This window comes from Dama dama, chromosome 19 (assembly GCF_033118175.1).
Source record: "Dama dama isolate Ldn47 chromosome 19, ASM3311817v1, whole genome shotgun sequence".
Taxonomy (NCBI): domain Eukaryota; kingdom Metazoa; phylum Chordata; class Mammalia; order Artiodactyla; family Cervidae; genus Dama; species Dama dama.
In genome coordinates this window covers 38,638,432-38,709,921 of record NC_083699.1, presented here as the reverse complement: position 1 = coordinate 38,709,921, position 71,490 = coordinate 38,638,432, and the positions used below count along the sequence as shown (strand labels likewise).

The 71,490-nt window shown below is 40.9% G+C and overlaps 3 protein-coding genes across 6 annotated transcripts; 2 read left to right on the top strand and 1 right to left on the bottom strand.

Annotated features, from left to right (window-relative positions):
• Positions 1-14,787: 14,787 nt before the first annotated feature.
• DNAJB11 (DnaJ heat shock protein family (Hsp40) member B11) lies at positions 14,788-30,539 on the bottom strand. The gene is made up of 10 exons (XM_061166773.1): positions 30,382-30,539; positions 26,746-26,902; positions 22,704-22,801; positions 20,821-20,953; positions 18,946-19,088; positions 18,098-18,180; positions 17,182-17,239; positions 16,098-16,209; positions 15,709-15,868; positions 14,788-15,246 (listed from the first exon to the last, which is right to left on the bottom strand). Exons 1-10 carry the CDS (start codon positions 30,447-30,449, stop codon positions 15,182-15,184), a joined length of 1,077 nt encoding a protein of 358 aa, XP_061022756.1. The 5' UTR covers positions 30,450-30,539; the 3' UTR covers positions 14,788-15,181.
• A 3,630-nt stretch (positions 30,540-34,169) lies between these two features.
• TBCCD1 (TBCC domain containing 1) lies at positions 34,170-58,047 on the top strand. 4 transcript variants are annotated; one of them, XR_009696967.1, is made up of 9 exons: positions 34,170-34,481; positions 36,984-37,362; positions 42,294-42,449; positions 44,879-45,245; positions 47,011-47,197; positions 47,335-47,832; positions 47,947-48,064; positions 53,162-53,312; positions 57,319-58,047. XR_009696967.1 is itself a non-coding variant. In XM_061166772.1 (8 exons), the coding sequence occupies exons 2-7, from the start codon at positions 37,027-37,029 to the stop codon at positions 53,289-53,291; spliced, it is 1,674 nt and encodes a 557-aa protein (XP_061022755.1). In that variant the 5' UTR covers positions 34,170-34,481; positions 36,984-37,026; the 3' UTR covers positions 53,292-53,312; positions 57,319-58,047. The 4 variants fall into 4 exon arrangements, 1 of the variants encoding a protein (XP_061022755.1); XR_009696968.1 differs by lacking the exon at positions 34,170-34,481 and adding an exon at positions 34,492-35,077; XR_009696969.1 differs by lacking the exon at positions 34,170-34,481 and adding an exon at positions 35,113-35,233.
• A 1,298-nt stretch (positions 58,048-59,345) lies between these two features.
• Positions 59,346-65,159, top strand: CRYGS (crystallin gamma S). The gene is made up of 3 exons (XM_061166774.1): positions 59,346-59,760; positions 64,185-64,427; positions 64,823-65,159. The coding sequence occupies exons 1-3, from the start codon at positions 59,740-59,742 to the stop codon at positions 65,093-65,095; spliced, it is 537 nt and encodes a 178-aa protein (XP_061022757.1). The 5' UTR covers positions 59,346-59,739; the 3' UTR covers positions 65,096-65,159.
• Positions 65,160-71,490: the final 6,331 nt, after the last annotated feature.

Genomic DNA, 71,490 nt, shown 5'->3' with positions numbered 1-71,490 from the left:
GAATACACTGACAAAGTCAAGAGGTGGAGGAGGATGGGCTGTGTTTAGGCAGTGATAAGAAACCCTTGTGAATTCAGAGTCCCCACCCTTGAGTTGCTCACACGGGCTCTCCCGGGGCAGCACTGTGCTCAGCTGGACTTTCTCAGGGCAGCCTTTTCCCCAAGACTTCTCTTAGACCTTTCCTCCAGGTCGATTCTGCTAGATGCCTGTCAAACTTATGCATTAAATTTAGCCATAGAAACCACAAAGCAAGGCAGCAGGCAGGAGAGGTAGATACAACAAAGAATCAAGTAGAAAATTTTCATTGAAAAGTGTGGTTATTGAAATAAAAATGAAAAATACTTCAATAGGTCAAGTAATAGATCAAATGCATTCATAGAAACCACAAAGCAAGGCAGCAGGCAGGAGAGGTAGATACAACAAAGAATCAAGTAGAAAATTTTCATTGAAAAGTGTGGTTATTGAAATAAAAATGAAAAATACTTCAATAGGTCAAGTAATAGATCAAATGCAGACCAAGAAAAAATTCAATCAGGAATCCCCATCATCTAACTTGCTCTTGGTGTTTGGAACTCAGGTTCTGTGTGGGGGTTTGCATAACAGGCACATGGTGTAAATGTGGAACTCTGACAAGAATCCACATCCTATCCTCTGTCTACTACCCCACACTACCATGGCCCTCATTTCACTCCGTAGTGGTGTGTTTCCCCAAACGGACTCCTGGAGTGATCTGGAAAATAGTGCCAGCACTGGTACTTATAAATTTAGCTATAGTCATACCCTGGCCCTTCAGAGGAGAGACAACATGAAAGATATTTTCTTCTAAACATCTCACAATCTCTATCCCCAAACTTACTACCTTAAAATTTATCGAGTTTTGTTTCAAACTTCCCTGGCGGTCCAGTGATTAAGGCTCTGCACTTCCAGTGCAGGGGCATGGGTTCAATCCCTGGTCTGGGAACTAAGATCCCACGTGACCTAAGATCTCACATGCCCCATGGCATGGCCAAGAAATTAAAATAAATAAATAAATAATTTAAAAGAAATAAAGTTTAGTTCTATGAACAAAGTGGATCATGAATGGCACTCCAACATATGTTTTGTGATATTTCCATTTGATTTGCATAAATATTGAACTTTGTCACTCAATCAACATGCCTTGATTTTCCTTTTCCAATATAAGCATGCCATGGCTTCTGAGAGTTGGAGCTCCCATTTCTAAATTAAGTGAGACAGAGTTATAGAGATAGCTAGTTGGTTTTTTGTGGTCCCAGAGCCTCAGCCCCATTCTAGGCCATGTTACTGTGTGTCTGGGGATTGGTGGAACAGACCACCAAGACACCATCTGCAGGAGGGGTGGGGCGCCTTCTGGGCCAGCACCCACCTCCTCGGATAGAGTCAGGGCCGACAGGCCTGCCTGGTACAGAGGCCTCCTCCACAGTCAAAGCGAACAACACAACAGTGTCTGTCACTCAGATTTGTCTCCTGGCCTGGCACTGATTTGAACTCATTATCTGAATTCTATTATGAGAAAGAACTGAAGAGGGCTGTCCCCAGAGGACCTCAGGAATATTCCAGCATTTATGTTTTGTTGCCTGTTGACAGCCTATAACACAGAAGAGCAAAGAGACCTTCTCCCACAGACTGTACAGAGCTCAGTATGGCCCTGGGTGCTCCAGGGCCTCCGCTGGGGTGGGAGAAGCCAGTGTTCAGCAGCAGGAGTGGTGCCCAGGACAAGGGCCAGTGGAGCCTGGAGGCAGGCAGCAGTGTCCAGGGGCAGGCAGTGTGCCCTGCAGAAGACAGTGGTGCTCTCAAAGTCCCCATGGCATTTAATTGCTGTTAGAAAACAATGTCCACTCATTGTAAATAGCTATTATGCAATGTATCTCTAGCGATAAGCATTTAACCAAAAGAAATTTGGGAGCGTTGTGTTTAAGAAGGAATAGTAAATGGTTACCCAGGGAAGTTTAAACCAAGGGAGACCAGATTATGGAGGGAGAGGCAATGGCAGCATTATCTCTTTGTGAAAATTCCAAAACTAACAGTTCAAGGTTGATTTACTTTCTGATGTAATAGAAGTCAAACTCCATTTGTTATTCCTGTGTCCTTAGTCCATGAGCTTAAAGATAAGTCCATGGAAAAGTATTGACCAGAGAACCTCCCACTAAAGGCGGGAGGGCCTTTAGTGGAGTGGATGGGGGTGAAGTTTACGCCCTAGTTTCCATCAGCACTGCCTTGCCTTTGATGTGAATGGTTGATGTTTCATCCAGTCTAACATGAAATGTTATAGGAGTGCCACTTTTATGATATGTCAGCTGCTCTCCCTCCAACCCCAGGCAGGTTACCCTGAGCCCCACTGCTGAATAGGAATCTAACCCCCAGTGCCTACAAGCTTCAGTTCCACCTCTGCTCTGCCACTCTGATGATGTTACAAATATGCTGAGGCCAATTTTCCTACCAAGGTCAGGAGAGCAGCCATGACCCTCAGGGAGGAGATCGCTGAATAAGCCTGCCTCCCCACTCACACTGGCTGGCTCCACCATGCATAAGCTGGCCTTTGGGCATTGTTGGTTCTTCAGGGTATCCAAAGTTCTTGTACATTGAGGCTGCTTGATAAATGTGTAATGAATCAATAGAGTGTATTGTTTTCTGCTTGTTTCCCTTTGAAAAAGTCTGCAATTGTTTCTAATTGTTTTTATACCAAATTAAGCCTGCAAGGAGCTTCCCCAGTGGCGCCAGTGGTAAAGAACTCGCCTGTCAATGCAGGAGACATAAGAGATGTGGGTTCCATCCCTGGGGTCGGGAAGATCCCCTGGAGGAGGGCATGGCAACCCACTCCAGTATTCCTGCCGGGATAATCCCATGGACAGAGGAGCCTGGCAGGCTATGGTCCACAGGGTCGCTAAGAGTTGGACACAACTGAAGCGACTTAAGCACACACACAGGCAAGCTGGAAAAGTCTTCCACAGTCAAGTTCTCTCTTCTTCCTTGGTATAATTCTGCCCACTCCCTGTCTGCCCCACAGACACTGGACTTTTCCCTGGCTGAAGGGAGGACATGGAGCCCCTGCCCGAGTCATAGGGGGAGGGACTGGCATTCATGACCAATCAGTGGAAGAACAAACTGGAAACAAACTAGAACAAACTGGAAACCTGGCAACTGTCAGTCACAGTTTCCATGTGAGGGTATGTGCTCAGTTGCTCAGTCGTGTCTGACTCTTTGCAACCCCATAGACTGTAGCCTGCCAGGCTCCTCTGTCCATGGGCTTCTCTAGGCAAGAATACTGGAGTGGGTTGCTTCTCCACAAAGTTTCCATACCTGACTGCTTGGTCAGTAGGATGTATATTATATCATCAGCCTATCCCCTCCATAGTCAAAGCTATGGTTTTGCCAGTAGTCATGTATGGAAGTGAGAGTTGGACCATAAAGAAGGCTGAGCATCATAGAATTGATGCTTTCGAACTGTGGTGCAGAAGACTCTTGAGAGTTCCTTGGACAGTATGGAGATCAAACCCGTCAATCCTAAAGGAAATCAACCCTGAATATTCATTGGAAGGGAAGGACTGATGCTGCAACTGAAGCTCCAATACTTGGGCCACCTGTTGCAAAGAGCTGATTCATGGGAAGAGACCCTGATTCTGGGAAAGATAGAAGGCAGGAGGAGAAGGGGTCAATGGAGGATGAGATGGTTGGATGGTATCACCAACTCAATGGACATGAGTTTGAGCACACTCCGGGAGATAGTGAAAGACAGGGAATTCTGGCATGCTGCAGTCCATGGGGTCACAAAGAGTTGGACCGGACTGAGGGACTGACAACAATCCCCTCCATGCTGAACAGTACCCTCTCCTGGAAATAAAGAAACTGTCTCAAAAATGTTTCTTGTGGGCCTGGGCTTTCCCTCTGGAGGGTTTTTGCAATCTGTGCCTGCAGGCTCAGGCTGTGACAGGGACTCTGAGGTCAGCCAGCTGGCCACTGCCTACTGTCTGTAGTCAGGGAAGGCTGGAATTCTGAAATGGAATAATACCACTGTTCACAGAAACTAATGTGCTTTATTAATATTATATAAAATGAAAACCCTTAATATGGGTTTTAAGAAAATGCTTGGCACAAAACAAATAATCATACGACAAAAAAAATAGAGACAACAAAACAAACAAATAAAAAGTGAGAGAATTTTGCCAACATATAGTCAGAAAAATAATTTTAAAGATATTTTCAGGGAATTTAAGCCCAGAACCACAAAAGTAGCTAGTACTCTTAGGAAGCATGAGTGAATAAAGTTATTCATTAAAATAAATGGAAATGTGTGAAAGACAATTGTCTACATTTTAACCATATTGTCAGTACAAGTAATAGTTTCTACAGCTGCAATATAAAGGATGAGGTGCATGTATAAAGAAAATCATTGCCTCTCTGTTCCCCTGCATAAATGTCCAAAGTGGCGTGTTGTTTTTGATGCATGCCACTCCATGACCCAGTCCAGGAAGGACTCACCAGGGTCTGGCCTGTTGCTGCACACACTCACCCACCAACAGTCATGTCTTGGGCCTGCTCTTCTAGATTTCCATGCACATTTCTCACAGATTCCTCCTTCATGGAACATTCTCAGGGCTCATCCTGGCTCTGCCCATCCAGTCCCTTCAGCCATCGCCCTTGCCCATGGCAGTTACAAACAACACGCATCTTCCATGCAAGCTGCCCCTTCAATGCTGGACCTTAGAGTGACCAATCGTCCTGGCTTGACTAGGGGGTCCATGGGGTCGCAAAGAGTTGGACATGACCGAGGGACTAAACAACAAACCCCTCTAGAGTGGACAGCACCTTCTCATGGAAATAAAGAAACCTTCTCAAAAATGTTTCTTATGGGCCTGGGCTTTCCCTCTGGAGGTTTTTTGCAGTCTGTGCCTGCAGACTCAGGCACACAACACTTGGACCCCAACTTTCATTCTGGAATTAGAAACTTCTAATGCTAAAAGCAGAAACTAACAAGGATAAGTTGGTCACCCTAGCGCTGGTACAGGCCACACCAAGTACCGTGAGTCTTGACTTTCAGAATTCCAGCAGAACAGGCCCAAGAAATTTAAGGTGTCCTACTATATTAACACCCTGACAGATGGTACACCACAGGTCAACTCTGAAGACATGTGTGTTTATTTCTTATAAGACTCTGTGGTTGGTTTGCCTTTCCCCCTTTTAACCTTTAGTACTGTTGACCTGAAACAAATGGACTACCAGATATTTCTTCAGCAAAGATGGATTGCTGGATCAGCAAAGAATTGGAGTTGGAGCCTGAAATCAAGGTGAGGTACAGACAAGTACAAGCATGGTAGGCGAAGGAGAACACTTTTGTAGAGAGGAAAAGGAATTTGGGATGGCTGTGGTAAATAAATAGTCCATGACTTTTCATCTGCTGAGTCCATGCTAGGAATGAAGAGGAGTCTTTCTTCTTCCAGTTGGTCTGTGCTGTCACCTCAGGGCATGAGAACTTCAAACAGTCTGATTTTAAGATCAGACCAAAGTTCCAAACAGTAACTCACATAGAGAATAAAGCTTTAACCAGAAAGATGAAACCTTTAAATAGATCCTAAATAAAGGAGAGCTTTAAACACAAGGGTATGTGAGTTCAGATCCAGGAGAAAGATGTATCTTTTGACTCCAGGTTCATTAGAAAAGCAGTAAGCCACTCTGGGCTCAATTGTGGATAGCATACCTATTTGCTTAGCTGTCCTGGAGCCACTGAAAGTCTTTTCTGGTCCCTGTTTAGGCCACCAAAATATTGACATGAAACAAATAGACTCCTAGATATTTCTCCAGCAAAGATGGGTTTATTCTGACCAACAGAGAATTACATTTCAGTGTCTGCAACCGTGAGCTATAGGCTAGTCCCCAAACAGCAAGGGAAGGAGAACTCTTTCATAAAGAGTGAAAGGAAGTTGGAAAGGCTGTAGTAAACAAGACGTCCATGGTTTCCCATTGACTGAGTCCTTGCTAGGAAAGAGAAGCCTTGCTTACTCCGGGGTTCTGCTGTCCTCCCAGAGCGTGAGAGTGCCCCCTTCTGGTCTCCCACCTCTATTTGCAGTTTCTCTATTAATGTTTTATAGTACACCCCCTCCTAGCAGTTCCTGTCTTTCTGGCCCTGGAGCCCACTGAGAATGTAGGGTCAGTTTCCATCGGCTCTTTGCAGAAATCCTTCAGCAGGGACATTTCTGTTTTTTCCAGAGTGGGGAGTACTACAGGGTCAGATATACACACACATGAGCAGGTCAATGAATGTTTTATACTGGTTGACACTGGGGAAAGATAACCTGCTAAGGTTTCAAAAATGTGATGCTTTACCAGAAGTGCAAACTTCTTCAAAAACAGTTTAATTGCATTTATTTCATAATAGTAAATAATAACTGTCTTCACTCAGGCTGCTATAACAAATTACCATAAATTGGGTGGCTTAAACAACAGACGTTTATTTCTCACAGTTCCAGAGGTTAAGTCCAAGATCAAGGTGTTGGCAGATCCAGTGTCCTGTGAGGGCATGCTTCCTGGTTTGCGGATGGCTGTCTTCTTCTTGTATCCTCACATGGTGGAAAGAGAGATCATCTCTCACATCTCTATAAGGCCCTCATGACCTTGTTACCTTCTGAAAACTCTACTTCTGAATACCATCACTAGGCATTAGGGCTGAAACCTATGAATTTGGTGGTTGGGGAAGAATTAAGGGCCACAAACATCCAGTCCACAGTGATGACTAATATTTAAAGAGTATTTGCTGCACACCAGGTACTTTGCTAAGTACTTTAAGTACATCATGCTGTGTATCTTCAGAATATGATGTAGGTGAGGAGACTGAGGCTCAGAGAGGTTCAGATACTTCTCCGAGGTCACATTGCTATAATGGGAAGAACTAGGATTTGAATTCAGACAGTCTCACTGCAGAGTCAGCACTTGGATTCAGAACCGCAGACCTGGAGCTAAGCATGATCACACTCAAGCAAATTGAGAACATTGCAATTTCATAGACTGTGTTCTGGTCAATTGTTGAGCGAGCGTATCAATCAGGGTGCATCTCATTCCTGAACCTATGCCTTCCTGAACCTACATCTGTATCACTGATGGGGCTCTCAGTTTCTATAGCAAGAGTTAAGTAAAAGATAAAAATATCTGTACATTGAATGAATCCAAGAACTGCCCAGAGTTTAGCCAGTCTGAGAGTCTATGCTCATTCTGGATTTATATGCTGTCACCAAAATTACAGGGACCACACGCCCATGGCTTACACATAGCCGAGGATTCGTCTCAGTTCAGCCAGTTTCTCTAGAAAGTGAGTCACATTGATTAGGTCTAGGCTTGAAACTTCAAAGAAATGTAAAACAAAGACCATCAAAGAAATGTAAAGACAACTCTTAGTGTGGTACTTCATAACAGTTTGAGTTTGCATCTCCTTTTTGATCACATTCTCGGCATGCACACACATCTTGGAGTAACTGTATTTTGAGATTGGAAGAACTAGAGTTTTAGGTTCAAATGTCACATTTTTGCATGTGTTTTCCAAGTTTTCTGCATTGAACATGAATTATTTGGGGCCAGGGGTCAGTGTGGGAAGCCCCTGCACTAGATTGTGAGGCCCCCAGTACTGAGAAACATGTTTGAGCACCTTACACATGCCTATCCTCGGCACCTTGCCCAGCACCCGGCAGCTGGTGGGGATGAATTCAGTGATCACACTATGGCAAGTCCTGAGGGCTACCAGAAGATGCAATTGACTTTAAGGACTTTCCTTGTGCTATTTGCTTTAAAACACAACTGTGCTATGTATGCTTAGTCGCTCAGTCGTGTGCGACTCTGCAGTCCCCTGGATTGTAGAGCCAGGCTCCTCTCTGTTCATGGGGATTCTCCAGGCAAGAACACTGGAGTGGGTTGCCATGCCCTCCTCCAGGAAAACACAACTAGTAGTCCTCTTTTCCCAGAACCAGGTTCTGAGAGGTTTCAGCTATGGTAATGAAAGGAACCAGACCTGTCCTCTTGACAATGGTCTCAGGTTTAAGTGTCCATGGCTCTAATCAGCATCCTTCATGTTTTCGTGGAAGGTCACTGATGGGTAACCCACATTTTTCAGGCTCCCCCAGTAGAGAAGGGGATAACCCCATGGACTAGAATGGTGCTACCTTTGGCTCAGGTCCCATTTCCAAGACTCCTGCTCCCAGAATCCTTCCCTTCCTGGGTGGCAGGGACGGGGAGGTGCTCGTGGATGTGCAGATAGTCCCTTCATTCTTCTTGAGTTTCGCTGTCCTCTTTCATGCTGCAAGAGCACCGTGAGGCTTCTCCATTGCTGCTCTAACATCCCTTGATCATGGCTACTGCTCTTATGTTTACCGCATGTGATCTCCCTGGAGAAGGCAATGGCACCCCACTCCAGTACTCTTGCCTGGAGAATCCCATGGACAGAGGAGCCTGGTAGGCTGCAGTCCCCGGGGTTGCTAAGAGTCTGGCACGGCTGAGTGACTTCACTTTCACTTTTCACTTTTACGCATTGGAGAAGGCAATGGCAACCCATTCCAGTGTTCTTGCCTGGAGAATCCCAGGGACGGGGGAGCCTGGTGGGCTGCTGTCTATGGGGTCGCACAGAGTCGGTCATGAATGAAGTGACTTAGCAGCAGCAGCAGCAGCATGTGATCTCCCAGGGCAAACTGTATTTTCTGGAAAAAAAAAAAAAAAAAAGGAGGTGGGGGGGCGCATAGCAATATATGCAGGTCTACGTACTCTTTCAGAACCTGAAGAGTCTTTCATCAGAAGGTTGAATCTAATTTCTCTCCCCTGGAATACGGGTGAGCCTTTGTGGATGCCATGAATAGAAAGAATGTGGAGAAAAGATGCTGTGACTTAGGAGGCTAGGTCATACAAAGAAATAAAGCTTTTCCTTTCTTCTGTCTTTTGAAGCATGTGTTTTGGAAGCCCTGAACTAACATAGAAGAAGGTCAGCTATGCTTCCTCACTGTTCCGGCCGCTCGCTGCTTGAATCCTCCCAGGGTCATCTATGAGACATGTGAATAGAGCTTTCAGAGAACTCCAGTCCCCAGGTTTTGAGCTGTCCCTGTAGACACCACATGCACAAAGGCGCTGTCTTCATCAAGTCCATCCCATTCTACAGGCTTGCAATAAAAATAAATGTTGCTGTTTTAAGCCACTCAGTTTGGGGTAATTTGATACACAGCAATAGTAACTGGGGTATCACCATTAACAGCACCATCAGGCTGCTCACCTGGCTTCCTTCTTGTTGCAGTTGACGAGCAGAATTAGGGGAAGTTTCTTGCTCCCACCAGTGTCAAAATTCCTTTACCAAACCTCAAAACAAGGAGACATTTAACTCTTACAATTTGGAGGCTTACAGCTTCATATAGTGGTCCTGATGGTATAAAACTGTGAATCAACTGATTCTTTAGTTGGTTACAGTTTTGCGTGCTCAATAGTTTCAGTTGTGTCCGACTCTTTGCAACCCTGTGGACTGTAGCCCACCAGGATCCTCTGTCCATGGGTATTCTCCAGGCAAGAATACTGGAGTGGGTTGCCATGCCCTCCTCCAGGGGATCTCCCCGACTCAGGAATCAAATCCACATCTCCTGCATTGCACACGGGTTCTTTATCGCTGAGCCACTGGGGAAGCCGTTGTTATAGTTACTTGCTCTCAAAATTTAGTGCAAGTCCCCTTGTAACTGTGTTGTGCTGTGCTTCCCCCATCCAGAGCATTGTGCAGGAGTCAGAGCTTGTCTGGCCAGCTTTAATGTGTCCTGCTTCTCTCCTAGGACTTTTGGACCTACAAGCACATAAGGGCTATGAAACTGTTACACACATACTAAGCACTTGGCATTTTAAACTCTTTCTGAACGCTCACCGCTGATAGAAGTACTGAATAGATCAAGACTGAGGGGACATAGCTCTGTTTTGTACCAGCAGAGACCACCTCCCTTCCAGGCTGACACTGATTCATTAATCAACAGCATGTTCAGCCATAGTTAGTGAGTTTTGAATCCAACTATATGTCTCTAATTCTGCCCCCAAAGATATAAAGATATGGATCATAAAATGCCTTGCTGAAAACCTTGTCTATCAATTTTCTGTTGTCCTAGGTTAGTGACCAGTTAGAAGAGGCAGAGGCTTTAATTACCTGACTTGTTTTTAATCATCTAGTCTGGCTCCTCACGATGTTTTCCTCAACTGGTATTAGTTCTCAGGAGCCATCTTTTATTTATTTTTGTTTTTTTGGCAGAACTGATATCTAAATCAAAATCCAGCCCCTGTGAAATCTACATTAGGAATAAGTGAGGCTAAGAGAGGAGGGCAAGAGAGAGTCAAGGTGCATTATTTATTTGAATTTGCATTGAAAGTTATCATTTTTGTCATTTTAACGAATAACTTTTTTTTTTAAGTGATAATAGCCAGAAAATGGCTTTTTTAAAAAGTCTGGGAAACAAAAAAAAAATAAAAAAGTCTGGAGTTTCAGGGCTGATTTTAACACTAGCATAGCACTATTTTAGTGCCACCTGGAGGCAAACCTCATGCATTGCAGAGGGGAAACAAATCTTAATTAAGCAACATAGAAAATACTAACTTGCTCCTTTTTGCCTATCTGCCCCAAGCCAGGGATTCCAGTTGGAATTGTCCAATGACTCTGTGAAATAGGTGCTATTATTATTACCATTTTGCAAATGGAAAAACTGAGGCATAGCTTGTAAGTGGTGGCATTGGAGTTTGATTTTAAGCAGCTTGATTCTAGATCATATACATTTTAATCACTATGGTATATAAAACCTCCAACTTTGCATCTGTACTCCATCAGGAAGAACGTTTGAAATGTAAAGGCAGAATGAACATCAGTAGGAGGAAATGGAAGCCCAAGAGGGAAGAGCTGATGACAAGAAACACTTTTACCACTTCAAAGGAAATCATGTCTTCTGGACTAGACAAAATTTAAGTACTTAAAGGAATATAGAGGAGGTTGTTAAACATGGCTGTGATGTTGAGGGACTGTGGAGGAGTGAGAGGCTGAAAGACTGAAGATGCACGATTTTTCCAAAAGCTAAGAACATGACAGTCAACTTAGTCATCATTTGTAAGCACGTAAATTATAAAGTCGGAGAAGGCAATGGCAACCCACTCCAGTACTCTTGCCTGGAAAATCCCATAGACAGAGGAGCCTGGTAGGCTGCAGTCCATGGGGTCTTGAAGAGTCAGACACGCCTGAGCGACTTAACTTTCACTTTTCACTTTCATGCATTGGAGAAGGAAATGGCAACCCACTCCAGTATTCTTGCCTGGAGAATCCCAGGGATGGGGGAGCTTGGTGGGCTGCCATCTATGAGGTCACACAGTTGGACACGACTGAAGCGACTTAGCAGCAGCAGCAGCAAATTAGAAAGTACTGATCCCTAGGGCACATATATGGGCTTGCTAAGAATTCAAGTCAGATCCACCTCATTTCCTAAGAAGCTGCTGTATAAATGGATTTCAACAAGGCCTCTCAGCATATCCTTGCGGACATGATAAGAAATATGGCTACATGCAAAATAGCTATTTTCATGGAGGCTGATATGACTATATGCTGATGTTTTGATGACAACCTGGAGCAAGGCTTTCAATGGCAAAATTCAAGAGCTGGCCTTCAATTCTTTTCTTCACTATTTGGATAAAAAATCTTGATGTCTCAGCCAATACAGAGGACAGATAACATCAACTGGAGAAGCACAGAATATCGGATGACTGAGTTGGAATCCCAAAACATCTTAACCATCAGGACCACTGGACTGAATTGAATGAGATGTAATTGAATAACAGTGAACATGAGGCCCTTCGTCCCAAATATTAAGTCAATTTGCCCCATATTGAGAAGTAACCTGGCAGCCATCAGTAAAGTAAGCTATACACATAATTTAAAATTTTCTAGAATCCACATTTTGAAAAGTAAAAATCCAAAACTAAGGTAAGGCAAATTTTATAATGTATTTTATTTATCATTTTAATAATATATTTTACCAAATATACCCAGAATACTATCATTTCAACATGTAACCAATATATAAAATTATTGCATTACTTTACGTTCTTTTTTTTGTACCAAGTCGTCAAAATCTACTGTGTACTTTACATGTATAGCACCTCTTAGTTTGCACCAGCCACATTTCAGGTGCTCAGAAGTGGACATATGGTCCCATATTGGACTGAGCAGTTTTAGAGCATCCTCATTGACACTTAGCTCTGTGATGACACTGCACTCCGATCGTGGCGTTCTCGGGCTGGTTGCATCAGTAGAGATACCATACTTAAAGCTGTACCACTCATAAGTATTAATTTCATTTAGTGGAAAGAGAAAGGGTCTGGGCTCTTTGACATAAATCGTGGTGGGAGCTGTACTGGTGCCTACTCTCTGTGACCCACAGTCAACCCTTCAGCATGAGTTCTGGTACCATGCCAGTGACTGAAAGTCTAGAATTTTAAAAAAGTAAACACTCATCAAACTTTTTTCCTCTCTGCTTATCTCCTGGAATCTTTGTGTTCAGGATAGATGTTTTTACTGGAGCTAATTGCAGCTTAACTTTTTTCAAAGACTAGAGTAAAATCTTCCTTTCATTTTTAAGACCAACCAATGCAACTTTTACAATTGGTTTTAACTTTCCATACCCTGTTCCCTTTTCCAACAACAGTGATTTCTGAGCACTAACACCCATCTAGGATTCAGGAATCTGGCAATATAACCAATAGTGAATGTAGCTGAAGAGCAGAAACTAAACTTACATAAATGTATAGCCAAAATGTTAGAAACATGCAAAAACTCTCCTTAAAATATATCATCCTTCATCATTTCCAACTGGCTTGCCCAGTGTCACAGGCCAACCACCCTTTCTGCTTCATTGTATATCTCACTGCAGGGACATTTTTCCCTGCAGGTCAGCCCGGCACTATTATTTATCCTCCCACCATCACTATCTAGAATATTTCCTCCACACCACCTGTTTTCTTTGAATAGAAATCATGAGTTCGTGGTAGTTGATACATTCTCTGGAGCAGACTGCTTGGCTTCAAATGTTGGACCCACTGCTTGTAAGCTGTGAGATGTAACTTAATTTCCTCATCTGTAGATTGAGGATAACAGTCTCTCTTCCATATAAACAACCTCATCCATATAAAACACTTGAACAGAAACTGGCCCATAATAAGGACTCAATAAATATTTTCTACTCAATGAGTAAGAGGACAAGTTTTCAGTTCTTCACATGAAAACTTTGTAACTCATAGTGACTTTTTTTTTTGGTACACAGAAACTTTTGGCTTGAGGGGAGCTTACATATTGACCACTATCACCTCCCAAGCCCATTCCATAGGAAGCTTGCTGCCTTGGGGATCACTGCTCCACTTCGGGGCAGCATTAACTTCTGGGAAGGCAGCTGTACCCTAGTGCAAAAAGCATGAACTTTAAAGCCTGGTTTTACAATCTTCCTGTCATCACCACCACATCATCCTCTTACTATGCTTTATTACAAGAACACTTATGGGGCTCTGATACGTCTTTCCATATTACCATGTGTTTCAGAGAAAGCACTTAAATAGTGACAAAGCCCCAAGAACATTCTTATTTGAAGCAAAAGAATTATATCTGGGGTCTTCCTAGCTACTAACAGTTCTAGCTTAGTATGTGACTGATTCTTGCAAAAATCTTGTAGAAAATCAATAGGTGCAAATCATGATCGAGAGCTCTCCTGGGCTAAGATATAGGAGATAAGTGTTGATAATTATTCCTCAGAAATTTTTAACTACAGAATCTTAGTACATAATGAATATTAAGTGTACAAAAAGTCCATGAAACATACATATGTATCTATGTGGTGCATTTAATTTCTAAGATTTTTAGCATTTTAAATATTCCTCAATTTTCTTTCCCCTTACAAGTAAATGTACAGTTGGATCACTCAAACCCAAATATTGTCTGATCAAGGTTAAATGATGTGCTTGTTAACTATTCTAAATGGATGAAATTTATTCCCCTCTTCCCTTAATTTTTATAAAACAGGGCAAAATAAATGAAAAGGCAACAGCAGCATTGGCTGTTATATAGACATAGATGGGAATGTTGCTGGAACCATACTCATGACTAGAAGGCAGCTCCATAAACCCTCTGCAACAGTTGTTCAACAACATTGAAACATTCACTAGCTAAAGTAAGGAAGAGTAGAATGTGATCTGACCATGTAATGAAGGGAAAGAGGTTCCAAATTCACATATATTGAAGTCACATACCACCTGAATTAGGTGCCACTGACAGAAGAAAATGTAAATTTGTTATTCTAGTACTTTAAATTCATCTCCTAGGGGCAACAACAATTCTAGTTCCCAACACAAGCCAAAGACCTGTTAAACATGATGTCAACTGATATTGGACACATGAAAAGTGCTTTCTAAAACAGTAAAGTTTCCATGTCAGATTTTACTATTCTCTACTTAAAATGAGAAGAAATATACTTTCTCAAGGATAATTAGGTCCTTGTTTCATCCACTCCCATCTCTAATTTCTTCAGGGTCCTCTCTAGAAAGTGCCATGTGTGTTTAACTGGGTATGGGGACTTGATCTTCACCACTCTCTCACAGGCTTGTGCGTTCATCTTGCTTCATGGGAGGAGAATCCAACAAGCACACAGGTCCCAGGGAGGGAAATGAGGCTGGTTGAGGAAAAATGACAAGGAAAAAGGCTGAGATGGGAGAGGCAACAGGGGAGCTGAACCAACAAGAAACAGGAGTCAAGAAAAAAATCAACAACAGAATGTATTTAAAAACAGACTTCTCCACTTGGTATTTCAAATGAAACAGCTAACAATTTACTCCAACCCTTTGTATAGTGTCTTTTTGCTTCTGGAGTCCTCTTGCAGCTTTAATTCTTGAAACTCGGGCGGCAGCACCAGACATATATCCCAAAGGGAGAGGTATTATTAAACCTTTTGCTGGTCATTCTTTTCTCAACACAAATGGACAAATTCTTAAGCCCGCTTACTCATTTCATGACGATCATTAGAAGAAAAAAAATTAAACCAAACTTGCATATTGAAAATGAAAACAAAAATACACACACAAAAAAAACCCCTGCAGATAATAAATATCGCTGATTCACTTATTTTAAAACAAAGTCCAATTTTATTCAATCTTAATATCCTTGCAGTCCATTGTAAACCTTCTGCACTGATCCTTGTTTCAGTAGCTGTTTGATACCTGGGGAAAGAATGAACAAATGACTCCATTAACAAAAATGCAGCTTAAAGAGCATGTTTCACAGGGAGGCTCCACAAAAGGCCCTATGACAAGCATGGATCTGAATTAAACAAGTAACTACCCACGTCCAACTTCATCACGTGGGGATACCCATACACGCACGTCCAGGTGATCCCTTCTCTTTGTGTCTCAGGCAGACATACAACACACACATCCCACAAAATCCCATGAGAAGAGGCAACTGGAATGGACAGAAAGCTCTTCAGCGGTTTTCCATCCCTTCTTCTTTGTCCTCTTTCCACTTCTGACCTCTTTCCTTTTTCCTTTACCTTTTCCTTTTTCCTTACAACCCACCACCTGGGCCCTCTTCGCAAGCAACCATTGCAGCCATCACCCTCTAAGCCTCTGATCCTTCTAAACCAGACCTCATCTTTTCCTGAAGAGTAAACATTATACCCTCACCTTCTCTTGCTTCCTCTGACAACTGTTCTTTTGGAAAATCCACATCGAAGGTGATTATCAAAGAGCCCTTGATGTTGTTGTTGTCAAAGTTGGGGAGCCCTTCCCCTTTCTTCCATAGCTTGGCTCCTGGTCTGGTGATCTTATCCCGGGAAATATGTACCTGGAAAGCAAAAGGGGATGGACTAGAGAAGGACTGGTACTCTCGAAGCACAACACAGCTTCCAGTGAGCACTGGTACCCAGAGCTCATGTCAGACAGCTCAGCAGAGCATCAGGATGAAGGGGCAAGCAAAACATGTCTCCGTGGCTCCAAAGGACTGAAGTAACCTCAACACCAGCCACAAGGCGGCTTTAAAAGGACAGGACTTTAAAAAGAACTAGTTTGCTTACCTTGTGACCATCCAAGTGAGTAATGTCCATATCGAAGCCCACCAGAGACTCTACGAGTGAGATTGTCACATTTGTGTATAAGTCATCTCCTCGCCTTTCAAATATCGAGTGCCTGGAAGAGAACAAGGTAAAGATCAGTAACTTCCAGTCTTTTTCTGGAAGAGTTCAAAAAGTTTTTAGAAAAATCATGGAAAAGGATGGATGCCACTTTTTCAAACAATAAGCAACTCTTAAGATATCCCTTTGTGTGTAGTATTAATAGAGACTGTAAAGTTAGTAGGATTTATTAAACCCTCATCTTCAGGAGCTTATGATCAGCAACAGCAAAAGCATATAATTAAAATACAAGTAATCAGATTATGGAAAAAAGAGAAGGACAACTTCTGGCCGTGGACCTGGGGGAGAAGGGTGTCAGAGATCAGTGGCTGGGTGGGGATTCCAGAGCTGGGTTTATAAGGCCCGGTCGGCTCTGAAGCTGTAGATAAGGAGGGTGTATGGGAGGCTGGGGACAGGACAAGAGTGAATCCTGGCAAAGATACGGACTTGAGAAGGGACTAGGTTCATTCAGGGAACAGAACATATCCCAGTTTCCCAGGAAGTGATCAGAAAGACAAGGCAGGTAAAGAACACTGGGGAAAGACCACTGAGATTAAGGAGTGCCATGAGAGAGAAAAAAGTCTTTGGCACTGGGGACTCATTTCTCCATATCTGGGTGGGAATCCTGTTTCAGTGAATCCTTAGACGCAGAGGCATCACTGGTCTCCAAAGTGGTAAACAAGAAAGCCTGAGTTCCAAGCAAAATTCTTATGTAAGGAGCCCTGCAAGTTGAAGAGAGGCAACCAGGGACGCTGCCCAGCAGCTGCAGATGACGTCACAGTAGGTCCTTTCTATGGAAAAGTCTCCCATTATTGCACGGGGCGCATTTCCTCAGTTACTAGCTCTGGCTTCCTTCTCTGCTTCTCTTTCACAGCTCCTTGTCTTATCAATGCTCTCCTCCCAACATCTTTCAGTCCTGAGTAAATAAATATTTAGGCTCAATAAGAGGCTCCAACCCAAAGAAGGCTTCCAAACTGAGATGACTTACTTGACAACTTTGATTCGGAACCGCAGGTCTCCTGGCTCTCCATCCACGTGAGGCTCACCTAGTCAGAAGAGATTACCACACACTGTAAGCGGAACACTGCAAATCTGTTTGGTAGCTGAAAGAAGTTGTTAAAGCCTCTAACTTGGGCTTTGACTGTTAAGCCTATCTGTGAGCACAGTCTATCTGGTTATATCAAATTTCAAACTATTACTGAGGCTCACCTGTGCCTCAGGCACAGCAGTAAATAAGTTGACCTATTTCCTAAACAAAGAATGATTCACTGATTTCTGAACCTTATGTTTTAAAGCTATTTTTTCTTCTAGAGTTTTAAATTTAACCCCAAAATGAGGTCTGAGAGCATCTCATTAATGCCAATTAGAGTTACGTCTCTTCTTTTATTGTGGAGTTCAAATTAATCCATTAAGTTCTGAACATCTTAAACTTTGATATAATTTAGGCTGTGTGTGCATGCTAAGTCGCTCAGTCGTGTCTGATTCTCTGCGACCCCATGGACCATAGCCCTCCAGGCTCCTCTGTTCATGGGATTCTCCAGGCAAGAATACTGAAGTGGGTTGCTATGCCTTCCTCCAGGGGATCTTCCTGACCTAGGGATCAAACCCGTGTCTCTTATGCCTCCTGCATTGGCAAGCAGGTTCTTCATCACTAGCGCCACCTGGGAAGCCCAACTTAGGCTACTGGACAGTAACTTTTGGCCATCGTATTCAAAGGATACACAGTAATGCTAGAGCTTAAAGATGGTCACAAAAGGCTTCCTGTGTCCTAAAAAACAATGGAAGTATGTTGGAAAGGATGCATTTACTATGTGGCCATGAAGTATGGGGTGAGGTGGGAGGTATTCATAAGCATTCAGAGAGCAGAAAGCTATGATAATAAAACACCAATGTCAATGTTTCACCTTCTCCAATAAAGGGGTACTCCATGCCGTCCCTCACCCCAGGTTCGATTTCTACCTCCAGTGTTCGCTCTTCATTCACTAGTCTGAGACAAAGAGAATTTAAAAGGAAAAACAAATGAAAATATAAACCAAATCCTAGACACAGACAATTCAAGTTTTATCTACTCAATCTTCTTTTTCTTGGAAGACTAGCCTGTATCTCTAGATGATAAAGTCACTTGATATCCATTTACACCTTCCACCTGCCAAATGCCAGGGCAAAGCTTCTATATATCACGTAATCACGCAACCACTGATTCCAAAAGGGCCTACAGTTGGCTGGCTGCTTTAACATGAGGATCAATAACAGAGAAGACCACTCACACTTACATAAATGTCCACCTGAAAGGACAGTATCATGTTTATCAGAAAATCTAACAGGTGAGTTTATCCTATTTGATTTTTTCCCCTGATCCCACAAATAAATGAGCTAGATTTAATATATACAACTGAAGGTTCAATTAAATAGTTGTGTTCATAATGTAATCAGCAAACAGTATGTCTCTAATCTGAAATTTAGCTGGACATATAAGACTGCTCTAAATATTCCAAGTAGAAAAAAATGGAATATCAACAGCTTTAAGAACATTCAGAAATAAAGCTGATTAGCTTATACACATAAAAGAAGATATTCAGAAGAGATACTTTAAGAAGAAACAAAAATGTAAATTTCCTTGCTCTGTCCTCTGGCAGGACATGAGGAAGAGAGGGAAGGAAAAAAAATCTAGGTATGGACCACTGGCATTTTATTAGGCCAGTGAGATGATTAAAGTGTCCCTTGGCAGAGCGAAGAAGGTGCTTCCACTCACTTGACATTCGGGCACTCGTCGCAGACCACCTCCTGGGTCATCTGGAAGCGCCCGGGGCCCAGCTGGGTGGTCCGCATCTCCTGCCTGCAGTTGCACTTCCGTTTGCCAGGGGCCTGCCTCGCCACAGGTTTGTTTCTAACCACCTAGGAAATGCAGACACAGCATAAGCTTCTCTTTTGCATCCCCCAGGTTTCAGTTTCCTCACCAGATCTGGGCTGGAACCTCCCCTTCTCTCCCAAGCCATCCATCAGGGAGACCCACAGCTGAGAGAAGTCCTGGAGGAGTTACAAGTCAGCCCCCACACAGGACTGTAGTAAATGGATCTTTAACAGACTCAAATTCTAAAGCTGGAGGAGAGAGAGAAGGGTAAGAAAGAAGAGCTAGAAGACAGTGTGTATAGGATCACTTTTTCTAAGCCACAAAGAAATACTACTGAGTTAACACAGTCCACAGAATTACTATTTCTTGAGAAATCTGAGCTGCGTAAAGCAGGAGCCCTGAAGAACAACCACAGCCTTCAAAAGCTGGCATGTGGCTCCCACTCCAAGATGAGCCATGATTAACCTCATGAAAACACTTCCTTGTTTCAGGCAACTCAATCTGGCAGTGTTTTCCGATGCTGCCTCAATCTAGATACTCAGCCTGTAAGAAGAGACACAATGAGCATCTCCTTGTAGCTGACTGCAATCAAACATTCTGATCCCTCCCAATCAAAGGAAAACTAAAATATATGAAGAAATGCATGTCTATGCAGCTGAATGAGGCAAATGCTTGGAGGAAAATCCCTCAAAGCCTACGAACATATGAAGCCCAGTTCAACAGGATAAACAATAGAAGTAATTATAGCTAACAGTTATGGCACTTACTATGTGCCAAGCAAGGCCCTAATCACATATATTTATGAACTCTTTACGACATAGATGCCGCTATCATCTCCATTTTACAGAGAATGGAATGAAAGCACAGGAAGGCTCAGTAATATGACCAAGGTCACACAACCAATGTACCGCAGAGCCAGGACCCTAAATCAGGCAGTCTAGCTCCAAAGTCTGTACTTCTAACCACTATGCTCTCTTACAGTAAATATTTTTCTTAAAAAGAATAGACCATGGGGGCATTTAAATAGCAAGGTCACGTACATACATTCTTTACAACAATTAGATTAACAAGGAATTTGTTTAGGAGCATGCTAACTATAATAAAGTGATGTGTACATTATGTATAGCCAAGGACTACAGACAACAGGCCTGCAAGGGAACATGGGAAATTAGTCTCTGTACCTGAATACAGGTACAAGGCTTCCTAAAAGCACTGTTTGGAATTGGAAGAAAACTGGAAACAACCTACAGGCCTGTTGATCCAATGCGGTGGCAGTGAAATTCTATTCAGCAGAATTATAGCTGTAAGCAACAACATGGGTGAATCCTGACAATATTAGGAGTAAGTAAAAAAAAAAAGGCCAGTCTCAGAAGATAATGCACAGTCTGATGTTGTTTTCAAAAAGTCAGAAACCATGTGAGTGAACGAAATACTATTCAGGTATACATACACATATAATAGAACAAATAAACAGTGGCAGTAGAGACGAAACTCAGGATATAAGGTAGTCTCCTTGGAAGGGAGGTGGGGGGTTGGAATAGGGAAGTAGCATGTAGGTAGATATAAGTCCTGGTTTATTGTTTTATTAAGTTCTTGGGCTAAGAGATGAGTTCATGAAACAATTACAGCATATCATGAACCAAGGATTATGATTAATTCAATTCTATGCACTGCCCCCCTTCCTAAAAGACAGGGAAGGTACCCAGAAACCTCTTAGTTTTAGTCATAAGAACACATTCTAGAGTTAATATGAATAGATGCATAATTTGGACTTACTTCTACAAAATTTCCTGCATACACTTCTTCCAAAGTGACTTCGAGATCTACAATAATATCACTTCCTCTTGGAATATTTCTATCTTGCTGACGAGGGGTTCCTCCGAACATGAAACCAAAATCTCCAAAGAAGCTATTGGTAAGTGTAAAATCATCAGGAAAAGAAATCAAAATTCACCTCTTACAATTTTAGTTTTCTTCACACTGATAAAATATTGTGACCTACCAATAAGCAAAACTGAAAGATATTTTTAACACAGTGAAGTAATAACATCATATACAACTTATTATATAGTATTTATAGTATAAATATATAGTACATATATATTGCCCCAACACAAAAAAACTACTTTTTAATATCTTCTAGACATACAGTACAGTGTATAAAGTATGCCAATGAATTCTTAAACAATGAAAAAATAATCTCTTAATACTGACAAATATTAGAATATAATGGAGATATTGAGAAAGGGTATAGTATACATAAGCCAATGTATTGCTGAACCCAACGGTAATTTTGGACTCTTGTAGTGTTCACCTTTATATGCTTTTTAGATACTAACTTTGGTGAAAGAAGCTACTGCTTTGTACAAAAATCTTGGATACATAATTAAACTAAAAAAGCATCAGTCTCAGTAAAACTGTGGATCTGAAAGAAAAGGAAGTTCTGGTCTCATATGATCAAAATTAATTTGTGTTAAATAACAGAAGCATCACTTTAAGATTAATATAAAAAGTGACCTTTAACTCCATAGGGGTTCTAATTATAATCTTAAATTTTGGTTAAGAAGCCTCAGATGTTAGCACAGTGATGACAACCATACAACCCCTCAACCCCTCCCTCCAGAAAAAAAAAGACAAAAAACCCCCAGTCTTGGTGAAGAGATTCCCTGAATCTTGAATAAAAGCAGACGGGGAGGCTTTTGGTGCAAAAGGGGCATGGGCAGAGCCTTTTCTCTTTCTGGCGTCTCTGGGTATCACTTCTAACTGCCAAGAGGTTCGGACGGGAAACTTCCCTGGTAGGCTAAAGCAGCCAAATCAATCCTGGGGAAGAGCAGGATTTCCTAACCGTATTATTCACATATCTTCACAGGTCCTGAAAATCTACCATCACCCCCAAACACTAAACATGGCAGCTGTGATTCTTACTTTTTTTGAGTTGACAAAACTCTTTTAAGAATCTGAAGAAAGCATTGCATCCTCCCCCGACAAAAATGCATATTCAAATATGTTTTTATTTATAATTTGATTCAAAATCCCCGATCAAGACCCCCTATTTATGCATCATCAGAGCACATGACAATTCAAATGTTCAATAAAGTGGGCCTCAAAGAGTGGGAAGGTATTTATTATCCAGCCACTCAGCATTCTCAGAAAGCCAGGAGCAACAAGAGATGGAGAGTCTCTGCCCTGACTCCTTTCACCAATGCTGATGATCACAATCATCCCTTTCTTGTCGACAGGATGAAGAGGCAGCTCTGGGTATAGGAGCAGGAATTTCTCTCTCTTACAAGAATCACCTTGCTCACTAAGTGGTTTGCAGATTTGAAGACAGCAAGGAGACAAAATGAACTGGTTTCCAATATATATCACCCCCAACATAGTCCCCAACAAGTGGACATCCTTGTAAGTACGACCCATCTTTTCTGGAGCTTTGTGAAAATAGAGAAGTATATTCCTATACAAAGGATGATGAGTGACCTTCTGGTCAAGGATCAGTTGGTCCTTGATAGGCTCCAGTGACAGGCTGCTAATCACTATGCTATGAAGAGTTGTACTCTTCATCAAAAGACTCTGAACAAGGGAGCAAGGATAATTCTTTAATAATCACTAAGTGATCCACTCTCAGACACTCATACCTTGCAGATGGATAAATTACTTACTGTGAAAAAATGTCTCCATGGGAGCTCTGATGCCCATCTTTCAAGCCCTCTTCACCATATGTATCATACTGTTTCCGTTTCTCACTATCTGACAGAACCTGGGGGCAAAAGCCAGTGGAGGAAACGACTATGAGTTGGTAATGGTTTGGTAAGGTGCATTCACATTTATGTTTTTAAAATTTTAAACTCTTGATACTATGTGTAAAATTTTAGTGGAATGTGGTTTTCATTATGTATGTTATTAAGGCATGTTTAAGAGTTATTTCTTTGTCAGAATAAATTCTTTGATCAGCGTTCATTTTGTAACTTTTCACAATCTCAACTCATGTTTTTAATTTAAATTGATCAGAACTCACCTAGCTGCATAAACATCATGCAGATTAGCACTAACAAGATTAGCAACATAGCTATGAATGTGAGGGCAGTAACAGGAAAGAGTGAGATGAATTCCTCAGGTTTACTTCCCATGTAGTATGACTCCCATACTTAGACTGCTAATCACTATGCTGTATTATCTCTCTAAACTATAAGCTTGGGACACGACTGACGCGATTGTCATCAGTCACAGAAGCAGTAAATAAGGACAGCTTTCAACTTTGCTCAGCCTCACATATCTATACCATAAGCTCTACCCGACAGTACCCCACACAAATTAAGAGACTGGCAAGTTGAGGCAATCAAATGACAGGTCTCCAGAAAGGTCTACACTATTTTCATATTCCCCTTTCATTCTTTTGATGTATGTAGAAATTCATTTGTGGAAGAGTGCTGTCTGGCACATACAATTCATAACCTCCTGAATCTGAATTGCAAAGAGTGAAAAGGGACACTGCTCTACGAAGGATGCTCAAGCTCAATTTGACAACTTGAGAAAAGACTTTCTAAAGTTTTAATGGTTTTAGAAAACTATATGCTCAGTCATAAGTATATGCTTTCTCACTGGGACCATTTCATATCTAGAATAAAGAATGTAAAACAAAATAAGCTTCAGTGTTATTCAAAATTTGCCTTCCAAAAAAAGCTTCCCATTTACTGACAGCATTCTGAAATATATGCACTTCGAAGGGGCTTCCCAGGTGGCTCAGTGGTAAAGAATCCGCCTGCTAAGCAGGAGATGCAGGCTTGATCCTTGGGTTGGAAAGACTCCCTGGAGAAGGAAATGGCAACTCTCTCCAGAATTCCTGTCTGGAGAATTCCATGGACAGAGGAGCCTGGTGGGCTACAGTCCCATGGCATCGCAAAGAGACCGACAGAACTTAGCAACTAAACAACAACGTAAGTTTGAAAATTAAACAACTTCATGCTCTTTGGTATTCTTACATTTCTATTTAGACAGCAGACTGAAGGAAAAAGTTATTCTAAACTCATACTTGTGTTGGCTCAGGGAAAAAAAAAGGTTGGAAGTATATGGGGCTTGTTGACTCAGCAAAAGGAAGGGAAGATCTGATTGGCATATGTAAATAGGACACATTTTTGGCACAGGGCCTGAATGATGCGTAAGGAGCTACAGTAAAAAACTCTATTAACATTTAAGATACATTCAGAAGGATAAGAAGAAAGTCAGTGTATAAGAAAGTCAGTGTATAAGAAAGTGAGCATTCTTAAAATCAAAGAGAAATGAGTTAGACTAGAAGTGACTCGAGTACTCAACTAAAGCCACTATGATAGAGCAGGTAAAAAATAAAGGGTTGGATAAATATCCTTTTTTTTAAAAAAAGAAAAAAAGCTACTTTGGGGACATAGAAATGGGCAGAGTTAACTTAAAAAACAACAACAAAAAAACACCTCATTATTATGGGATCGGGATTTTCAATATTTTCACTTTCAAGTCTACTTCTCTGTTCTTACCTTGGCAAAGAAATGAATTCCACACTGGATCCATAAGAAATTCCATTTCAAAACCCCCCAAACAAAGACTATTTTTAAGTCAGCTTCTTTTTGGACATAGGAGGCTTCTGTAATAACTCCCCCAAAACTACTCTTAAAGTTATCTATTATCATTCACTTACTCCTCACTTCTCTTCTATCTACAGAGTGCAGTTTTATTCCAGTCTTGGAAACTTTTATTTTTAAGAGAAAGAAAGGAATTTCTTAGTTGACTGGCCAATCAACCAGTCTCAACTAATTAAAATGCCTGCAGTAAGCTCAGTAGAGAAGACAGACGTAGTCACAATAGACTCTTCAACTTTAGTGGGATTTTGATTTATGGACACTAATTTATCCAAGGACCAAAGACAGGCAATCAAGTGAATGATGCAAAGAAGAAAGAAAATTTGAACTGAGGACTAGAAAGGTTCTGAGTTAAATTGCAATCTCATTGAATGATGCATGTATAGCCTGCCTAGGTCATGGTGAAACAACATGGAGAATCTATAAAGAGCATGGAAAATTCTTAGCAACAGTTCTCCCAGAAAATATTTTTGATTATTGGGTTTCTAGCAAGCAATGGGAGTATTCATGGGAAATAAAGTGCAAAACATGGAATCCATATTAACAAGAAACAAAATGTTACATACAGTAATTTAAGAGAGTCCACCAACCCTCTCAAGTTTATTTGTGAGCCTAAGGTTAGGAATTTTGGTCCTATAGGTGTTGAGAGAAGAAAGGGAAACCCCATCAGTTTTAAGTTTCATGTGCATATAAATCACTTTTACTTCATTCACTTCTTTAACCCAGGAGGCCTTGGAATCCCCTCTGTGTGGTTTTTTCCCACTAAAATATTTTTCAGACTTGTTTCCAATCTTCTCACTATACAGGGATTTAATCTGAATTCAGAAGCTGTAGCTCCCTGACTACTGCAGTCAAATTATTTTTTCTGTGTCCTTTTAGAAAATGGGAATAAATGGTGACTAGAATTGATAACACTCTATTGTACAGCTGCAAGTTGTGAGGAAAGCAGAACTTAAACGTCCTCACTATAAAAAGAAATACATGGTGTGATGGATCGAGCAAAATCCTTTCACAATGTATACATATATCAAATCACCACAATGTACACTTTAAATATCTTATAATTTCATTTGTCAATTATATCTCAAAAAAGCTGGAAAAAAAAATATAACCACAGATCTCTTATCCTATTTCTAGGGAAAAGGTGATGCAACACATGCAAAGCAGCTAACTCTTAAATACACATGAAAGATCATCAGTTGCTTATTTGTAAAAATTTTTTCACCATGGTGTTGTGTAAAATGGTTTTTCAAATAGTAAAAAAGGTTATTAAGGATACAGTAAATACTCCTCTGTGTTGTTGAAAAAGAAAGAAAGACAATGGGATTAAGAATATGCCCAGCTCTACTAAATTTCACGTTGTCCTAATGAAGATTAAATGAAATGATACACATCAAATGTTTTAACCTCTAGATTAGAGGTTGCAAATTCAAACTATAGTTAGGTTTTCTTTGATCTGCACATAAAAGAAAATTTTAAATTGAGTTAGTTCCCAACATGTTATAACCATAAAATTTACCAAAAAAATCAGGAATTCCACTCCTCTAGAAAAATTAAATGATCTGGCAACACAGTGCTTCATCTACATACGGCAAACACTGGCTGGGCGCTGCTGCCTTGAAATGAGTCAGGAAGTCTTCAGTCTGTCACAGTCCTCTTCAATCCCTGCTGATTGCTAAAATAGAGGTAGAATATCCACTCTCCTGTTTTATCTTATACGTGCCATGCATATTATCTGCCTGGTCCATATAGGCAGGTGGATTTGCAATCCTCATTTAGATTTTGTTTCTGCTTCTGGCCCCAACTTCCAAACAGACCGACCGAAGATCAATCTACTAATTAATCTACTAATTCTATCTTCTTTCATTAATCTTTTTTAACACTACTCTCCTTAAGAAAACAAACAGTGATATGAAAAGGGCAGGAAGTAGTACCTTCTAAAATAAATGTACAATATAGCATTGAGCACTACTTTTATCTGTTGTCTATTTCTTTTAAAAAGTGACCTGAAAAACGGGAGTGTTACTCTGTGTTACACGGTCTTTTCTGTATCTCCTGGTTTTATTTATACTTTATCTTCTTCCTGACTCACCTCATAAGCAGCACCCAGATCCTGGAATTTCTCCTGTGCTCGTGGATCATCTGGATTCCGGTCAGGATGAAGCTGCAGGGCTAGTTTCCTGTAGGCCTTTTTAATATCCTTTATAGAGGCACTGCGAGGCACCCCCAAGATCTTATAGAAGTCTCGCCTGGGGATGCAGGAGAGGGAGAAGATACTGCATTAAAGGGTTATACATTACATCTTTAAAAGTTAAATTTTTTCTTTACATTTAGGTTTCTGTCTGAGCAAAGAGGTAGGAAAATGAAGGTACACATGTGACATACAAAAAGAATGACTAAAAAAGAAAACCACACTAGAATTTGTAACGAGTTTCATACATTGAAGCAATCATAATGAGAGGCTATGTACTTTTTGAACAATGCTAGGATTATTCAAAGTATCTGTGGCATTCTTCTGTTAGGGGAACTACTTTTAGACAAGAAAATCATTTTCTTATTTTATGGTCACACATTATTTCCAAGCAAGAACTCTATAATCAAATTGACTCTCTTTGTTGTTCTCTATTACTGACTTCAAATGACTTGACTGCTTCCAAAGATAAAATAATCTCAAAGGATGATTTTCTCTATCCAAAAAGATTGTATCACATAAACGTTCTAACAGTAGCACACTTGGAATGTTAAAAATGAGGTGACTAAAATTAACTTCCGAGGTTAACACAGAAGTTAAGTCAAAGCCCAAACAAGAGAAGCCTGAAGAGAGAATAACATTCATTTGAATGTATGAGCTGTGGAGTTTTGCACCAAAAAAGAGAAAATATCAATTTTGCAGTCATTCAGCCAGTTCAGTCGCTCAGTTGTGTCCGACTCTTTGTGACTCCATGGATTGCAGCACGCCAGGTTTCCCTGTCCATCACAAACTCTTGGAGCTTGCTCAAACTCAGGTCCATCGAGTTGGTGATGCCATCCAACTATCTCATCCTCTGTCGTCCACTTCTCCTCCTGCCTTCAATCTTTCCCAGCATCAGGGTCTTTTCCAGTCAGTCAGTTCTTCACATCAGGTGGCCAAAGTATTGGAGTTTCAGCTTCAGCATTAGTCCTTCCAATGAATATTCAGGACTGATTTCCTTGAGGATGGACTGGTTGGATCTCTTTGCTGTCCAAGGGACTCTCAAGCATCTTCTCCAACACCACAGTTCAAAAGCATCAATTCTTTTGGCACTCAGCTTTCTTTATAGTCCAACTCTCACATCCATACATGACTACTGGAAAAACCATAGCCTTGACTAGATGGACCTTTGTTGGCAAAGTAATGTTTCTGCTTTTTAATATGCTGTCTAGGCTGGTCATAGCTTTTCTTCCAAGGAGCAAGCATCTTTTAATTTCAAGGCTGCAGTCACCATCTGCAGTGATTTTGGAGCCCCAAAAAATAAAGTCTCTCACTGTTTCCATTACTAGGAGTTATTCTAGTTTGTCTAGGTCAAGTCTTAATCAGAGCCAGCTGCTGGAACCCATATGCTGGTGCCTATAAGTCTCAGCAGCTGCAAATATGCACATGGCATGAGTTAAGAGACAAAGTGGAGAGCCACTGTCGTCCTTGCCAGGAACTATGCTAGAACTAAATTAACTGTAGAGCAAATCTTTGCAGTAAAGGCCAATGAGAAGACAGAATCAGACTAATAAACCTTGAGGACAGGGACCACATCCAGTCCCTAGAAGACACCAATAAATATTCACTGAATGAAATGACTAAATAAGTATGGTCTCAAAAGTCTATCCCTTTAGCCAGCAGAAATTTTTCTGAAAATACACTCTCTCAACCAAGGGATGGGAAAGTTATTCACAATGGAGATCATGTAGGAGTGATGATAATTTTAAAATGTAGTGGGGGGAAAATGCATTGGGGTACCAAGATCCACGTAATATACCAAAGGACCTTAAAAAAATGATTTAATAAGCTCTAAGTCACACTTTAGGGAAATCAGATAATCATTTTATGTGTAAGTTTTTAAAATTATCACTGACTAGGGGATGAGGATTATTCCATGAGGATTATTTAGGTGCTTTATCCCCCTCCCCCCAAATATGCAAAAACCTGGCATCTCTTGAGACAAAACTAGAAAAAAGTTCACTAATGTTAACAACAAAAGAGCTAACTATATAAAAAATGAGGCTTACTTAGGATATACTTAATATAAAAATGGTTAAGTAATAGCTGAGAAAAACACAGGGAGATGGCTGGCACAATTCAGTATCAACATTACAGTTTCCAGGAAATTCCTTTATGAAAGACTTAAGTTTATAGTTGGGCTTCCCTGGTGGCTCAGATGGTAAAGAATCTGCTTGCAATGCAAGGGACCTATATTTGATTGCTGGGTCGGGAAGATCTCCTGGAGAAGGAAATGGCAACCCACTTCAATATTCTTGCCTGGAGAATTCCAAGGACGGAGAAGCCTGGTGGGTTTAAAACCATGGAGTTCCAAAGAGTTGGACAGAACTGAGTGATTAGCACTTTCACTTTTTCACTAACTTTATAGTTAAGAGCATTAATAGTATTTATACTGACATCTTGTTCAAACAACTTAAGGTACACATTGCTTTAAGTGCAAAAAGTGCTAACAAAAACATGTTAAAAATACAATAAAGTGTTACCTAGGAGAAGAAGATTTTTATTTTAGAAGTATAAGATGTTTCACAAGGAAAAAAAAACCCAACAAAGTTTAAGCATATATGCACACGGGGGGTAAAAAAACTTTTAAGAGAATAACAAGCACTTAAAGTGTCAATTTCTGCTAGGTAGTCCTATCTCCTTTCAAAGTAACCTACAAATTTGTCAGAAGCTAAGGATTTACTATTTTCCACATTCTAAAATATGAGCCTGACATATCAAATTCAGTGGGCACCGGGCCTACAGGGTAGTGAATCTTAAAGGCTGGAGAATCTCTAGAGTCCAGGAGGTCCTGCTTCCTTCCAACAGGTGGCACATTATCATCCTCATGTCAAAGATGGGAATTTAGGTTTTCTTTCAAAGTCACATAATTCATAAGTTGGGTGGGGCTAGAATTCCAGTCTACTATCTATTGGTAAAATGTTTCTCCCTTCTGCTTGTAATACTACTCAGCTCCCTAAGAATGCCCCCTGGAGAGACAGTGAGGCATGATGACAGCTTAGGCTCAGTATCTTACGAAGCTGAAAGGTATACGGGCTCTTCAAAGGGTCTGCCTTGATCCCTCAATCCAATTTCTTTCAGTGCCGGCATGGCTACCCTACCTATTCTCCCCACTTCCTCACTTTACCTGGCATCACAACCCACCCACTTTAATGCCAGCCCAACGGCTCGTTGTAGACTTAACACTGTATCATCCCCTTCTCCAACTCAGCAGCCCCCCATCCCACGTTGCGTTTGGCACTGCAGCCAACCCTCGTTTCTCTGGGCAAATCTAGTTCTAGGGCTTCTGGGTCTAAGCCCCTATCACCCCGGTCACCCACTGTCCTCCTCTCCATCCCACTAACCTGGCCCACACTACCCACTCCTCCTCTCCGCCGCCTCACCACAGCAACGCCCCTTTCCACTCCCCCCGTCGGACAATGTCCCCTTCTCTCCCCAGCCTCCTTCCCAGCCAAGACTGACTTAATGGCCCCGTGCCCGCAGGTTCCAATTCCTCACCCGGCGATCACGGTCCCGATGAGGTACAGCAGCAACAGGCAGAAGGTGCCCAGGTTCTGCGGGGCCATAGTCCCCCTGTGCCGGCCCCGGACCCCCGCACTCCTCACAGCCCCCGCCGCCGCCGCCGCCGCGTCGGCTCGCCAGCCCACCCGGCCCTGAGAGGCCCCCTTACGCTCGGGTCTCCGACTTAGTTAGGAGCGACAGCTAGCTTGCCCCCTCCTCTGCCAGTCCACTTCCCGGGAGTCCCGAGTCCCGGCGAGAGAAGCCCCTAGCGGGCCAGAGCCAATCGCTGCTCGGGACATCACACGCGGCCGGCGCCTCACAGCCAATCAGTGCAGTACACTTCACCTCCGAGGAGGCGCGGGCGGCCAGTTAGGCTTCTGAACTGCAGCCGCAGCTCCCGGCCAATTAGAAGGGGAAACGTCAGAGAATCGCGCCGCCGCAGGAATCCGTCCGGCCCAAGCACCTGCCAGTCGGATAAAATTACGTAAAGATTGGTGATGTAGGACGCGTTCCTAGAGCCGGCGTCCACGGTACGAGAAGTTTCCCTCCGCCCGCCTCCTTGGACTCTCTACCAATCACAAGGCTCTTCTCCCAGCACTGGCCAATTGCGGGAAGGAGGTTTTATCTTGGTTACGAGTCTAGGAATTTCATTCATATAGAGCTAGGCGCTGGACGCCCGGGAGGAGGTACGCGAGCGAGATGGGCGGGGACAATGACTGCAAGTCAACGGTACAACGGACGCGACGCTTAGGTCAAGTTTTGCCTTCTAACAAAACTCACGAGAAAACTGTCTTGCTTTCGCAAAGAAGGGGCCTGATGTCCGTGGAAGCAGACTGACTTAGTTTCGAATTCAGCTTCCACCACTTCTAGCGGGGAGAACATGCGCCTTGTCCCCAGCCTGAGCTTAAGCTTCTTTTCCACAAAACTGAGGCATAGCATTTACTGATAGTATTGTGAAATTTTAATCTGTAAGCCGTCTAGCGCAGGGTCTGGCACATAGTAAGCACGCAAAGAATAATAAATATTATTACACTTAAGAGAACCAAATAATAATAACAGAACCGACCCTCTGACCCCTTCCACCCGCCCCTTTGCTCATTTCAGTACATCACCACCTAGTTGTTGACTGCAAAGCTTCAGGTATCTTCCCGGATTTCTCTCCTGTGTCCCCTATACGAATCTTTACCTTTAAACCATTTCTTGAATCTGTCCACTATTATATTATCTCCACCACCTCTCGGCCAAGTCACATCATCTCCCACCAGGCAAGAGCTTCCTAACTGGTCTCCCTGCCTCCACTCCTCATATCTTAGGGTCTCTTTCTCACCCCGACCCTTTTCCCTGCCATGATTTTTTACACACATGTCAGATCATATTATTTCTCTGCTTAAAAGCCTCGAATGACTTTCCCTTGCACTTACAATAAGATCCCCAGCCTTTATACTAGCTATAAGATAGCATAATAATGTTTCCTTGTGTAGCCACCAAGTCGTGTCCAACTCTTTGTCACCCCATGGACTGTAGCCTGCCAGGCTCCTCTGTCCATGGGATTCCCCAGGCAAGAATACTGGAGTGGGTTGCTATTTCCTTCTCCAGGGGATCTTCCTGACCCAGGGATCAAAGCCAGGTCTCCTGCATTGGCAGGCGGATTCTTTACCACTGAGTCACTAGGGAACCCCCATAAGAAATGTTTAAAGAGATTTAAAATATATCAATTATATGTATGTATATCACCTGGGTATCATACACATTAAAATATTAATAGGCAGCAAAAGACAAATATATAACTTTAAATAAACCATCTACCTAATTATTCTCTAAGTGGGTAACTAGTGCCTAACAAGTTTAAAGAGGAATACTGGTATAGCTGAGTCAATATTAAAACATTGATAATATAAAGAAATACATTTGTTCAGTTGCTCAGTCGTGTCTGTATCTGACTCTTTGCAACCCCATGGACAGCAGCAGGCCAGGCTTTCCTGTCCTTCACTATCTCTAGTAGTTTGCTCAAACTCATGTCCATTGAATTGATGATGCCATCCAACTATCTCATCCTCAGGAAGAGAAGGGGTGACAGAGGATGAGATGAAAGGAATTGAAGCAGTCACCCGAATTTTCAGAAGAATGTTAATCCTAGAAAATATCTTAGTCCTAAAATCTAGTAACATCTCAAAGGCGAGAGTCTCTTCCTTTACAATCCTAAAAGTTTGTACTGTTACATCTGAAAAAATAAGGAATGTGTATAAAGTCAGATTAAGATAATAATCAAAAATAAAACTTCTCAGTCTAGAATATAAAGAGCTGGGGAAGTGGGAGAATGATACTGTTCAAACATGCCAATGATCATCTGCAGAATAAATGTAATGAAATAAAAATTTATGGGAACTTAAATAGAAAAAGCAAACCTCACAGATAAATATTTGAACCATGATTGGCAATGCAGCTACGGTGATCAAGTGATCACGACAGGCAGCAGGCAGAAGTCAGAATTAGGAAGCAGGACATGGGGAGGCATGAATGAACGCGCCCAGACTCTCAGCATCATTCCAGTGTGCCAGTAGCCAAGTTTCAAGTACTCTATAGGCACATGGGGCCAGAAAGAAACTTATTATTTCTCAATAAAGCTGAGGAAACAGACAAAAAACTTACATGATCTGTACCTTCACCTAGTATACTCCTTTTTCAGCAAAATGGTTTCCTTTATCTTTTTTTTTAATACATCAAGCTCATTCCTGGTTAGAGCCTTTATTCTAGTTGTTTTCTGCCTGAAACACTCTTCCCTCAGATCCTAACATGGGTACTCCTTTTTAAACTCAGATAACAGCTTCAAGTCACCATTTTATAGAAGACTTCCTTGACCAAGCAAACAAAATTAGCAACTGTTGAACCTCTGTTCTTACACTGCCCTGTTTTATTTTATTATTTTCATCCCTGCCCCTAACACTCACACATAGTAGAATGCCAGTTTCATGAGAGCATGAATCTGGACTGTTCTCTTAACAGCTGTTTAAGACTGCAGCTTAGAACAGAGTCTGCTACGGTGTAAAAGTCGCTTTGACTGTGATCTTCCTGTGCTGGCTTCTTATTCTTCAGGTCTCAGCTCAGGTTTGGTATTCACTCCTTTCCCCAAATTTCGTAGCACTTACATATGAAAGTATTTTATTTTTTCCTAATGCATAATTTATTCTACCTATTAAAATATACACTCCAAGAAAGCAAGGGCTTTATGTTTTGTTCACTACTGTAATTCAAGTGCCTAACACTGCCAGACACAGTGCAGAGCTAAGAGGGAGACCAGGTTACTGCTTTCAGGAAGATGCCTACTAAGGGAGAGAGGCGACCTGCAAGAGGAGCTAAATTGCATTTTATGGTCTTATTTACCTTTGTATCTCCCACACCTAGAGGCCATAAACGAACTAAGAAAGCAGGAAATGGCCAAAAATCATAAAATGAAAGTTTAGAGAAAGGAGTGATGTTCTTATACTACGTGAAATCCAAAAAAACACTTCTTAAAGGCAGTAACATGGAGGAAAAGCTAACAGTTAAGGAGCTCACCCTGGTCGCTCCCGCTTCAGATAGCCTGGGTTTGTATCTTTGCTCGGTCGCTGTGTTACTTTCACCTCTCTAAGCCCTAGTTTCTTCATCTGTAAAACAAGTGTACTTAGAGTACTCTTAGGAAGACTGAGATAAGTTAAGGTGCTTTAATCAGTGCCCAGTTCATAGTATTCTATAAAAGTTAACTGTCACTTTCATTATTATTACTGATGAAAGCGTGCTGACCTTACCAGCAGCTAGTTGCTGACCACAGCTCTGTGGAGCAATAGAAAACTTCCTACTACCCTGAGTAGAAAGGCGCGACTCCAGAAAGCAGCCAGATCTGGTTCCAGGTTCCAGCATCAAGGACTCTTGGCGCCAGCCAAGTGTTTCCCAGACCGCGGAAGAAGTACTGGGCCGCTCTAGCAATGTCGTGCCCCCGGTCTCGGTGGTGCGAGGCCTCGCGCTTGCGCAGAGGTGGGCGACGAGCGCGGGGCCGGTCTGGCGCGCAAGGCACGGCCGCACCCAGAGACGTACGGTAGAACGGCCCCTTGGCTTCGCAGGTAACTGCTCGCTGGCCCGCGCCAGGGAGGGAGGAGAGGGACCATCTCGCTTCGGGCTCCGGCTGGAAAGGCAGCCTTTGCGCTCGCCAGGTCTTGGGTCCTCTACAGACCCTGTCAGCTGGGGCTTCTCTGTTCCCGAAGTCTGATCCGGGCGCGCTCAGGCTGCACATCCCGCGTCCCAACCTGGACCGCGTCCTACCGCGGACCGCGGATGAGGTGGCGGCGAAGCCTCGGGAGGACGGCCTTGGGCCTCACGCCGGTCTCCCCTCCTAAAAAACCAGGATCCCAGGGCATCCCAGGGGGAGCTTTTGAAGCGGAAAGGAGCTTCAGTTTATGTTTATGAATTTAGCCGTCTCGAATTTCGTGGTTAGACTAGCGGGTTCGTCTCCAGTGAGCTTTTGATTGCTCGCTTTAGAGACAGGTGGACTACACTGGAGCGGGCCAAGATCTTCCTCACAGAACTTGCATCGTCTGATTTTACTCAGAGACTTCAAAGATAGCTGTCATCCACCCTCTCACACCCTTTCTGGGGTTCGTGCTTCCATGATTCTTCACCTGGCTCTTACGTGGCCCTCCATTTAAGACAACTCATTCTGGTAATTCTCTTCTGGATTCACTCCCACTTTCCAGATTCCCCTAAAACTGGGTTCCTAAAGTATTGATATATATATTTGTAAGTAGCTCAGTTCTGAAGTCAGACTGACTTGAATTCTAGTCCAGGGTTCTCTGCCAACTCAAGTATGTGACTTTAGGTAAGTAACTCCCTTAACTTTTCTAAGACCCAGTTTTCTCATCTGAAAATGGGGATAATCATATGTATCTCTAGGTGGTTGTAAGGATGAAAGAAGGTGAAGAGCATGAAATACTTAGAATGCTAACAAGCACATAATAAGCACTTAATTTATGTCCGTTATTTTTTGAACAGAGCATTCCCCAAAGAAGCACAGTTTTCTTAGAATCAAGTGCCAAACAAAAATAGCAGTAAAACTTTTTTTCATCCAGTCATAAAATGAAGGTTTTTAAAGTGAAGTTAATGCTGAGGCGTGCTCAATGAAAACCATTCCTTGGTCAACTGATGGAAAATTTGATATAATCATTTTGGAAAGCAGTGGACATACATGGCAGGAACTTGAGAAATGTCAATTACTTCATTTCACAAGTGCACACATTTGAAAATTTTCTCTGGGAATTAATCACAAGCCAGAATATATGCAGAAAGATGGTAATTATAGCATTATTTATAAAAGTGAAAACATTAAACTTTTTACTGTGGAAAAATTTAACATATATAAAAGTGGAATAGGTAAGTGAACCCCCATGTGCTCATCATTCAGCTTCAACAATGATCACTATTTTGGCTGTCTTGTTTTTGTGAAAAATTTTAAATTTACAAGGTGTCTGAAAATAGAACAGTTGAATAAACTGGATTATATTTATTTTTTCAGCTTTTAAAATAATACAGAACTGTATTATCATACAATGCAATATGTACAGTATTATCACAACTATGATCATTCAAAAACCTGTGTAGAAAGAAAGGAAAGAAGTACAGTAAAATATTACCAGTTTCCCTTTGGTGGTGGGACTGTGGATACTTTCCTCCCCTTCCATTTTTAGATATTTAATAAATATTCCATAAAAGTGGTGTATTTTTGTTACAGCAAACAATGAACAAACAAAATCTAAAAATATTGCTTCTGAACTAAGGACAGTAGAATATGCCAGAGCAGGTTAACTGTTACAGAGAATAAAGATGCTTTAATTTCCCTTGATCAGTTTTTTTTGACTTATGTTTACATGAGCATTCTTGTCTGCCACCTCATGCTAGTGGTTGATATTGCACTCATATGGTCAACACATATCCAAATCTTTAATCAATCTCATCCTCTATGTGTAAGTGATTGGACTTTGAAGTTTTATTCCCCTTATTTTGATTAGTGTTTGCCCTCAGGGTAGAGAAAGATTTCTGGTGATAGGATGGCTCTTTTTTTCCATTTCTTCTTTTCTTTATCCTGAGCAGGCATCTATTTCATACCTCACGCATTTATACTCTTCCTAGAACAACCACTTTGAACAATTCAAGTCAGATGGCTTTATCACATTTTTTTCTTGCTCAAATAGATTATGATGAGATCTGGCCAAAAATCTTTTCTACTTTTGTTTGATAAACTGGATTCACTTTTTAAACTGGACAGAGGAGCCTGGTGGGCTGCAGTCCATGGGGTCGCTAAGAGTCAGACACGACTGAGCAACTTCACTTTCACTTTTCACTCTCATGCATTGGAGAGGGAAATGGCAACCCATTCCAGTGTTCTTGCCCGGAGAATCTCAGGGCTGGGGGAGCCTGGTGGAGCCCATCTATGGGGTCACACAGAGTCGGACACGACTGAAGCGACTTAGCAGCAGTACATTTAAAAACAGCTAAGGGAGAGGTCACCTTACAAGAAAATGTGTAAATGAGTTTTGTTTCAAATTAGTTTATAAAAAAACTTTGTTTCCTAGGTATGCAAAGAAGCCTTTTCACGCAGATGTTCTTAGAGATAATATGGATCAGTCCGGAGTTCTCCTCTGGGTGAAAGCAGAACCCTTTATAGTGGGTGCCTTGCAGATTCCCCCTCCATCCAAGTTCAGTCTTCACTATCTCAGGAAGATATCCACCTATGTGCGAACACGGACCATAGAGGGAGGTTACCCACGCCTGTCTTGGTCTACGTGGAGGCACATTGCATGTGGGAAGCTGCAGTTGGCTAAGGATCTGGCATGGCTTTACTTTGAAATGTTTGATAGTCTTGCACTGAAGACACCAGAGGAGCGCCTGGAATGGTCTGAGATTCTGTCCAACTGCGTGTCTGAGGATGAAGTTGAAAAGCAAAGAAATCAGGTATGAGTTTATATGTATATGTGTGTGTGTTTAGTTACTTTGAGAAATAAACTATTTAAAATTTTTGTACTAGCTGTAAAGTGTGCCGTTTTAGATTTTAATGACCATGTGACCCCAAAGCACCATTTAAGTTTTAGCATTTCCAGTTTGGCAGTATTTAGTGAATTAGTCCTTACTTAGCAATCCATACTCATCTACTCTCAAAGTGGAATGATATAGAAACCCTGTAATTGGAAGAGGGAAATATTTTCATTGACATTAAAACTAATATTGAGGTATTTGAGTGCTTATGAACTGTTGACATGTTATGGTAAGAGCACCTGCCTATTTTTAAGTGTGCATCTGCTATGTGCTGGGATTCAAAGATGATTAGACTAGCAGCTCTGCCTTCATGGAGCTCATAGACTAATAGGGGAAGCTGGTGTGTATTAAAAAGGTGCTATTTAATAAACATTTCTTCAAAGAAGACATGCAGATGACCAACAGTGCTAATTATTAGAGAAGTGCAAATCAAAAACCACATTGAATTCTACTCAGTACTCTGAAATGATCAATATGGGAAAAGAATCTAAAAAAAAGTGGATATATGTGTAACTGATTCACTTTGCTATGCACCTCAAACTAACAAACATTGTAAATCAACTATTACTGTATTAGTCACTCAGTCATGTCCAACTCTTGGTGACCCCATGGACTGTAGCCCACCAGGCTCCTCTGTCCATGGGATTCTCTAGGCAAGAATACTGGAGTGGGTTGCCATTCCCTTCTCCAGGGGATCTTCCCAACCCAGGGATCGAATCTGGATCTCCAGCATTGCAGGCAGGTTCTTTTCCATCTGAGCCACTAGGGAAGCCCAAATCAACTATACTCTAATAAAAAATTTTTTAAAAAAATCACTTTGAGGTATTACGTCACACCATTCAAAATGGCTATCATCAAAAAGTCTACAAATAATAAATGCTGGGGAGGGTGTGGAGAAGAGACTACCTTCCAAATTGTTGACGGGAATGTAAATTGGTACAGCCACTATGGAAAACAGTATGGAGGTTCCTTAAAATAAAAATAAAGCTACCATATGATCCCGCAATCCCACTCTTGGACCTATATCCAAAGAAAACTCTAATTTGAAAAGATGCATGTACCCCAGTGTTCACAGTAGTATGTTTACAGTTGCTAACACTTGGAGGCAACCTAAGTGTCTGTCAATAGATGAATGGATAAGGAAGATACATATATTAATTACTCATCATAGAAAAGAATGAAATCATGCCATTTGCAGCAACATGGATGGACCTAGAGATTATCATACTGAATGAAGTAAGACAGAGAAAAACAAAAATGATACCACTTCTGTGTGGATATAGAAAATAGTACAAATGAACTTATTTGCAAAACTGAAACAGACTCATGGACATAGAAAACACACTTGTGGTTACCAAAGGGGAAGTGGGGAGATAAATTAGGAGTATGGGATTAACAGATGCACAACACCATGTATAAAATAGGTAAACAACAAGGATATGCTGTATGGCACAGGGAACTATATTCAATATCTTGTAATAGACTATAATGGAAAAGAATCAAATATGTATATATATATATAAAATGGAAAAGAATCAATTGTGTGTGTGTGTGTGTGTGTGTGTAACCGAATCACTTTGCTGTACACATGAAATTTAACACAATATTGTACATCAACTATACTTCAGTTTAAAAAGTACTATTTAATAGTATGGAATATACAGTAAAAGTATGCATAAAGTACAGAAACAGAATAGAGAAGAGAATAATTCTGGTGATGAGGAAAGACTTCACAGGGAAAGTACATTAATCAGAGTAAGCTTATGACAGTAACAAGTGAGTCCAGCATTTCAGTGGCTTAGTGCAGTAACATTTTATTTCTTATTCATGCGGCACCCAACATAAGGCATCTGGTTGGATGAGTCTCTAGGCTGCTGTTGTCTAAGCAATGACTCAGGGATCTAGGCATCCTCTGTCTTTTGGAGCCACTGTTATACTAGTCTGCTTTGCTGCAGTTAAAAACAAACAAAAATGAAATTCCAGTGGCTTACAGTAACTGGAGTTTATTTCTTGCTTATTTGACTTTTAGTTTGCACCTTAGTGAAGGCTCTTTTCCAGGCTCTGGCTCTATGTTTCTGCCCATATGGGGACTCGGGCTGAAGAAACAGCTTCTGTGATGGTCATGCCTGTCTTACGACAGAAGGGAAGAGCAAAAGAACAGGAGAAAAGTTTTGACACCTCTTAAAACTTTTGCTCAGATGTGACATAAACAGCAACTACTTTTGTTCCATTGGCTAAAGCTTTGTCACATGTCCATGCCTGATATTAAGATGGGAGAGAATCTACCTCATAGGAAGTAGGGAAATCCTGTGGCCATGGGTAGAGCCATGTAAGCCCCTTGGAAGATGAGGAAGTGAGCAGTTGCAAATAAAATACAGTTTGCTACGGCCATGCCCACTAGGGCCTGAGTCCTTCACTTCTATTCTTTGTGAGGCTTGAAAGTGGTATGTGTAAATCCACCCATATTCCATTGATTGTAACCCAGTTATACCATATCCAGTTTCAAAGGAGGCTGGGAAATGCCATCTAATTGTGTGCTCAAGGAGGGGAAGGTATTTAGTTAGCATTTAGCGAGACTCTACCACATAAAATAATATCTAAACAAGGTTTTGGAAATTGAAAAAAAGTTTGGCAAGCAACCAGGAGGAGAAGGGCATTATAATTAGTTGTTGTTCAGTCGCTAAATCATGTCCAGCTCTCTGTGACCCCATGAACTGCAACACGCCAGGCTTCCCTCTCCTTCGCTATCTCTCAGAGTTTGCCCTAGTTCACGTCCATTGCATCAGTGGTGCCATCCAACCATCTCATCCTCTGTTGCCCCCTTCTCATGCCCTCAATCTTTCCCAGCATCAGGGTCTTTTCCAGTGAGTAAGCTTTTGGCATCAGTTGGCCAGGGTGTCAGAGCTTCAGCTTCAGCATCAGCCCACAAACATTTATTGAGTGCCTACTCTGTGCAGCATATTAAAAAGCAGAGACATAACTTTGTCAACAAAGGTCCGTCTGGTCAAGGCTATGGTTTTTCCAGTGGTCATGTATGGATGTGAGAGTTGGACTGTAAAGAAAGCTAAGCGCTAAAGAATTGATGCTTTTGAACTGTGGTGTTGGGGAGGACTCTTGAGAGTCCCTTGGACTGCAAGGAGATCCAACCAGTCCATCCTAAAGGAGATCAGTCCTGGGTGTTCATTGGAAGGACTGATGTTAAAGCTGAAACTCCAATACTTTGGCTACCTGTTGCGAAGAGCTGACTCATTTGAAACGACCCTGATGCTGGGAGGGATTGGGGGCAGGAGGAGAAGGGGACAACAGAGAATGAGATGGTTGAATGGCGTCACCGACTCAATGGACATGGGTTTGGGTGGACTCCGGGAGTTGGTGATGGACAGGGAGGCCTGGCGTGCTGCGGTTCGTGGGGTCGCAAAGAGTCAGACACCACTGAGCGACTGAACTGAACTGAATTATGTGCAGTAGTGAGTGCTGTGGATACAGAGATGAATAAAACCTTCAGGAAGCCCCAGTGTTTTTTGAGTGCTTACTATGTACTAGTTTCTGTGCTAGTTACTAGCGACATAAAAATGAAAAAGAGATCTCATAGTCTCATGGAGAGGCAGGTATATGAAGAAGTAATGACAATATAACAAATAATTATTAAATGGAAGTACTAATATGTATAAAATCAGGAAATTATGTTGAGTGAAAAAAGTCAGTCCCAAAAGATGACATACTATGATTCCATTTATGTAACATTCTTAAAATGACAGAAGAGATAGAGAACAGAAAAGTGTCCAGGGGCTGAAGAAGGGGTGAGGGAAGGTGGGAAGTAGGTGTGGCTATAAAAGGGCATCATGAAGGATCCGTGTGTGGATGGAAGTTTCTCTACCCTGACTGCATCCATGTCAATACCCTGTCAATACTAGTGCATGATAGTTTTGCAAGATGGGAAATTGAGTAAAGAGTACATCACATTTTTGTTCTTGCAGCTTCATGTGAAACTACAGTTACCTCAAAGTGTTTAGTTAAGAAAGTAACTTTAGTTAAGAAAAAAACTTAAAAAAAAAATACATAAGATTCATGAGGTTCCATGTTGACTGCTGATTTGAACAGCTAGGTTTAGGTGGTTCTGAGAATCCATATTATTAAGTTCCTTAGGCTTCATGATTTTGAGCCATGTTGGCAATCTGTAGTCCTAGAGGTATTGCTTCACTTTTTTGCCTCCATTGTATGTGTATGGGAATGGGTATATGAGGATAATCATGAGCTTCAAACCATACCTTCTTCAAATAAGAAATGATTTAGGAACATTTGTCAGGCCAGTAGTATTTTTTTTTTAATCAAGTACTTTTTAAAGAATTTGATGAGAACCTGAGGCTTGCTCCTCCACAGAATACCATACACCAAAAAATTACATAGTTTCAGATGTTACTCTGATATCCTAAACTTTCTTGATAAGTTTATGGTTATGTTAAACTAACTTCTGTGTCTTGATTAAATTTCCTTCCTTTCTTTCTACTTTTTAATTCAAATTACTAAGATTTTTTAAATATAATTTTAAACTTCTGAAATAATATTCTTCTAAAAAGAATGTGCTTCATGACTTTTGGGAGAGAATCTCAATGGCCATAGATGCTACATAGCTTTCTGAGAAGATAAGTGACTCCAGTTTAATTAGTTTTAGACACTCCTACATCTGGGTACCAGAGACATATGTATTCAATGCTAGAAACATTTTTGCATTTGTCCTTTTAGGATCAAAATACAGATGTGAATTTCTTTTACTATACCTACTTAGTTGTAGACTAGTGGTTGATGTCATTTTAGGACATGTATTCATCATTTATTTTCTTCTTGGACAGCTTTCAGTGGACACCCTGCAGTTTCTGCTCTTCTTACATATACAGCAGTTAAACAAGGTCTCCTTGAGGACATCTTTGATTGGAGAAGAGTGGCCTAGTCCCAAACACAGATCTCAGTCTCCTGACCTGACTGAAAAATCCAGTTGTCATAATAAGGTACTGTTTAAATTATGGTCTCTTTCTTTGAAAGGGACAATTTTCGAGGGAGATATATTGCCTTCATTAAAAATTACTTTGAATAACTTATATAAGCCAGAGATTTGCTGGGTTGTTTTGCTTTTTACTTTTTTTCCTATTTATAAAACAAAATCAACATGTACAGTCTTAATAACATAGAGAAGTGATTTCAGTTCCTTCAATGACACAAAAATCACTTAGATAATTTTCTGGCAAATCATTTACTTTACTCTTAATTAGTGTTCACATTTTTGCAAATGTTGAATTCAATTTCGCTTGATTGTAGGCAAGTCAGTTAACTTCTCTTGCTTGGCTTCTTTTCTCTACACGGTGATGATAATGCCTATTTCTGAGTGGCTGTGAGAATTCAGTAACATATAGCACATGACTTGTTGCACAGTAAGCGCCAGTATATGGTGACTTTAGTTTGTGTATGGCCTCTCCCAGCAACTGACTGGATCAGGGATGGACACTTGACTAGAGTAACCCATTCCTTGGCATGAATTTGAAATTGATCTGATTTGAAATGGTGACCATGGCCCAAACAATACCCCTAGGGGTTGAAGAAATTACCAACTGGTGATGGGTATTTGAGCTGGTAGCTCATGTGGCACTGAGACCAGCACAGCTACCACATTTGTGAGTGACCTGGAGTTGTGATGGATTAGAAACTCTGAGGGAATCAGAGAAAAAGAAGAGAATGGGACAGATATGCACACAGTCCTGGGAGAGGAAGAGGTTCAAACTGGCTTTCCAGTTCCAGTTCTGATGAGGCCTTCCTGTACTTCCATTTAGGAGATGACTGTGTGTCCCTGCAGTAAATCTCCCTTCACTTGAATTAACTTGTGTTCCCTGTGCCAGTGAAAGTTACTACCAGCCAGCCACCCACGTTCTCTTTATCACTGCCCATACCTACATAGTTGTCAAGCCTTACTGATTCTGTTTCCAAAATAACTTTAAAAATTTGTCTTTCTTCTTCTTCTTATATAGGTCCTAGTGTGTCTTTTTTTGTTTGTTTTTTTGCTTTTATTTCTGGTATTAGATCCTACTTGATCATCCTGCTTTTACTCTATAGTCCACCTACTACTACACTGGAGTTTCCAAAATACAGATCAGTTGTATCCATCTCCTGTCAGAACTCCATCAGTGAATTCTCACTGTCATTGTTGCTTTCACCCTTGTACTCTTTGGAGTCCTCTCCAGCCTGCTTACTATGGGAGAGGGAGATGTAGCAAGAGGGAGGAAGAGCAGGTGAGGCTGTGGGCAGCTCTGCTTTAAAGTGTTCTCTGGCATCCAAAAGAGAGTTTATTCAAAAGAGAAAATGGTATAGCTATTTTCAAAATAGTTTGAAAATCTCTGGCACACACAGTGAAACCCAGAGACCTTAGTATTTCATGCAAGGCTCTTGCTGAATGGACGCTGCCTACCATTTTACCTTCCCCTGCCAGTTCCTAGCGTGCTCCCTACACCCCACCCAGAATTTTCACTTCTCTCAACATAGCACGCAATTTCACTCCTATAGGCCTTCGGATGCAGGTTCCTAGGGCTAGAATGCCTTGTTTCCTGATCCGTTTGCAAAACTACCAATGTCAATCAAGAATCTATTCAAACAGCGCTACACTGAGATTTGTTTTCCCCAGATGGCGTTCTTGTTCCTCTCCTGCCCATAGACCGTCTTTCAGATCTCTGCTATAGGCCTTATCTCATTGTGTTTTAGTTTATGTTGCCATTTCACTACACAGATGCTGAATTCCTTGAGGACAGGAACTATGTATTACTCAGTTTGTATAATTCATCACTTAACACTGGTCATATCACATAAGAGGTATTCAAAAAATATCTGTCAAATGAATGAGCCAAGTTATTAGAACGTCTGCCAACTCAAAGCTTATTCCCAAAGTAATAACTTCTTTTAAATCTGACTACTGTAAGATCAGTTGCCTTTTTTCATTGGATTTTGAAATTAGTTCTGTGATTTGAGAAGGTAAATTAAAAAAACCTAATGCTTCATGAAATGTTTGATCTAAACTTTTGGAATATTTACTAGCTGTGTGACCTTGGGCAAGTTTCTTTTTGTATCTCCATTTCTTCATCTGTGAAATGGGCATGGTAATGGCATTTCATTTAAGACTGCTGCTAGGACTAAATAATGATAAAGTTTCTTTAACAATGCTTGGCACACACTGAAGCTTAGCTACTAGCGTTACTTTTGGATTATCTTAGGTAGGATAGAATCTCTTTATACCTATCACATGCACAGAAAATCTTTATAAGTTTTGTATAGTCACCTTAAATCCTTTTGGGGGGATGAGGCAAAGTATAAACATAAAACAATTAAAATATAAAGGTTTCAGATCTCACTGAATCTCTTTGTTCTGTTAAGAGTGCTTTCTTTTGATATTTTTTAGAACTGGAATGATTACAGTCATCAGGCTTTTGTCTGTGATCATCTGTCAGATCTCCTTGAGCTGCTTTTAGACCCAGAGCAACTTACTGCATCATTTCATTCAACCCACAGTAGTCTAGTCTCTCGGGAAGCTGTTGTGGCGCTCAGCTTTCTTATCGAAGGTACAGTGAGTGGAGCCAGGAAGATATATCCGCTCTATGAACTTGCACTGTGGCAACCACTGCATGCCGAAACTGGCTTCTCAAAGACCTCTAAGACTTTTTCTTTCTACAAGCTGGAAGCCTGGTTGAGAACCTGCTTGACTGGGAATCCATTCGGTACATCTGCTTGCCTCAAGTCTGGCAAGAAATTGGCTTGGGCTCACCAAGGTATTTATTAGTATCTTAATCTATATTAAATTGAATGACAGGTTGTGGAACCTAGTGTTTTCTGGTGTATTAGTGATCACACATCTTTTGTGGAAGACCTCAAGAGTATTGCTACTATAGAAGGGAAAAAAGGGAACATCTCTTTTGTAAATGACTTTTTCTCAAGGCAGCAACAATCTCAGTTGATTCATTAGTCCAGCTTGCTTTGGTTGCAGCTAACAGAAACTCCAACTTCAGTTAGTCCTTTCTTTGCTCTACTTTTGTCTTTTCTGCCTCATTTTCCCTTTCACTCTCATGCAGATTTGCTTGAAGCTTTCCCATTTCTGTGCCTCTTAGCAGAAATTGGCTATTCCGCAGTTATACCCTCATAGAGTTGTTGCAAAAATGAAGTTCTTTTAGCTATACAGACACAGGCAGACTAGCTATTTCTGAATTAGAAATTTAAATTCATAGTAGAGAGAATTTGACTTTGGTTGCAAAGGTATCTACTTCTGATAGTCCAGTGATAGCTAAAGGAATAGGTTCAGGTACTGTATGACTTCTTGGGGCCCAGGTATAAGTTTTAAGAGAAGAGGGCCTCAGAAGTAGGTGCTCCACTAAGGCAAATGCCAGGCAAAATTAGTGGGAAAAAACTAGAATATACTTCCCAAATCTCTGAGTTTCAGAGATAAACAAAAAATAGTTTCCATGCAAATGTAAAAAAAAAAAAAAAAAGATCAGTTTTGTATCAAATTTCTGTAATGCTAAAATTCAAAAAACAGTTGAGCAACATCTATAATGATCCAAGTATTTTATATGCAACCAAGTTATTGCTCTAGCATGAGGTCAGATTCTCAGGTATATATGGCTCCTATAAACAGGAGATACTATATAATTGTTGATGTTGATAAAAGAAATATAGGTGCAAGTACGTTTTTAAACATTGTTAGGGAAAGTACTAGGAGGAAAAAGGACATCTGGCCTCTTAGGATTATAAAATGTGTTAGACAGTAGGATTACAAATAATTTTCATCTTGTTTTACTTATAGTATTTAAAAATTTTCTATAGTAGCCATATATTAGTTTTCTAATAAAAGAAAACAATAAGAATTGTTTCAAAAGAATAGCATACTATGTGACCTCTCCACATTTGGCAGTTTTCTTTACAAGAGTGGCCCTGATGGCTTGCAGGGAAGTACAGTCTGAGAAAGCAATGATGTCATGGTGAGACTGTGTTAGGAGGGCAGCCTGTACAGTTTTTGAGTGTGAGTTTGTGCAAGGCACCATGTCTGAGAGGAAGATGTACTCTCAGTAATGATCCTGGGAGTAAAGACATGAACCTAAATAGAATGCATGGAATGATGTGCTAAGTAACTTAGGAGGAGTTCAGAATTTGTATTATGGCAATTTAAAAAGAATATTTTGGAGTTGGGATGATAAATTAAGGTGAGTTGGGGAAGATATTTGAATTTCGTCAACTCTACCACTTACTAGCCATATGGCCTTAGGCACAAAGACATGAAAAAAATCTTAGATCTATAGGCAGTCTTGAATGGATTGTAGACTTAACCATTTTTTAAAAAGACAACAAATTTAAAATTTGGCAACATACAGAAAAGCACAGAGAGTAGTATAGCATACACCTCTTTACCTGACACCCAGATCTAACACTTTTTTAAACCTGTTATATATCTAATTTTAGACATGTGGACATGTAGATATGTATAAGCTCATTTGGATGATGGTTTTCCTTTGAAACTATCTCGTTTGTATTTTTCTTAAATAGTTGCAGGGACAACCAAGAGAGCGAAGATTGCCTGTAATACTCATGTGGCCCCAAGGATGCACCGCATGGTGGTGATGAGCCAGGTTTACAAGCAAACGTTGGCCAAGAGCTCAGATACTCTGGTGGGGGCACATGTAAAGATCCATCGTTGTAACGAGTCTTTTATATATCTGCTCTCTCCCTTACGGTAAGCAGTCTTCATAGTGTTTTGACGTCGTGGCATCTTCTTTAGAATGGGGTTGGTTCTTTTATTTGTCATCACAGAATAATATTGTAGTCAAATGTTTTTTAATCTTATTCAGAGGAATTTACCTCATTTTTCAGATCAGTGACAATTGAGAAGTGCAGAAATAGCACCTTTGTCCTGGGCCCTGTACAGACTGCTCTTCACCTCCACAGCTGTGACAGCGTTAAAGTCATTGCTGTTTGCCATCGTCTGTCCATCTCGTCGACGACAGGTTGCATCTTTCACATTCTGACACCTACACGCCCCCTTATTCTCTCTGGGAACCAGAGAGTAACTTTTGCCCCTTTTCATACCCATTACCCAATGCTGGAGGACCACATGGCCAGGACCGGCCTTGCTACAGTGCCTAACTATTGGGATAATCCCATGATTGTGTGCAGAGAGAACAGCAGCCCAAGTGTCTTCCAACTCCTACCACCATGTGAATTCTACGTGTTTATTATTCCATTTGAAATGGAAGGGGACACAACAGAGATACCTGGGGGTCTTCCATCTGCATATCAGAAAGCACTGAGCCAAAGAGAAAAAAAGATACAGGTCTGGCAGAAAACTGTGAAGGAAGCTCGTTTAACAAAGTGAGTATTTTCTAGAAGTAGTGACTTGTCTTACGTAAAACTCCACGGGAAAGCAAATTAATCTGCATGAATGCTCAGTCTCTCAGTCGTGTTTGGCTCTTTTGTGACCCATAGACTGAAGCCCGCCAGGCTCCTCTGTCCATGGAATTCTCCAGGCAAGACTACTGGAGTGGGTTGCGTTTTCCTACTCCAGGGGATCTTCCCAACCCCCAAACCTGCGTCTCCTGCATTGGCAAATAGATTCTTTATGACTGCGCCATCTGGGAAGCCCCCCAAATTAATCTGCACATGTTTATAATTGTGCTAAACAAACAAAAAAGACAAAGGGTGTCTTTTGTTAAGGTCAGTATTCCAGGCACTGTTTGGTTGGGGGATGGGAGCAAGTGGATAGATACTCAAGTATTAGACTCCCTCCTTTTTTTTTTGGTATAGTAAATTTTATTTATTTATTTTTTAACACACAAAAAAACTTTGTATTGGGGTAAAGCCAGTTAACAATGCTGTGATAGTTCCAGGTGAACAGTGAAGGGACTCAGCCATACATAATACATGTATCCATTCTCCCCTAAAATTCCCTCCTATCCAGGCTGCCACATAACATTGAGCAGAGTTCCATGTGCTATACAATAGGTTTTTGTTAGTTATCCATTTTAAATATAGCAGTATGTACTTCCCAAATAGACTCTCTCCTTTTAAGAAGCTTCAGTTTAACTGACAGATATAAGACTTAAGGACCATATATAAGGTCAATCATAAATGGATTACTCTTAGTTTTTAATTTTCTTCTCTGCAGTATATTGGTGGTTCTCAAATGGTTGTGTGTCAGGATCATCTAAAGAGCTTGTTAAAAAATACAGGTCCTGGCTCCTCTACTCTACAGACAGACTTCCCAAAAGTGGACTCGTAATGCTGGTCCATGTAGTGCCAGTTTTTGTCAAAGTTTCTAATTCATAGTAAAATGTGAAAAATAAGTACAGTATTTTTAGGTAGTGCTAAATTTAGTCAACTTAGAATACTGTCTTTTATTCTGAAATTGTTTCTTTCCTACTTTGTAGGTACTAAAGTATCTTGTTTTTAATAACATGCTTGATAGATGGTTATGGTTTATTATGTCCACCATAAAATTTTATTTCAGGGGTACTTGTCTTTAAACTCTAGGAGTCAGGGACACACTATATATAAAGCATATATAAAGAAGATTTAGAAAACATGAGTGTGGGTAGTCGGAGAAGATTGATGGAGGAAAAAGAATTTGTGTTGGACATTGAAAAATGAGCAGAGTTTGGATAGGAATTGAGGGTTAGGTAGAATACTTTAAGCAGCACTAGAGGGACAGATGTAGAAGCAGAAGCAGACCCAAGGTGTCCTGGAAATCAGTTGCTTAAACAAGATTCTGGGTGTGGATAATGATGTTTAAACTGGTATGAGTAGATCAAGCCAGAATATGTAGAATCTTGCATATCAGTCAATAAGAGTTAGATTTATGTGGAATTAAGTAGTAGAAGGCATAAAAGGGTTTAAACAATGGAATGAAGTTCAGAAAGCCATTTCATTTATTCAGGAACATTTATAGAATGCCTACAATATGCAAACCACATTATTAGATGATATGGCAGATAAAGAAATGTGATTGGCACATATGAAGATCCTCTGATTAGATCTGAAAGAGGGAAGTCAGGGTGATATTACGATATTCTAGACTAAGAAACTGGACTAGAATGGAGATAAAGGGGGTGAAAACCAGAAATACTTTGACAGGAGGCTGAACTTGGTACAAGATTTTCTAAAAAAGACAAAGATGACTTCAAAAATTGGACTCCAGTTTAGACACCTTTGATCACTTTTCTTCTGGACAGAATAGCATATACAACTTAAAAAGTAGTGGGTGCTCAGAATAATTATTAAGTAATTATTTAGTAATGAAGTAATTATTGTCTGTACAATATTTTGGTATTTAATTTTGTTAGAGATGATAGGAAGGATAACTAGGAAACATTATAGTACCACAAGGTGGAGGGGTGCTGCGTCCATTTGGGAGCTGGAGCTAGTTTGAGAAGAGGGTATCTAGTTCTTTTGGAGGCTGTTTACTTGAAATGTCCTATATCCTGATAATGTCTTGATCCTTAAGACTTAGAAAAACTCTTACTTTAATAATTGGATTCCATTTGCTTGGTATTAGTTTTTTGTTTGTTATTATTTTTCCTGATTATCATTATCTGGGAAAATAGCAGCCATTCTAAAAATGTTTCTATTTCTCATGATCCAGAGCTATGACTTGATATGTAACTAGAAGTGCCTATTTTAATTAGATCTCTTGATTTTATTGGATGTTAAAATTAGTGTTGTTCTTTGGACAGCTGTGTCTGTATTGTAGGGGAAAGTACTCTGAGTCAGGAATTAGTACAGACCATGCCACTTATTGTGTGACATTGAAGGTGTCATCTGATCTATCTCCTGGCTATATCACATATATATGGTGTATTTTCTACCTGATAAGATTTATATAAAGGTCCATTAATAAAGATAACTTATAGTAATGATGCACGTATAAGACACTGTAGTGGTGTGTCCTGTACCTGTGTAGTAGTGTGGGTGTAAGACCCCCTTCTTAGTGATGAGTTTGAGAGACACATCTTCTAGGTGAGATTGTTTACTCAGTATCTGAGACGTGACCTGTTAGAGTTGACTTCATTCTAAGAGAAATTGTTGAAAAAAGACTCAATCCAGCCATCTAATTTTCTGGATGCATTTTTGTGGCATATGGATTAAGGAAGGAAGTATATACTTACACACTTGCATTTAGGTTCTTTTTTTAAAAAACCTTTTTGTTTTGTATTGAGGTATAGCAGATTAACAATGTCGTGATAGTTTCAGGTGGACAGCAAAGGGATTTAGTCATACATACACATGTATCCGTTCTCCTCCAAACTGCTCTCCCATCCAGGCTGCCACATAAAATCGAGCAGAGTTTCATGTGCCATACAGTAGGTCCTTTTTGGTTAGTCCATTTTAAATATAACAGTGTGTACAGGTCCATCCCAAACTCCCTAACTGTCCCTTCCCCTCATCCCTCCCACTGGCCACCGTAAGTTTGTTTTCTAAGTCTGTGAGGCTCTTTTTATTTTGTAAGTAAGTTTGCATTTAGCTTCTTCAGAACAGTTGCTGGCTACCAAAAATATAAACATCAATAATAGTCACAACTCATGCTTTACCTGGGAATCTTCTGTAAAAATACTGCTGTTACCTGTAACAAACATTCCACTTGGTTTGTATCTCATTGATTGAGCCACCAGTGTACTAATAATATGGATCAGTCATGTTCAGCTTAGCAAAACAATGCTGATGACCATAATAGTAAGTAAGATGTACTGAGCACTTACTATGTGCCATGTACTGTTCTAAGTACCTTCTCTGTATTAACTCATTTCTTCTTCCTAACAATTCCTTATCACAGATGAGGAAATTAAGGAACAGAGAAATTTAAGTAATTTACCCAAAGAATCAGGATTTGCATCTAGTCATCCTGGTTCCAGAACCTATGTTCTTAGTGTCTCTACTGTTTTCTGTGAACTATTATCACATATAATATAATCATTATAATGATGTGATATAAAAGTGGATCATTGGAAAAACAGTCTTTTAAAGCAATTCTGTTGTTTGGATGCTGCTGGTATTTAGATGCCTAGATTTCCTCACACATACAGAAAGCTTATACACATGTGCAGAATCTGGAATATGGTAAGGCACGTAATACATGTTAACTGTGAGTCATAGTGTCTTCAAGTGGTAAGATCCTTGATAACACTAGAAGCAAGGAAGAGCACACAATTTCACCTTGGGAACATGGAGAGACAGAGGAATTACTGACTAATTTGAAAGGAAACTCCCAACATCATCCTTTCAAAGTGATTAGGTTATATCATTTCCTTACTGTGGCTCCTCTAATGAGTCCCTGTCATACTTGAAATAAAATGCAATATAAAACCTTTGTGGTACCTACCAGGCCCTTTCTGCCTCATTTTTCTGCCATTCTTTTCCTTATTCACTGTTCTCCCACCATGCTGTGATCTTACTTACTCGTTGCCATCCAGCCATACACTACCAGGAATGTATCTGTAGAATAAAGTTGGATATCATTACTTATTGCAAGGAGGGAGAGAATTAGTTACATCTCCGTAAAAGCATGTTTAAAAGAACTGATCATTGCATTTTGTCTGTGATAGATGATTTGGGGGAAGGTCCTGTTGTGAGTTGGATGCAGTCTGGAAGTGAGGGTAATTCTGTGATTTGATATTATAATAATTTTTATATTAAAGAAGAGAGGAATAAAGGGGATAAAAATATAATTGTAAAGAAATAGCAGTCACTCATTAGCCAGGAAAGGGTAATGCTTGGTCATTTTTGTGGTTTGGATCACAAAATGTTTTTGTTTTTCATCCAGACCTGAGATATGATTATGGAGTGGTTTTGTTTCTGTCTTGATCTAGCATCATCCCATAACGATCTTGTCTGCTATTGGTGTGCTGTGGGATTATTTATGTTTAACAAAATAGCACCACAGCCAGGCTAGATCCAGACTACACCTAGGCCTATCTAAGCCTAGGTGCTGAGCCAGCTCCTGGCTGTCAGGAACTTCTCTTCTCTTGCTTATCCTGAACATGTTAAATATTCTTTCACTCTCGAGCCTTTGCACTTTTTGTTCCCTCTGCCTGGAATGTTCTTCTCCAGATATTTATTTGGCTTAATCCACCACTTCATTCAGATTTCTGTTTAAGTGTGCTCTCAGGTGTCTCCTGTCCGTCCTTCCTCAATTAGCATTCCCAATACTCTCAATTTCCCTACTCTGCTCTGCTTCCTAACCACTTAAGTTCACATACACACACTTTATTTATTACCTGTATTCCCTACTAGAATATGCAGTTCACAAGGAGCACAGACTACATAGATCACAATGGGAACCACTCCTTCTGGAGTCTTGTGGTGCAAACCTGCCTGGACAGAGGCTATTTCTTCTTTCTTTACATGTCTCATCAGTCAGAACACTACCCACCATCACTGGTCCTCAGCAAATATCTGTTGAGTGAATAATCACAGTAGAACAAAATATATAATTACTGACAAGTTTTTACAAAGAGAAAATTATATTTGACCAATCATTTTTTTTTTTTTTTGGTGGTGGTAGTGGTGATGTAGTATGTAGAACTGAACAGAGCAATCATTCAGAGAGAACAAATGAATAACTACAAATAATTTGAAATTTATCCTTTTAAAGCATTTTATAACCACTTGGTATAAAATTAATATGAGTGCATTGTTTTTGCAATTTTAGGGATCAAAGGAAGCAGTTTCAGGTACTTGTGGAAAACAAGTTTTATGAGTGGTTGATTAATACAGGACACCGTCAGCAGCTGGACAGTCTTGTGCCTCCTGCAGCAGGCTCCAAACAAGCAGCAGGATAAGACTTCCTCATCGAAACACTGGTAGGTATTTACAATGGCAATCACGTAAATTATTTGGAGGAAATCTTATAAGTGTGCCAAAAAAAAAACAAAAAAAAACACCACCCAGACTATTATGTTACCAACCATTGCTTTTTTCCCCCACTGCTCCCACCAGCATATACAGAATTTTACATGCCCATATTTATGACATTTTATACTAAGAAGACCAACCAGAATATTCAAGCAGAACCTATAGCGTTATCAGCAAATAGAATAGCCAAATTTGTCTTTTTTGTCTCTTGCTGGCACAGTCCAAAGCTGTTCTGTACTTCCCTGTATATGGCTTTAAGGATTACGCTTTCTAACACATTTCACCTCTATCCTGCAAGCCCACATACTATTCATTTAATTTAGCTAATCTTTGTTAATTGTGCATTAATAAATAACTAGAGTTAAATCAAATGAAGGTTTGAATACTAAACTCTAGGAAACCTGCAGATTCAATAGAAGAGGACATAGATACAGACACATTTACTGGAAGTTGTTTAATCCAAATATATAGTATTTTTTTTAATAGAAATTAGCTTATTTTGCTATTTGAAAGTATCTTTAAAGACTCACAATAGAAAACACAAAGGACATAAGTAGGTAGTTCATGGAAAGATACTTACAAAGATGCTCACTATCACTTAAAATTAGAAATGTAAGATACTATTTTTCATCTGTCACATTGGCAAAGATCAAAAATGTAATGTACAACACTAAGACATTTCACTTACCACTGAGCAAAGTGTAAATTTGTGCAACCTTTTTGGAGGATAGTTTGACAAAATCAGAATTAAAAATGCACACATGCTTTGACTTCGTAATTTCACATCTTAGATTTAGCTTACATATATGTAAAGATCTGTTTAAAAGAAATGTTCATTGTAGCATTATTTGAAATAGCTGTAGGCTGGAAACAAGCCAAATGCTTCTCAGTAGAGGGCTGGTGCCTATGAACCAGTTCATTCATGCTTGGAATGCATCTTTAAGAAGAGTGGAGTATATCTACAGGTGTTCTCCCTGAATGATCTATAGTGGAGTGAAAGTAAAAGCTGAGAAGGGGAGTAAAATATTGCCTTGTGTGTTTGAGAAAAAAAGGAGGGATAATCCCACATATTTATATACTAATTATATGCTTTTAAAATTTCTGAAAAGTTATAAAGAAATTGTTAGAGTGTTTGTCTTTAAAGAATGAGACTGGATGTCTAGGGTAGGAGAAAACTTATTCTTAATTTTCATTGAGATATAATTCACATACCATGAAACTCACTTTTTAAAGTGAAGAATTCAGCAGCTTTCATTATATTCACAAGTTTGTACAGCCATCACCATGAACAAATCCAGAACATTTTCGTCACCCTAGAAATAAAGCCCATATACACGGATCAGTTCAGTTCAGTTCAGTTGCTCAGTCATGTCCTACACTCTTTGAGACCCAATGAATCGCAGCACGCCAGGCCTCCCTGTCCATCACCAACTCCCAGAGTTTACTCAAACTCATGTCCATTGAGTCGGTAATGCCATCCAGCCATCTCATCCTCTGTCGTCTCCTTCTCCTCCTGCCCCCAATCCCTCCCAGCATCAGGGTCTTTTCCAATGAGTCAACTCTTCGTGTGAGCTGGCCAAAGTATTGGAGTTTCAGCTTCAGCATCAGTTCTTCCAATGAACACCCAGGACTGATCTCCTTTAGGATGGACTGGTTGGATCTCCTTGCAGTCCAAGGGACTCTCAAGAGTCTTCTCCAACACCACAGTTCAAAAGCATCAATTCTTTAGCGCTCAGCTTTCTTCACAGTCCAACTCTCACATCCATACATGACCACTGGAAAAACTATAGCCTTGACCAGACGGACCTTTGTTGGCAAAGTAATGTCTCTGCTTTTTAATATGCTATCTAGCTTGGTCATAACTTTCCTTCCAAGGAGTAAGCATCTTTTAATTTCATGGTTGCAGTCACCATCTGCAGTGATTTTGGAGCCCCAAAAAATAAAGCCTGTCAGTTTCCACTGTTTCCCCATCTATTTCCCATGAAGTGATGGGACCAGATGCCATGATCTTAGTTTTCTGAATACTGAGCTTTAAGCCAACTTTTTCACTCTCCTCTTTCACTTTCATCAAGAGGCTTTTTAGTTCCTGTTCACTTTCTGCCATAAGGGTGGTGTCATCTGCATATCTGAGGATATTGATATTTCTCCCGGCAATCTTGATTCCAGCTTGTGCTTCTTCCAGCCCAGCGTTTCTCATGATGTACTCTGCATATAAATTAAATCAGCAGGGTGACAATATACAGCCTTGACGTACTCCTTTTCCTATTTGGTCATGCCCAAATCCTCCAACTCTGATATCTCCTCTGCCCCCTGTTCCTAGGCAATCTCTATCCTACTGTTTGTCACTTGATTTGTCAGTTTTGAACATTTCATATATTGATAAGTGGAATCATACAACATGTGGCATTTGTGTCTGGCTTCTTTCACTTAGCATAATGTTTTTAAGGTTTATCTATGTTATAGCATGTGTCAGTATTCCTTTTTATGGTTGGATACTGTTCCATTGGGGCTTCCCTGGTGGCTCAGTGGTAAAGAAACAACCTGCTATGCAGGAGACATGGGAGACACGGGTGATCCCTGGGTCAGAAAGATCCCCGAGAGAAGGAAATGGCAACCCAATCCAGTATTCTTGCCTGGGAAATTCCATGGACAGAGGAGCCTGGTGGGCTACAGTCCATGGGGTTGCAAAAGAGTCAGACACGACTTAGCAACTAAACAACTATTAATATTCCATTATATGGATATACCATACTTTATCTGTTCATCAGCTGATAGACATTTGAGTTGCTTCCATTTGTTAGCTGTTGTGAATAATGCTGCTGTGTGTACTATCGTGTATAAATTTTTGTATAGAGATATGTTTTTATTTATCTTCATTATACATTACACAGGAGTAGAATTGAAAGGCCATATGTTTAATTTTTTGAGGAACTGCTGAACTGTTTTTCAAAGCTGGGTAGCATATTCTTTACTGTTTATACATTGTTTATATTTTCAGTATGTATTACTTTTTATGAAAAAATAATTTTACCGTACTTCAGTCACTCAGCTGTGTCTGACTCTTTGCAGCCCCATGGACTGCAGCACGCCAGGCTTCCCTGTCCATCACCAACTCCCAGAGCTTGCTCAAACTCACATCCATCGACTCAGTGATGCCATCCAACCATCTTATCCTCTGTTGTCCTCTTCACCTGCCTTCAGTCTTTTCCAGCATCAGGGTCTTTTCCAGTGAGTCACTTCTTTGCATCAGGTAGCCAAAAAGTATTGGAGCTTCAGCTTCAGCATCAATCTGAACACCCAGGACTGATCTTTAAGATTGACTGGTTGGATCTCCTTGCAGTCCAAGGGACTCTCAAGAGTCTTCTCCAACACAACAGTTCAAAAGCATCAGTTCTTCTGTGCTCAGCTTTCTTTATGGTCCAACTCTCACATTCATACATGACTACTGGAAAAACCATACCTTTGACTAGATGGACCTTTGTCAGCAAAGTAATGTGGCTGCTTTTTAATATACTGTCTAGGTTTGTCATAGTTTTTCTTCCAAGGACCAAACGTCTTTTCATTTCATGGCTACAGTCACCATCTGCATTGATTTTGGAGCCCAAGAAAATAAAGTCTGTCACTTAGAAACTAAGTTAATAGTGAGATTAAGAATGGAAAATCTGATGAAGATTATACAAAGGAAATGGGAACTATAAGAGGATAAAATTTTACTTTAGACTAATCCCCACTGCTTACTACCTTGTCTATTTGTGAGTTTCTTTTCTTTATGTCTGTATGTGAACCTCAGAAAAAAGGAATGTAGTTAACTTTTAACTCACATGTTTTATCAGTCTAAATTATCATCTGATTGATTTATGTGACGTTGTGAAAAGGATTTTTTCCTATTTTTCCTTGAAGGTGATAGAAAATTAAGTGATTATAGTTCTGTTTTCTTTTGTTTTTTTTTTTCAGTCATTTTCAGGGTCCTGGCAACATGCGGATGAACAGAAGATGGTGCACATGTTGAAACTGAACGGGGAAGGTGCTCTTGCTGCTTACGAGACTTTGGAGACTTTTCTTCCATTTAAGACCTTTCTTTACGTTTCCTTCCAATTTCATTTGTTACTGTTTACACTGAATTTTAGCCTAAACTTCTATTCTATAAACATATTGTTTATAGAATATCAGAAGGCTCATTTTATGATGCTAAAATGAAAAAGTTGATGAAGACATTATGTTAATATTTTTAAAATGACTTAAGTATTGATTTAGTAAACCTTACATTTTAAGTTGTATAATGAAAGGGTTTCATCCTTTCTAGAGTTAAATAAGAGTTTTATAGTTCTTTGTAAGTATTTAAATGGAAATTGCTACGTCTTTTAAAAAAGAATTGAAAGTATGACTTGTTGGAGTATAAGTATAAATATAGCAGAAAAGCATTTATAGAAAGATATTTTAGTCCTTAACGTATACAGCAATGAAATTGTGTAGAATTTTTATTTTTCATTTTCTGCTTCAAATTTTCAATAAAACTCTAAAAAGTAATTTTCTCCTTTTGATTAAAAAATAAAGTTTTAACTTTAGGAAAGGTTTCCAAAGTCATTCTGTGATGTTATATCAAAATAAAGTTTACATTTGATAGGAGAGTTGTTCTTTAAGATAAAGGAAAACAGTTTAATAAATAATCTGATTGCTGATAAATGCTGTTTCATATTCTCTTTGGTCATTTAATTAGTAATTATATCAAAAGGGCTTGATCTCTTATTTCTAACGTGAAAATTAACCCTCAGAATGTTTTAATTATAGTTGGAGTTCTTATAGTTTTTATTTTAAGATGAAATTTAACCAAGCAGAGCATTATCAAATAAAGAAACACTGGAGTAATAAGAGTGTGTTTTGGAAATTGCTATTGGTTAATAAAATTAATGGTATTAATTAGATACTTTCTTTAAAGTTTATAAAATTCAGAATACTAGGCACATAATACTTTATAACCCAACACGCTTCATATCAAGGCACATTTGTCATTTTCTGAACTAACCATAATATATCTGGGGGCATCCCATTTATAAGAATATCTGCTGGAGTCTTCATTAGTGGAAAGATGAGGAAGTCGAACTTAAGAGTATATTTGACCAGGAAAATTAAAATGGAGAAGACTTGATTTGTTGTTTGAGTTTACGTGAGATGTACTCTTATTCATAAAATCAGAGGTACATTAAATGCCAAAAACTGTTCTCTACACAGGCTCCAAGATGATGGCATGGCAGAGAAAGGCCACCTAGCAGGTGGCAGGTTGGGCTTAGCTAAACTGTGTGATACAGGATTTCCACAGTAACTTGCTGCTGCTTGGGCTACACACTGTAGCACCCTTTCTCCTGGTCTAGAACTTTTGTGTGTATGTGTGTGTTTTGAAAAAAATTTCAGACTTAAAGGACAGTTGCAGGAGTATGAATTCCCATATGCCTTTGTCTGGGTTGACCAATTGTTAACATTTTGCTACATTCACTTTTGGAGAAGGAAATGGCAATCCAGTCCAGTATTCTTGCCTTGAGAATCCTATGGACAGAGGAGTCCATGGGGTCACAAAGAATCGGACACGACTGAGTGACCAACACACACACACATCTTCACTTTACCACCCTCTACGTAGTGTTACTATTCTATTTTTGCTCAACAGTGTAAGGATAGGTTGCCCACATCTGGGACCTTAACTCCTAAATACGTTGGTATGTATTTCCTAAAATCAGACATTCTTGTACATAATCATAGTACATATAATTTAGGAAGTTTTAACAATGGCACAATAGTAGTACCTAATATATGGTCTATATTACAATTTTTCTAGCCATTCCTAAAATGTCACTTGTATTGACTTTTCCCCCCAAACACAATATCATGCACTGCCATTAGTTGACATGTCAGTTTTATTGCTTTGGAACATGTTTTACCTCTGTTTAGAATTAGAGCGTGGTTTTTCAACTCATCTCCTACAAGCTCTGTTGAAGTGGAAAAAAAAAAAAAAAAAGATACTGGGGATTTCAAGGTGGCTGCTTGCTATAAAACCAAATTGCCCAGGTAAGAGGATCTTCTTTGTTTTTAATTTTGAAAAATTTGGCTGGGTTTTGGTGTCTTGACTCAGCAGAGTCTATAATGCAGCAAGGCTTGGTAAGCATTAAAGAGGGTACTGAAGCTTTCCTTTATTTCATAATCCCGATTGTTTTTCTAGAAACCATCAATAGCCTGTAAATGACTGACTCAATTTTTGGATCCTATTCTCATGACTAAGCAAATGTTTGATTTGAAACCAGCCCAGTATAAATGTCTCTGTGCCTGTAACTCTCTAGCCATTCCTGGATTTCAGCACTGGGGAAACCAATCTATGCACCAAACATGTCTAAAGCTGGAACCAAAGTAAGTAAGTGGTCAAGCTGATTTCTAGCCTACCCACTTTCTTTTCACCTAATGATACATTGAAAGAAACATTTTTGCTTCTTCACCTGGAGGTGAGTGTGATAGTTAGAATGCTGGGATGATTGAAGAACAGATGAAGGAATGCTTATTATATTTTCAATTCCAGCAATTACCAAATAATTTATTAAGGGTTTTATCTTCATGTGTGGTGCTATGTTGAATACTGTACAGGTATGTAATGTGTAAGTATCATCCTGATTTCTGCCTTCTAGCAGCTGATCTTTGAATTTCCACAGGACTAAGACATGCAGATAAAAGGATTATGTGGAGTAGAAAACTTTCAGTATTCAATTAAAATTTTGTCTTGTGAAATTTAGCTTCAACCATTAATATCCTAAGTGGCCAAAGTAGGTGGACCAATCAGGTGAATTAAATCTTACATCTCCCCTTCATTCAGCAGCTACTCTTATCCTGTTCCCTAAATAAATTGCTGACTTAGATCAGGAAAATTGCCTCTAAAATATTTGATTCACAGTTGTTGGACTGGAAATTGATTTTTTTGGGGAATGAGGGAATATATCTTCCTGCTCTTTTTAATTCTTCACTGACTGTAGGTCTAAAACAAAGCCTCTGGTGCCTGGTTTTCCCCCCAATGTTTTACTTTGAAAATATTCAAACCCACTGAATCTTAATAAGGAAGAAATGGTGAACGAATACTTGTTTGTCCTTTACTTAAATTTCCAATTGTTTACATTTTGCCATATCTGGTTTCTCTGTCTCTCTTTTTACTAAACCATTTGAAAATAAATAGCAGACTTCATTATATTTTGCCTTACGTTTTTAGGCTTATCCTAAAAACAAGGGCATTCCCTGTATAAACATAATATCCTTAGCAAAACATAATATTCAGACTATATTCACTTTTCTCCAGATGCTCCCTGCAAAAACGCTTCATGGCTGGCTGATGTGGGATCCAGTCAAGGACCATGCATTTCATGTGGTTGTCAGGTTTCTTTAACATTTTTTAGCCTCTTTATTATAGAACAGCCCTGCCTATTTTTATTGTTGTTCTTTGAGATATTGACATTTTTCAAACTCCAAACCCAGATGTCTTATAAAAAGTACTGAAATCTGTATCTTTCTAATTGTTTTCTCATGTTTAGGTTTAGACTACCACCTTGGCATGAAAGCCTCATAGGCAATGTCAGGCACTTGCCATTGTATTTTTTCAGGAGGCACCTGTTAACTTGTTCCATAATTGGTTAGTGCCTGCCTGATTTTTTTTTTTTTTTTCCATTTGGAAAATAGAACTAATAGTCATATTTGCATCCAGAAGGTTTGGGGAGAAAAATGAGACAACGTCTTTAGTGCTCTGAGATTTTTGAAAAATATGCCATGAAAATCCACTAAAGAGAATCTGAAGTCTTTAGAGGGCTATCCACATGCGTGGAAGGAAGGCTATTATAGAATAACCCCCACTTTCAATGATTTCCAGCATGGGAGTACTCTTATTCCTTGTAGCTGGTTAGTTAAAACTTGCTAGGTCAAAGGGGAGAGTAATTTATCTCTTACTCTTATTGCTTCTTCCTTTCTCACTATCTTGCTAGCAGTTTAATCAGAGGAATTATGGGCTAGGCAAAAGCAATTTTTCTAAGTTTGTTTTTGTTATCTGTGGAATACTCAAGACATTTTTCCCTCTTTTGTATTGGATTAGTAGGCTTTTTTTTTTTTTTAATTAACTTGACAATTAGAGGGATTTTGTAATAACTTAGGAAAATCTGCACATTTCTTAGCCTTCGCAACATCTTTTTTTGTCCAACCTCTCAGCTGACTATAAAGTGGATTTCATGGTCCTTCTACAAACTGAAATTGAGTAGAGGTGCACCATTCTCTGGGTCCTAAGATTTGAAAGGTCTCTGACTAAAAGAACAGCTTGGCCCTGGAGCTCAGTAATGGTACTGTGGCGATGCTAGTGCTTTGCTTCAACCATGGGGTGGTTGGCTGGTCTGCTGGGAAGGTGGACAGCAAGCAAAAAATTATACAGATTTCTACTGTCCATATACTGAAGTCAGGTAAGTGTGCAGAGGGTAGTAAGTGTGAGAAACAATGAAGGAAGAAAGATGATATTAATTTCCCCTGGCATGTCCCTTGTAGAACATCTTATTTGGTGAATAGTTGGCCAAAAACCAAAGGTCAGTTGAATTAAGGAGTTTAGAATCTATCCATTCTTAGAGGGGTTACCTTGATTTACCTAAAGAGCTCGCCACAGGTTTTGGGAGAATCCCGTCAGATTCAGGATCAGTCTTGCTCCATTTCTAAGAGTAAGTGGCTTATGTTGAACAGAGCTGGCTGTGCAGGCAGGAAGACAGCAGAGGGAGATGAAGTAACCAGGCTGCTAGCCAGAAGTTTGCACTGCTGTCCACAACCAACTTGTAACTAGCTAGTGACCTTAGGCAAGTCATTTAGCTTCTTTATCTGTCACCGATGTAGCAAAAGTTTATTGGCAGTCATGAGGCAGCTATTAAAATTGCTTTATTGGCACTGTGCCATCAGACCCTCAGAACAACTCTGCAGTGGACAGTGTTACCTAGATTTAACTAGTGGTGTTTGCAATTTTGTAGAGATATGGGATACCACATATCTCTAAACCTGTCTTATGCTGAAATGGAAAAGGGAGCAGGAAGAGATGAATGTGGGAAGGGGGAAAAGGGGGTGGAGCAGATGATTTAGGGGTGGGAAGGGTAAGGAAGCTGTTAGGGAACAGGAAAGAGAAGAGAGAAATGGAAAGGGCAGGGAGGGAAAAGTTTACAGTGGAAGGAAAAAACTACTAGTAGGTTACCGTCTAGAAAGACTCACCTGGGGCAGAAAAGAATGAGGTGTTACACCCAGTTGCAAGTCATTCTTAGTTTCTTCCTCTCCTTCACTCCCTGCATCTGACTAGTCACCAGATCCTCATTTCTTGTGACTGTTTCCCTCAGTGTCGTTCGTGTTGCTATTGCCTTTGGTTGGTCCTCAGCAGCTCTCAGCTCCACCATAGCAGTCACCTATTTCTAGGCACAAGCCACAGCATTACTCTAGCCTGGCTCCTGGGTCACTTCTGGCTTTAATTCCTAACTCTTCACCACGTGCTCAGGCTTAGTGAACTACTTGTCCCTACTCTATGGTGGGCCATGTTCTTTGACTCCTTTATTCCTTTAAACGAGCTGTCCTTTTTCCTCTGCCTCTAGAAAACCCCTCCTTATCCTTCAGCCCTCACCCCAGACATCCTCTCTTCCAAAGTCCTCTCCAGACTTAACTGGTTCTGTTGCTGTCATCTAAAATGGCTGACCTGGTTTTCCCTCCTAAACCGATAAAGCACATTTAGCCACAAGGTGGCAGCACAACATCAGGGAATGACACCTGTGATTTCAGTTGGAATTACAACCTAGCAATGATCATGGGTGTGGAATTATAGAATAAGAAGGGACGAACTCTGTGGTCCATTTGGTCTCGTGGTTTTCAGAAACTGCGTCATGAAGCCCTGGGACTTCCTGGGAACTCGACTGCCTAGTTCAAAGAGAGAAGTTTTATTTTACAGCCAGGGCTTCGATTCCAGTCCAGTCCTTTTATTTGACCAATGCGAAGCCTCAGCCTGGAGCAATGGCTTGATTAAAATAACAGGGCTGATGGTAGAGCTGCAGCTCTCCAGCCAGGCGTAGTATTTCCCTGTTTCCCATGGCTGCATATTTCCCAGTGCTGTCACAGGCCTTGGAGGTTTACCCTGAGGATTGTGGTGCAACTTGATAAGAGCTTGAAGCAAAGGACATTCTTGCCTTGTTTTGTTACTTTGCAATGACTCTATTGGCAACAAAATAATAGTACAGAACATATATATTCATATCTGTATGTTCTATATTATCTAAAGTTCTTAAGCTAAAGTTTATGTTTTGTTTCTCTTTATATATTTCCTCTATATCATCTAAAATGAATTTCTGTATTTGGAACTCACTCATCTTCTTCCAGCCTTTGTTGAGGGTTTTGTCCAGTTCTGGGCACAGGAATCCATAGCTTAAATAAGGCTTGATCCTTGCCCTTGAAAGAAGTCTCGGTGGGAGAGACAGATAAAAAAGTGAAAAACGTATTACAGAATGTGATAAGTAGAGTGAGGAAGAAGCCATGAACGAGTCTGAAAAGGATGGCTTATAGTAGAGCACTCTTGTTTGGCTTCATCTTAAGCCCTCATAAACTCCTCATTCCTATTGCTGACAGCTAAAGTTGTCTGCCAGAAGGCAAATGTGTGAGGTACAGTAGAACTGTATCTTTTTCTCCTCAAAATGGAGGGAAAAGGAATTCTTAAAGGGGGAGATATGCCCTTAATTTTCATTTTTCTGTAAGTGCAGCCACCTCACCCCGCAGTTCTTTGCTTTGTTTGCCCTGTACTCCAGATTACTTTCTTTGAAGATAAAAACTTTCAAGGCCGCCACTATGACAGCGATTGCGACTGTGCGGATTTCCACATGTACCTGAGCCGCTGCAACTCCATCAGAGTGGAAGGAGGCACCTGGGCTGTGTATGAAAGGCCCAATTTTGCTGGGTACATGTACATCCTACCCCGGGGCGAGTATCCCGAGTACCAGCACTGGATGGGCCTCAACGACCGCCTCAGCTCCTGCAGGGCTGTTCACCTGGTGAGTCTGGAGGTGGTGGACTCTCTCTCTCCTTCCCCTTCCACCCCTTTTAGGCTTTTATGTAAAGGAGTTTTCTTAAGATTTTCCTACCTCTTAATGGGTGGTTGTGTCTTGTTGGCTGCTGAGACTTCAGTCAAATGTTAGATCAGTTCATCGTAAGACGACACGATTTATTTCTACTTTTCTTTACCCCTTATATATTTTAAGAAATAAAGTTTTCCTTACTGGACGTCAACTATTTTAGTAAGTACACAGGGGATGGGAGTTCACATCATCTCGCTTTCAAGATGGCGGGTCCTGAAATGCTCTCTTCTCTGAGTTCCTAGCCTGCTGTTGATTTCCGTAACACTTGCTGTTCTTTCCCCCTTGTTTTCTGTTATGTTTTTGTTTTTCAGTCTAGTGGAGGCCAGTATAAGATTCAGATCTTTGAGAAAGGGGATTTTAATGGTCAGATGTATGAGACCACGGAAGACTGCCCTTCCATCATGGAGCAGTTCCACATGCGGGAGGTCCACTCCTGTAAGGTGCTGGAGGGCGCCTGGATCTTCTATGAGCTGCCCAACTACCGCGGCAGGCAGTACCTGCTGGACAAGAAGGAGTACCGGAAGCCCGTCGACTGGGGTGCAGCTTCCCCAGCTGTCCAGTCTTTCCGCCGCATTGTGGAGTGAGGATACAGACGCGGCCAAACGCTGACTGGCCTTGTCATCCAAATAAGCATTATAAATAAAACAATTGGCATGCATCCGCTCTTTACTGTGACGCCTCTCCTTAAACACCTTAAACAGGGACCAGTCAAGTAATGCCCACCACAGCACGCAGTCACACGAAGCAACTCGCCCTTCAGGTTACCCTTCTGTATCTTTGTGCCAAACAAATTAGGGTTGTATTAAAAGAATAGAAAATCATACTGCCACGTGGAGGCCCTTGTTGCTTAAGGTCTATATTAATTCACCAGATACAGTCATCAGAGCTGCCATTTATTGTGTGCCTTCATTTTCCCATTTCTCTTCACAATAGCCCTATAAGTGGGGGGTGAGGGGCGCAGTGTCTATTTGCATTTCACAAATAAATAAATTGAGGCCTCGAGAAGCTCAAAAGTTGCCCAAATTTACCATCTGGTGAGTGGAGGAACCTGGATTTGGTACAGGACATTTATATTTCCAAAGCCCTTGTCCTTTTTATTTCTAACTCATTCATTCAACACACTGGCTGGGGATCTCTGTGCATAATGTAAGACCGTGAGATATTGAAAAGCTAGAAAGGACAGGGCCTCCCAAAGTTCTGCCTGAAGAGCCAGCACACCTATCAGAAATAGCCAGTGAAAACAGGGCTGTTATTTGAAAATAATAGAACTCCGTGTGTGTGTCTGTGTGTGTGTGTGTGTGTGTGTTAGTCACTCAGTCGTGTCCAACTCTTTGTGGCCCCGTGGACAATAGCCCACCAGACTCCTCTTGTCCATGGCAAGAATACTGGAGTGGGTTGCTATTTCCTCCTCCAGGGTATATTCCTAACCCAGGAATCAAACCTGCATCTCCTATGTCTCCTGCATTGGCAGGCGGGTTCTTTACCACTGAACCACTTGGGAAGCCCTGGGTGGTAATTCTCGTAAAAATTTCATTTTGTTAACTTCCCCTGCCTTTTGTCATTTTGTCTGTTTTGAGTGAGGGGTTTGGATAAACCGGGATAGAGGAATGGGAGGATGAGCACTGAGCTGCAGAGAGCTCTGGGCCTCCCGACCTGAAGCTGACTTTTCTGGTCTCTATAAACCAGCAAGCTGAACCAAATGCTCGCTCAGGTCCCATCAAACATCAGCATTCTCTGGAGGCTGAGGACTAGCTGATGACTAACGACCACGGACACTCATTTTTAGAGGCATACTTTCAGGAAGTGGTTCAGAGATACTGCTCCTCTTCTGCCCAGGAAACTGAGGTGGTGGTTAACAGTGAGTGAGGGCCAGTCTCTCCTCTCATATCAACTGCTGCCACGTTCCATTCCATGGTGAGTCGGCCACAGTCTGTTAAAACAGCCAGAAAAGCAGCTCTGGCGGCAGGATAGGAAAACAAGTGTCAGGATGACTAACCACAGCCTCAGAGAAGCAGAAGATGGCTTTTGACAGATGAAACCGAATTATCATTTCTAGATGTTAGATGCCTTTTGGTTCATGCCCTAATCCAGAAAGCAATTGCAACCATTCTCCCCAGCTATAGAGACATCCATCAGCTTGCACTTAAAAGGAATTTTACTAGCAATTGATATTAGAGGTCAAGAACACTTTACGTTCTTATCAATCAATCTCAGTTCCGGTACAATATTTTTTGGCATTAGAGTGAGAAGCTAGTGTCTCCCTCCCCCCAAACCCCCCACCCGCCCCAGTTCAAGCACACTCAGAAGAGCACCAATATTATTTAGAATTATTATCTCCCTCTACCTTTTATTATATTGTTGCTCTGAAATGGGGGATTTCAAGAAAACTGGACAAAAGCATTCTTAGACTATTTCAGCTCTGCTTCCATCCTGAACATTCCTCAGTGACAATTCCTTTCCTTGCTGAAGAGTCAGAAATGGATTCCAATCCTTCTACTTGCATGTGTTAACTCTTAAGTCACACAGTCTAATATGCATAACCTCAGTTTCCTTATTTGTAAGATAAAACAGTTTGTGGGCATTAAAATGAGATAATACATGAAAAATACATAGCATCTATTATTTATAGTAGCTATAAAGAGTATGAACACTGAATAGCAAACACTGAACTACTTTTTCCTAAAGGAAATACAGGGTTGGGTTCCTGTGAGCCTCTGGTCACAACATTCTTGTCAATCAATATATAACCTTTTAAAATATGTGTTTCTTGTAATATACATTATTGATTCATTATTTTCTCTGTAAGGCACATCACAGCTTTCTTATGTTTGGGAACACTGGACTGGACATTAGCACTGCCCCTGGGGTGGTTCCATACAGCAGAATCATGAACCAAGAAGGAAATAATACAAAAACATAGCACTGAACACTGCAAAAAGAACTCCTGTTTATAGTACAAGAGCTGAAACAAGAAGGCAGAACATTTATTCCACCTCAACTGGGAATGTGCACACTGGGTGAGAAATTTTTCGCTGCTGTGTTCATGTCTGGGAGTGACCTCAAAAGCACCGTGAGCAGTGATTTGGGAGTTACACATGCATTGAAGTTAGTGGGCAAATTCACACGTACAGAATCTGTGAATGACAAAGATTGAGTACACTTCCCACCTTGGTGCTTGACCTGGTACCTTTCCTCAAGACATTAAGTGTTAGACCTCTGTTGTCAAGTTGCTCCGTTTTCTGGGTTTTGTTGTTTTACTTGTTTAGCTTTTTCATAACTCTAATACTCCAGTTCTTTTCAGAAAAGCATCTCGGCACTTTGGCAGATGCTTCCTAGTTGGGAAGAAATATATCAGAATCATCCAACCCATCCTGTTGCTTTGAAAAAGAGCCACCTTCCACAGGAGTCTGGCTGTCCCTTAGTTCCCACACCCACCTCCCTCCCAGTTCTGAGTCCCACTAGTCCCCAGGGCCAGCAGGGTTATCCAGAGAGCTCACACACACACACACACACACACACATTCTGTTTTCTCACTTTCTCCTCAGTCTGTCTTATTTGGGGTCTCATAGGCAACAGAGAACAGTGAATCACCAAGCTTTCTTTTCAGCCCTTTGCCTGACTAGCCATTTTATCCGGAGAGAAGGATCCCGTCTATGGAGGGGAAACCTCTGTGTCCACGGGCACCTCCTCCCTCTGCCTCCTCACTCAAGCCTCAAACTTCAAAATCAGAGAACTGTGTCCCTGGAGGGGCTGGGGGCCTTGCTGTAGACTATAACAACGGGAAAGATGGGCTTATTGACCCCAGTTTACAGACAAGGAACTCGCGCTCAGAGAGGATGAACAACTTGTCCAAGGTTACTGGTTCCCAAGTTCTGGTTCTTCCACTGTACCATGCAACTTCTGCCTCTCAACCTTCACAACATAGAACCAGGGTGTCTTTTCAGTCATAACATGAGCTATTTCTTTTTAAATAGCTTTATAGAGATATAATCCACACACCATACAATTCACCTGTTGAAAATGTACAACTCAGTGGTTTTTAATGCGTTCACAGCCATAAGCAACCATCTCCACAGTCAATTTCAGAGTATTTTTGTCACCTCAGAAAGAAACGTGCACTCTTTAGGGATCACTGCCATTGCCCACCCCCACCCCTCAGCCTTGGCAGTCACCAATCTGCTGTCTCTATCCATGTATTTGCCTATTCTGCACATTTTACAAAAACGAACTCATACAGTAAATGGTCTGCTGTGACTGACTTCTCTCCCTTAACCAAATGTTTTCAGAATTCATTCATGTTGTATCATCCTTCATTCTTTTTATGACCAAATAATATTCCATTGTGTGGATATCCCACATTTTGTTTATCCATTTACCAGCTGATGAACATTTGAATTGTGTTGCTATAAACGTTCCTGCACAAATTTTTAAGTGGACATATAGTTTCATTTTGCCTGAGTATACACCCAGCAGGGCAAATAGATCAGGGCCTGAGCTATTTCTTCTTAAATGCTAGAAGCCTCTGGGGACTTGAAGCCACACAGACCTCGGTTCAAAACTCTACTTTCTAGCTATAGGATTTCAGGCAAAAACAAATCTCTTAGTCTCTGTTTTCTTGTATGTAAAATAGAGATAATTACACCCACTTCCCAGGGGTTTTGCTGGCACTAGAAGTGATAATAAAGGGAAATTCTTAATTCAGTGAATGATCCAAAGGAGCAGGTACTCAGTAAAGACAGTTATTCTAAAATCCTCCCAAATATGGAATCCCTGCAGGAGCAGATGTAAGAGGAGTGGTTGGTGCTGAAAAGGAGCAGACGTAAGAGGAGTGGTTGGTGCTGAAAAGGTTGGAGCCCTTGGGCTGGTGGTCTCTTCAGTCCCTCCCCACTTTAATGATCAGTGACTTAGGTGCTGTGAGTGTCTATGAGATGGTGCCTGGTGAACAGGTACAGAGGAGGGAGGAAGGTAGAGGGGTTTGGGGGTGGGGGAGGATTATAGGAGAGCCGAGAACTCCTGCCCTTGAGGGGAGCAGCTACTTGCACAGAAAGGGGAAGGTGATCTCTCTCACTTCATTTCTTCCAGGCCTTGTGATGCCCCCTTGGTCTTCTCGTACCTCTGTAAACCGTCTCATTTCCTTTCTCTTTGGTGAATGGTTTCCTGTTTCCCCAGCACCCCAGTGGCCCTTTGTGAGTCAGCAGCCTCTGGGGCTCAGCAACCTGGTTGAATGGTTCTGGAATTGATGAGCTCCAAGGGAAAGCCTGCCAGCACTTTGTCCCCTGGGAGGGCAATGGGCAGAGATTTGTTCCCATTGTTCATGCCCCGCCTCCCTGAACAGGCCACATTAGCCCGCGCGCTGACCCGTGGGCCTGGACAATGGGGGCCTGTCTGGGGTGCTGACCTCTGCACTTCTCAGCACACACCACATGCTGCGTGGAGCTCAGGGGGAACTTGATGACCCTGACTAGGCTAGTTCTGCAGGGTCCAGCACTCAGGACAGCAAGAGAAATCTTTAGATTGTGTGTTCTGGTGAGCCGGGGAGGGGCAGGAGGCTTCCTGCAGGTCGGTTATAAATTAGAAACAAAAGCATCTCAACCACTAACAAGCTTTGGAGGCCTCCTCTAAAAGCCAGGGGTCCTTGCCGTGGAGACGGAGCTGGTTGGCTCTCAGGCTCAGAGGCATATCGGTACTATATAGGTGCTATTCCAGAGTTGATAGGGCCTTTTCACATGCAACTCCACATGTACCCCTCATCACGGTTATGAGAAAAAAAAGACAGTATTAGTATTCCCTCAGTGTATTACATGTGAATACACTGAGTCTGAAGGACTATGTGACTGTAGGGGTCATTATAGACCTCTTGGGCCCCCATGGTCAGCAGCAGCCCTTAGGTATAACAGGTGCTCATGCCAAAAGTCTCTCCCATGATATGACAACTTTGTAAAGGTCATCATAAGAAGGACGCATACTTTCAGAGTAGGTGGCTTCTGTGATTGAGTGAAATCCAGGTGACCACAGGACTGCTGGGCTGGGGAGGGATGTGCGAGTGTCAGTGAGCATGCATCAGAAAGACACATAGAGATGCTTTCTGTTTAGGCCTTGTTTTGTGGTATCTTCTTCCTTTCTGCCTTTCATTTTTCTGGTTTCCGATTGGGCCCCGCCACAACAGGACAATCTGACAGATCTGTCAAGCAAAGTGGAGATTTGATGCGTTATCCTTCAGGCTTATCCTTTTAAGCAAATCCAGTTCATGAAAAATTTCAAATGTGCAAAACAAGTAAATTAGGGGGAGAATATTAACTTTAAAGTGGCTACTTACAGGAGTCTTTTAAAAGTTTACATTAAAATTTCAGCAAAATGCAATGCTTATGGAAGGTTTCCTATCAAAGGGTTGTGTTGAGTGAGAACCTATCACATGGTAGAAGCTGAGGTACCCAGACTTATCAAAGGAGATGCTCTGAGTCTGTGGCAGTCTCTTCCTGTTCTCACACCCTGGAAAGAGGACACTTTCTCTGCCTTGGGGCCCACACTTTAGAGTATCCTGCGTGCTGTGTGTGCTAAGTTGTTTCAGCCATGTCCCATCCTGTGTGACCCCATGGACTGTAGCCCACCAGGTTCCTCTGTCCGTGGAATTCTCCAGGCAAAAATAGTGGAGTGGGTTGCTGTGCGCTTCTCCAAGGGATCTTCCTGACCCAGGGATCAAATCTGCATCTCTTATGTCTCCTGCATTGGCAGGAGGGTTCTTTACCACTAGCACTACCTGGGAAGCCCCAGAAAGATCCTACATATCACAAACTCCAACATACAAACTGTTTTCTGCATTTTTGTCTAAATCTCTGTCTCTATCTCCATCTAACTTTCTCTGGTTTGGTAACCAATTGGATAATGGTAATTACAGGAGAGGGTCACTTAGGCTGAAATGGATCCACTAGGCCAGGGAAGAGGGAGAAAATCACAGTCTCTGTCCTGGGAAACCAGAGAA

What these genes read in the sequence shown, in the direction of transcription:
- DNAJB11 (XM_061166773.1), bottom strand. Translation starts at nt 30,449, where the DNA reads ATGGCCCCGCAGAACCTGGGCACCTTCTGCCTGTTGCTGCTGTACCTC. An exon ending in GTACCCCTTTATTGGAGAAG is followed by an intron (nt 17,240 to 18,097) that starts GTGAAACATTGA and finishes TCTTCTGACTAG; the next exon opens with GTGAGCCTCACGTGGATGGA. An exon ending in CTCACTTGGATGGTCACAAG is followed by an intron (nt 15,869 to 16,097) that starts GTAAGCAAACTA and finishes TTTGCTTTCCAG; the next exon opens with GTACATATTTCCCGGGATAA.
- TBCCD1 (XM_061166772.1), top strand. Translation starts at nt 37,027, where the DNA reads ATGGATCAGTCCGGAGTTCTCCTCTGGGTGAAAGCAGAACCCTTTATA. An exon ending in TTGAAAAGCAAAGAAATCAG is followed by an intron (nt 37,363 to 42,293) that starts GTATGAGTTTAT and finishes CTTCTTGGACAG; the next exon opens with CTTTCAGTGGACACCCTGCA. An exon ending in TATCTGCTCTCTCCCTTACG is followed by an intron (nt 47,198 to 47,334) that starts GTAAGCAGTCTT and finishes CTCATTTTTCAG; the next exon opens with ATCAGTGACAATTGAGAAGT.
- CRYGS (XM_061166774.1), top strand. Translation starts at nt 59,740, where the DNA reads ATGTCTAAAGCTGGAACCAAA. An exon ending in TGTCTAAAGCTGGAACCAAA is followed by an intron (nt 59,761 to 64,184) that starts GTAAGTAAGTGG and finishes CCTGTACTCCAG; the next exon opens with ATTACTTTCTTTGAAGATAA. An exon ending in CCTGCAGGGCTGTTCACCTG is followed by an intron (nt 64,428 to 64,822) that starts GTGAGTCTGGAG and finishes TTTGTTTTTCAG; the next exon opens with TCTAGTGGAGGCCAGTATAA.